Here is a 72,089-nt window from a genome sequence, read left to right on the forward strand (position 1 = left end):
GAGATATGGTGGCTACATGCCTATGAACTTTTTTACAATGATGCTGAAGGGCCTTTTATTATTGAACAAGAAGAGAAAACCCTAAACAACCAAAACCCTAACCCGAGGAGATGTAACGCCAAGAGTTTACGGGCCTCGTTGGGGTTAGATGGATAGCCAACTTCCTAGGGTTGCGACTTGGTCATATTATCTCTGCTTGACGCGCATGATACCCCATTAGAAAGATCTCTCCAAGGACTGCGAAAGAAAAGATGATTTTATAAAGAAATAGCTGGTGGTAAATTTCCCAAAAAAACGTTGTATAGGGCCTCAAAATGGCTCTGGAAGTTTAGGACCCGAAAAACTGCTAAAAATAGTAAATTGTGCTACAATTAAGGAAACTGAAAAACTGAAAGAAACAATGGTGGGGGTCCAAGTGGAATTGGTGGGTGGCCACCAATATCCACCTGGATCATTCCTCCCCCCTTAGGAAGTAATGGTCCCCATTGCGTTGAGTTCCTCCATGAGATGAGGAAACTTCTGCTGAACTTGGTCCCTGGTGAGCCACTTGCCCTGGTGAAGGAGTTGGCATGCTTTGACAACTCGATACAGTTGGATCTTCTACTAGCGAGTGTGCTTGATCTGCGTGTCCATGATCTGATCAGTTGTGGCTTGTTCCATGCAATATGGATTTAACTCTGTAGGTGTGAGTTGTTCTGCAATGTCTGATGTGTCTAGCAATGGTGGGAAGTATGGTTAAAGGCGGTCCACATTGAACACTGGGTGTAGGCCAAGGAATGGGGGAAAGCTTAGCTCAAATGCATTGTCTCCCATAGCCTTGGTAATGGTGTAAGGACCATATCAGAGTGGCTTGAGTTTCTGATAGGCTCCGATAAGGCGTTCCTTTTGCAAATGCAACCAGACTTTGTCACCCACCTGAAACTTGTGTGGCAGCCGATGTTGATCATATCGCTGCTTGTACATGGCATTTGATTTCTCCAAAATATCGCGGACCTGCTGGTGGATATATTGGATGTGCTCAATGAAGCTATTTGCCTTATCGGTTTTGGAAGGTACATGAGCCGAATATGCATGAGTAGCTACAAATGGCATGGTTACATCAATGGGACATAGTGGTTGGAATCCCAAGCCCACCTGAAAAGGGATGTGGCCAGTCGAGCTGTGGAGAGCCCGGTTATAGTTGTACTAGACATAGGGGAGGCTCTCATCCCATGTGTGTGGATGCTTTGAGTTGTGCATGAGTAGAATGTGTACGATCATCCTATTGACGACCTCTGTCTGGCCTTCACTTTGGGGATGGAAGGCTATGGACTTAGTGAGCTTGATGTCAAACATCGACCAAAGACTGGACCAAAATGTACTAAGGAACATGCTGTCTTGATATGAGATGATAGACTGTGGGATCCCAAAGTGTACCCACACTCATTCAAAGAAGAGTTTAGCAATGGCTTCCGTTGTGATATTCTTCTTGTAGGCAGCCATAATGGCTATCTTCGAGAATCTGTTGACAACCACAAAAATACAGTCGTTGGCATGCTTAGTAGAAGGAAGGCCCGACATGTAATCCATGGAGATGGATTCCCAAGGTTGACTAGGGGTAGGCAGCAGAGTATAGAGGCCTTGCTTCTTGATGGTCGTTTGGCAATGGTGCAGGTAGTGCAGGATCTGATGTACTTCCCGACATCTTGTCGAAGATTCGGCCAATATAAATATTGCTGTAGTACTACAACCATTTTCTCGACCCCGAAATGCCCAGTGGCACTAAATCCAACACGATTTGCTTATTTTGTTGTAGCGGGAGGAGTTGAGACTCCCATGTGGAGTGGGCCTTCTTCTTTGTCATTCCACTTTACCCATTGTAACCATTATCATTAAATCCTCCGTCATAATGTTAGCTCGTGAGTCATTATTATAAGAAGGAGCATGGATTCTCAAAAACTCGAGTGTTTTTGAAATGGATTTAATTTTCATTCTGGGATCTCGGCTCTGGGTAAGTCAAAATATTATATATATATATATATATATATATATATATATATATATATATATATATATATATAAATGAAAACTGCAACCACTTATGTTATGTTATTATATATAATAAAAAGTTTTATAATAAAGTTTTGGATTGATATATGTACAATTTTTTTTGGATGCAGTGGTTTTTTAGGTTAACTAATAAATAAATAATTAATATATTTTTAATACTTAATAAAAAATAAAAAATAAAAAAATAATTCATATTTACAGATTAAGCTAAACTAATTACAACTAATGTAATTAATTTATGTTAGTAAATAAATAAATTAAATAATATTATTTACAAATTATACAATTAACTAAATATGAAAGAATAACATACATTTTATACATTTTTTAGCCGAGATGGTGAAAATCATCAAAACTTTAAATAAGTGCCATTTACAAACTGTAAGTCCAAACTGAGCAAAATTAGAGTCATTGGGAATATGGCGAGAAATCGCACTCAATGAAATAATTAAAATTAAAATATGATGAAAATAAAAATCCCACAAAATAAACCAAACCAAGAAAAATAAAAGCAATTTAGTGAAAATTTGCATGGAAGACCCCCATCGTTATTATGCAGATAATAAGGTAAAAATGTGAGATTGTTGTTTTGTCACAATATGATGTGCTCTCATGTTATGGATATTGTTCATGATTTGTTAAGTTACTGGATAGTTTATGAATGCATGTACTAACAAGTGTTGTTGTAGCTAGTTAGAGAGGGGTTGGAGCCTTCTTGGTGATTCTCAGATAAAATTTAGAAGTTTGTGATCTAGTATGCATTCATGACATATAGCTTCCATGTTTATCATATGTTTAATGAAATGTATGTTGTGTACTAGGCATGTGCTAGTCAAGATCTTGTTGAAGTTTGAATTTTTTGCATTGTTGTCATCTTAATCATGATTCGGGGAAGTTACAGGGAGTTCTGGCTAATGATCTAGAGGATTTCCTGAAAAAGTGGCATAGATCGCGTGACCGTAGGAACTTAACTGAGAAATTTGGGTCATAACCACATGCATATAAGCTTATGGGTGCGGTTGAAGCCTCATAACCACATGTACTTAACTGAGAAATTTGGGTCATAACCGCATGCATATAAGCTTATGGGTGTGGTTGGAGCCTCATAACCACATGCATGTAGTCTTATGGGTGCGGTTGGAGGATAAGCCTAGTGAAAAAGAGTTCTAGCTTAGAGATTAATCACCTAGGGTGGTTTGCTGGCTCCTGAGTGGTCTGTAGTCCCTGTGGGATGTCAGTTGTTGTCGTTTTATAGGTCCCACTTCCATAACTAGAACATGGAGGGCGAGTCATATATTCGTGACAAACATCTCATGTTTACCCTGGAGAGGTTGTAAAAGTGGGTAAATGTGGGAGGAGGTGTTACATTTTATCTGTGCAACTATAATTATAAGTTTTCATATCCACCTGTACATTCCAATATGTGTGAACTAGAAGGTATTTATCTGTGTGGGTAGCATAAATGAATAAAAAATTTGGACTATAAGTTGTGTGCTTACTGAATGGTTGATATTGAATCAAATACTATGATTAACCAATTTTATTTCTACTTGTGAACTCATGGTTTATATTCTTGTGCATTTGTTCATTTAAATACTGGTCATTTTAAGAACTTGTAGTTTGTTGGATTGATTTACATTCAAAAAAATTAAACCCTGTGACTTTAATCATTGTGATAATCTATTTCTATTTTCAGATTCCTGTTGTATCATTCTTAAAGTCTGTAGAAGTAATGTGTTTTTGTGTTCTATAATAGTGGTTCCATGGTATTTACAACTATTTCAGTGATGTTATAGAGATAGAGTACCCTGTTCTGAATTCTAATAAAAATAAAAAATAAAAATAAAAAATTTGTATATTGTGTTGAGAGGTTAGTTATGGATGTGAAAGTCTCTCTGGAAGGAGTCAATTCATTTCATCTTCCCTGAAACCATAATACATAATTTTAACGGGTGCTACTTAATCATTTCGTAGAGATGGAACAAAAAAATAGGAAATAGGTACTATGAAATCATTTCATAGTGACTCATAAAAAAATTTAAATTTTGAAAGATTGTGTATCAGTTTGAAATCCCCTTTTGGGTTACTTCTGTATTGACCCGTTGTGTGGGTATTTTTATTGTTGATCATTGAATGTGACAAACGGATGAATCCATTGTTATATCGGTATAAAAATGAAGGATTAAAACATTGGGACAAGTGCTTAAAGGAGTGTGTCAAAGCATTATTATATTGCACGCATTATTTGCTAAGTTGAAGCATATGTAATTGAAAATCTAAAATGAGGTGAGATTCTTGAGGGGGGTTAGAGAAAAACATCTCATGGAATCTATCATAATAAATTCATATTATTATATTTAACGCATGGGTTAAATGTTTCCTGAAATATTTCTGAATTGGATGTAAATATGGAGCTATGTGTGGAGTATATTCGGGGTATTGGCATCGAGGTGAATTGACTACCATTGAGTGGTATCAGAGCCACATAAATCTATTTAGATTGATATCTCTCAAAGGAGGAATAGAAATATTTTAAAGAAGATGAAATCTTCACCAAAAATAGTTATGGCATGATTCTAATCTTGAAGCACAGGATGTGAACAAGAATATGATTTTCCTATGAAGTTGGTTTTGTGAAAAGATTGCAGTGGAGTTTTCTGAAAGAGATTATAACATAGTAGATAATGAAAATATGAAAGAAAGGAATCTAGTAAAGTTTAGAGTTCAAAGTAGAAGCATGTAGTAGAATCAGGATTGGAAATCTAATTGAGGTAGATTTTCTTTTGTTTTCAATTTGTGGTGAATTTTGAAACTCACAATTGCATGGCTGAAGTTATGAGTTGAAGGACATTATAAGACTATAACCTTAAAGGCATAGACAACAAAGAACACTACAAGAAAACAACATATGTTCAACAAAGATATAGATAGTGAGGTTGAAGCAAACACTATTAGAAAGAAGTCACACTAGTTAGACAACCAGGAATGTTGTAAGGATGGAGGACCAACAAAGTTCTCAAAGGAGAATGGTGAGTAGTTGAATGCATAAGGCAAAAGAGTAGAGAGTGCTCCAATGAAGATTCCAGAGGAAGAAGTAAGTAGAAATACCAGGAGAAGACTAGGCATGGAAGAGTTTAGTATGGTATTTACAAACAAGTTGATGGATTCAGCTTGTTGCAGTGGCTTGTTTGTAGCTCACAGTGAGAAGGGAGAAGATAATAGAAGGAGGACATTTGTGACTACTGAGAGCCATGATAAAGGTTCAAAGAGAAGCCATAGTAGATCAAGCCAGCACAAACTTGATAAGGAAGTAGCTAAAATAAAATTATAGCTAGAGATTTTGAGAGAAATTCTATAAAGATGAGAAAGACAACTGTTATAAATGGACTCTCTGTAAGAAAGTAAAATGGAATTTGTTGTAGGTGAAGCTGAGACATAGATCAAATGCTTAGTTGATGGAGAAACTCAAGGAGTTTGAATAGAATATAAATTCTCAGTTGGAGGAAAATCTCAAAGGAGTTGAGCTACAACAAAGGAAATTTGTTGAAGAAGAAGTTATTTGTGAACTTAAATGAGTAAACCTTGGAGAAAGAGATAATGATAATGCTAAAAGGAGACTAGATGAAAGTGTCATGGGCTATTTCGAAACTAAAGATCAACATGAAGAAAAGATGAGAGACCAGTTGAGAGTCTCACAAGATGTGTGGAGAATCAACATATGATGGTCGAGGTGTTAATGGAGGATACATGCCATGATGATTTTGATTTTAACAATTGGTGTATAAAAGCAGGAGTTGTTCCAGATGAAGGATATAACATTGATTTGGTTTTGTGTAGAGAGGAGAAACAATCAGTAAGTAATGTTATAAAGGTTGGAAGGAAGAAAAAGGATGGTCAAGATGAAGACTATGTGCCATGGGAAAATGTAGCCATGGAAGAACAACCTAAGGGTGATGAACACATGTGTGTGGATATTATTGAGGATGTTGTTATAGTGGATGAAGTAGATGGAGATTTGATGAGTATCTTGGACGATTTAGTGTTGCCATAGGGAGAGACAATTAGAGAAATGTTGAGGTCTTAAATGGGCATCCTAATATTATAAAATAGTAGTGGAAATAATAATATAATATTAGATTACATCATCAAATTTTAGAGGGAAAAAGAAAAAATTACTTTCTCAACTTGTATTTTCAACTTATCTCCCCTATGGTTTTACTCAAATTTTGAGTGGGAGCGCTCATTGGATGCAAAATTTAATTACTCATCCAAGGAGTACCCATGTTGCATACTTTCGATGCACCCTAATACACAAAAAATGAGAAATACATGAAAATATGTGATTACAATCACAATTTTCATGTATTTCTAATTTTTCTTTTAGTAGGGTCGATTGAAAGCATGCAAAATGGATACTTCTTGGATGAGGAATTAATTTTTTAATCCAATGAGTGCCCCCACTCGAAATTAGAGTAAAATCATAGGGAGATAAGTTGAAAAAACGAGCTAAAAAATAATAGTTTTTTATTTTATTTTTTATTTTTAATCTTTACCTTTTTACTCCAAAAATGGAGAATCATCCCCCATGGTTGAAATCATAAACTAAAATCCTATTGGTTCTTATAAATCTTATTTTGGTTGTACATTTTTGTTTTGAGGCACATTTTTCACCTAAAAATTTCTCTAATGGATGGAATCAACAAACGATACTTCAAAGTCTCATATTTTAAAACAGAAAATTGGTTTGTGTATGGAGATGTGCATGAAACAACAAAATAGCTTGGAGATAACTCAATTAATGATGTATAAGAAAATTTGGGAGAAGACCTACAAGATTGTAGAATAGGCATGGAAAACATTGCAGATGAATTGAAGCTTTTAGAGAATTGGTTGAACAATCCAACGACAAAGAGTCGAGTGAATTGCAGTAGTCTAGGAGATGATAAGGATGAGTTTCCCATGGAAAAATGCAACAACAAATATACAACAATGATGATGAGTTCCAGTAGAAAATGCAAAGGGTAGTGAAAGAAGTTCAGAGAAATTGTTATCTTTATGTGTTAGTGGAGGGCATTAGCAAATTTCAGATAGGAATTGTGTCAGTCAGAGGATAGGTTAGATATCAAAATAGAGAAAGTAAGGATGTTGATCTTGAAGAAGCCTCAACAAAAGAGGTATGCAAGGCAAAGGAGAATAAATGACAACATATTGTAGATGGTAGAGCAAGTTTTCATTGACAAAGGAGGAAGACTACAATAGGAGAATGTAATTTAGAAACAACATGACAAGAAGAAGGACCAACTACAACATGAAGTTTGGGATTGAGGAATATTCACTTCATCAACACATGGTCAGGAGACCATGAATATTTTTCACCTTGGTAGTCTGATTTAGGTGCATGGGCCAAGCACAAAATTGGATGAAGTCTGGACCAAAGCTTACTAATGTGATGGGATAGTCACATGGTATAGTGAGGGGAATTTTGTTAAGAAATTTAAATGTTTAATTTGGGAGTAAGTTTTGATTTTAGTCCTCTTGAGAATTTATTTTCAATTGTAAATAGTTTTCAGTTTCCCTTTTTTGTGGAGAAGGAGAAATGATTCACATTTTGTGACTCTTGGTTGTCATAGTTAGTTTCTTTGGGGAAAAATTAGAAAAGAGAGTTTGGGAAGTTCCTAAAGGGAGGAGAGGAGAAGCTCCAGAGTGAGGAGAAGAGAGAGGGAAAGAAGAGAGAAAATCATTCTTTCTCTGTCCAAAGACAGTCTGAGTTTGTAGACCTACCTGTACTTTCCGAAGGTATTTCTATGTGTGAGTGGCATAAATGAATAAAAAATTTGGAATGTAAGTTGTGTGCTTGCTAAATGGTTGAGATTGAATCAAATTAATATTATTAAAAAAATTGATCTCTACTTGTGAACTCAAGGTTTATATTCCTGTTAATTTGTTCATTTGAATATTGGTCATTCTGAGATCCTGTAATTTCTTGGACTGATTTACATTAAAAAAAAATTAAGCCCTATGGCTTCAAAAGTTGTGATAATCTATTTATCTTTTAGGAATCCTATTGCATCAGTCTTAAAGTATGTAGAAGGAATGTGTCGCTGTGTTCTGAAATAATGGTTACTGGGTATTTACATCATTTGAGTGCTATTACAGAGACAAAGTACCCTATTTGGAATTTTGCAATTAAAAACCCTCTTTGACTGTTTATTTGATAGGTAAATTTAGCATTGCAAACTCTGATGAAGGAAGATAGGTAAATTGTATATTTTGTTGAGGAGTCAGTAAGGGACGTGAATTTTACTCTGGAAGAGGATTCGAGTCATTTAATCTTCCCTGAAACCGCAATACAAAATTTTAACGGGCGATTTGAAATCATTTCGTAGTGACAAAACAATAAATTTGAAAACAAGTGCTAGGAAATCATTTCATAGCGACTAATAAAAAAATTTAAATTTGAAACACTGCATGTTAGTTTGAAATCACCTTTAGACCGTCTTCCATATTGCATAGTTGAGTGAGTATTTTTATCGTTTGGAATTGGATGTGTAAAGGGTTGAATCCTTTATTATATGAGTATAAACATGAAGTATTAAAACACTCAAACAAGCACTTAAATGAGTGTGTCAAAGCATTATTATATTGCATACATATTTTTTAAGTTGAAGCGTATGTAATTTAAAATATGGAATGAGGTGAGATTCTTGAAGGAGGGTGAGAAAAACATCTCTCATGTAATTTGTCATAATAAGTTCATATTATTATATTGAATGCAAAGGTTAAATGTTTCTTGAAATATTATTGAATTGAATGTAAATATAGAGTTATGTGTGGAGTAGATTTGGGATATTGGTGTTGGGGTGACTTGGATACCATCATCATTTTTGTCCTAAAACCCAAGGGCTATTCTGAACAGTCAATTGTAAGCACTGATAGTAAGCCACTAACCATGGTCCTTACTTTTATTTTATATATATATATATATATATATATTTAAGTGCATTATATTCACTTCCTTAAGGTATTTCTTGGTTAAAACCTTTACAATGAGAGGGTTTGTAGTACTTAACTATTCTCTCTCTAAACATCTAGGCTACTATACCAACCCAAGTTTCCTATATATAATATCAAAATTTATCCATCAAATTTTACCTTTCAACTGAACATTTAATAATCTTTAGCAGTGCACTTATTGGTCTTGTCGTCTTTTTGAAAAAAAAAGAAAATCCTGCACAAGTCATAGTTACCTGCAAACCCACAATGCACAAAAATTCTACATACATCTATGCACATATATACACACATAATTTATAGAATTTATATAAGTATTATTACTCATAGAACAAAAACAAGTTTCAGTTTCACTGTTTCTCTTTCTACTTTCTTGAGTTAGAGACTTATCTTAAAATTGCAAGGAAAATACCAAAGGTTTTTCTTGGACCACCCAATTGTAAACTAGAAGCTCACTAGCTAACCCCGAGCTAATTTCCTTTCCAGTCAGAATATCAGTGCCCCAATTAGGTTTTCTCGACAACCCTAAGAAACTTCCTACTTCTTTAAGGGTTTCACTAGTCTTTATCTCCTGCTGGTGTTTGGGTAGCTACTATCTTTTTCTCCCATAGTAACCCCACCCAAGAGAACCAGAATGATGGAATTTATCTCCAAATATTTCTTTCTTTACTGGAATTATCAGTAAATTTTATTTCTCACCCAAATTAAATGACATTTCTCTTCTTGATCCATTCCATTTTTTTGTTCTTTAAAGAGTGAACGGGCCAGGAATAAGGATATTTTCCACTTTCGTGATTTCTATTTTTGGGACATAACTAACTTTTCCAACTACTTTCTGATTGTTATGGAATTTTAACTCTCCAAGTACCCCTTGGCATATTCTCAAGAATATTATACAAATAATTTCCATTGCTTTTATTTCCAACTTAAACAAAACATTCTAATTTAATATTAACAAATAAATTCAAATACTTACTTTAACTATAATCCAAATTTAATCAATAGAATCTTAAGTCAAGTCATTGGGGATATTACACTTCTCCCCCTCTAGAAAGAAAATTGTCCTTAATGTTTTTTGTATTCCTTTCTTCTTTGGAATAGCCTTGGGAAAACCGCTTCTATTTCACTTTCCCATTCCCAAGTGGCCTCATATGGCCCAAAGTGCTCCCATTTCACTTTAAATTGTGGAATAACCTTTTTATGAAGAGTAATTTCTCTTTGATCTATTACAAGTTTAACCTGGAATTTTTCCTTCTGGCTCTACTTACACAACATTCTAATTAGTCACATGATTAGGGTTAGAAACATACTACCTTAATAAAAAAAACATTTTGCGCCCTAATATGAGCAGGTAAGGAAATGGAATTCCACTCTTCTTTGGAATGACATTGGGAGAAGTATTCATCACTTCTTCCTCATTTTCTAGGTGGCCACCTCAAGCTTAAAGCATTTCTATTACACTTTACTTCGGGGAAGGGATCAAATTCTTTTTTGTTGTTGGAGTAAATTCACTCATTTTCGACTTCTACATTCCATTTACAACATGTTCTCACCCATACTAAGTAGGCACCATCAATTTTTATTTATATGCCCAATCAAGGTTAGCAATATTCACTCAATAAGGGTTGTCAATGTGCACCATATCCCAATAAGGACTAGTAACCTTCACTCAAAAATAGTTAGCAATATTAATATAAGAACATCAGTAATAACAATTATAATATATATATATATATATATATATATATATATATATATATATATATATATATATATATATATATATATATATATTCTTAATTTACCCAATGGTTATGTCAAACAACATGGACCCCACCACATGGTCCCACTATAAATTCAGACCATGAAAATGCTAATTTTCCATTTGCACTATCTATATAGTGATAATAATAATTTAGATACCATTTACTTTTCTTGAATTTTATGATCAATTGCAACTAGTATCTTACCACACTAGGTAGCAACATTGTACTCTTATCTTTATTTTATTTTATTTTATTTCTATACCCTCCATCAGTTTGCACTGGAATTTGTTGTTGAGAGTTATATGTAATATCAGTATAGGTGTCGAGTTTCCTCCCCTTGCACTCATGTGCATATTAACTGCCTCATACACATTATGTTAGTATAGGTATCCTCATCAATTGACCACATCTTTTTCAAATTACTAACAATAAAGAGGATCAATAGCTCACCTAGTAAAAGCTAATTTTAGAGACCTCTCTTCATATATACATATCCATCACTTGGCCACATGATTTTTTCTTTTTCGTTGGGTTGTTCGAAGTTATAAATTCTTGTGATTCTGCTAGATTGCTAATCCATTTACTTAATCAACATTTATCCATTTATCTATTTCATCTATTAGAGCTAATCTAATCAAAGATTACTTTCTCTTTTTAGGGTCCATTACATTTATTTGAAATTATCTATTAATAAAGCCATGTGCACATAACACAATACCACAATACACATATGCAAATGACTTAAGTCTGTACATATTACCACATAGAATCTAGAGACCACACCGTCTCTATTCACATGACTAGGTCATACTACCTATTTTGCATTTCGATGATCACCATGTAAGAGTCTTGCTCAGTGGAAATTCCTTTTTTGTTAGCATTTTATTTTGTCATCTGTAAAAAGTAGCCTTCCTATTCCAATGAACCTTGACAATCATGTCATAATAATGGCATTTTCATCCATATATTTATATGTATTCTACATTATCATGTCTGCAATACATAAATACATGTACGAATAAAGTAAAGGTTAAGGGGATTCCTTTTTATGTCATTTCCATGGGTTCAATTAGCCTACTTGGTTGTCACATTACTATGTCCACTCCCAATTTTATCCTTAATCAGTTTAATCTTCCACATATTTGCAAGAAGCTATAATTTTATAAATCTCTTCCAACACCATATCCACGTGCATAATTACCTACTTCAATACACACCCCTTTCCTTGAAAAATATCATTGGCCATGCTTTGTTCCATCATTCTTTAAGTTGTTCCAATATTTGTAATAAAAAAGTTAGACTATAAGTTAATTCCCAATGTTCCTTAAATAGGATATCACACAAAATTTCTTGGGAATTTTCCAGATTTTTTTCTTTGTTTTTAGATAAGTATATGACTAGTTTTACACAATATTATCATTCTTGAAGACCAAACTTGCTCATGATAGTCATGGGGCATACTCACAATCATAAGTGAAAATATTTAGCATGCTCATACTTGAGTTATTCTACTATTTCAAGTTTTTCCTTGATGAGATATTTTGTATTCAATTCAGGTGTAACACAAGTTAACATTGGGTATCCTCTTTGTTTGCACTAGGATTTATTCTACATTATATAGAGTTCTCCACCCTATTTTCAACACTTTTTCATAGGTATTTACACTCCTATGAAGAATCTTGCATACCTTTTATTATGTGTTTATATTTTGAGCCAAAATATTCATATCAAAGGTTCCCAAACCTTCTTAGTCTTTATGGCATTAGTGCTTTCAACTGGGCTCTTGAACATATATGCAGGGATTCTTGTAATACATAATTATTTGCACACCATACATACATGTATAAATATGGAGTCAAAATTATTCCCTATCCAATAATACAATATACTTTTGGTTCTTATAGGACTATAAAAGTAATAACACTGAGTGTTACATATTTTCTTCCATATAATTTTTTATGTGATATGTTCAATTTCCAATTTTTTTGTGTTTTTTTTTTTAAATTTATTTTTCATGCATATATTATAATTGACCTGAGTGAGTCATTTTTAAATTACCAACAACATCCCTTCTCTATGCCAGACTACATTTTTTATCCACACTGTATAGTTTCCATGGAATTTACTGGATTTACTATATAAATTACATAGTCCATTTTCATACCTACTATCAAGAAATTATTTATAGTATTTCTTTCTTAGCATACTCATTTTTTCACATTCATATCCACATATCTTTTCCTTACCAATAATCATCATTTATATGCATAGGCTTGGAACTTGATGTCAGAGGGGCCACATACCACAAGTAAATTCCTTTTCCTTCTAGTTCTTTTACTATCTAATTCTAGTCTCCAGAGATACAATGGTGCATGTGTAATGTCATAGAGTGATTCCACTGTGGTTTACTAAAGATATCCCACTAACCTTACATCCATATGACAACACTTATTTTCCATATTCCCTATTATTAGCTTGACTCTTAGTAATGGTATTCTATACTTTTACAACTAACTATTTTTCCTCACCGAGATTACATAGGTATGATGTTTAGGTATATACAACGAAGTCAACAGTGATTTTTTTTCTTTCATAAGTATAAAAGTACCTTATGAATTATTAATAAATTGGTACCTGATTCTATGGTTAATTAAGTCTTACAACTATGTAAATTTTCAACTTTGCTTCAACCCTCTATTTTTTTTTATTCCATTAATCATGGAATCCACTACATGAAAAATGTAATTCTACTCATTAGGGGATTTTTGAGGTCTAAAATGGGCCTCCTAAGAAAAATGTACAATCAAAATAAACTTTATAAGAACCAATAGGATTCAAGACGATGATGTCAACGATGGGGGATGATTCACCATTTTTGGAGTAAAAAAGTAAAAATAATAAAATAACTTTTTCAACTTGTATTTTCAACTTATCTCCCTAAGGTTTTACTCCAATTTCAAGCAGGAGTACTCATTGGATGCAAAATTTAATTCCTCATCCAAGGAGTACCCATGTTGCATACTTTCGATGGCCCTGTTACACGAAAAATGGGAAATACATGAAAAAATGATGCATTCAACAAGTGTTTCCGCTCGAAATTTGAGTTAACCCATAGGGAGATAAGTTGAAAAATTAGTTTCTTATTTTTTCCCTCTAAAATTTGATGATGTAATCTAATCTTATTTTATTATTTCCACTATTATTTTATAATTTTCACCATTATTTTATAATTTCCTTAGGAGGCCCATTTTAGACCTCAAAATTCCCCTAATGATACTAATTTTGTTACCATGATTACATTTAAGGCAAAAATGAAGGTTCCCTTAGTACAAAAATCATTAGCAACATATACAGATGACAAAGATATTCAGGATGAGTGTGATAGCCAGTCTAATGGAAACCTACACCATAATTTCATACATAAGTTAGTGGAAGGGGCATACCATACCGCCATTAAAGAGTATACCATCTTTCTTTTCATCAACATGTTCATCAAGAAATCTTAGCTAGATATATATACTTGAATAGGTTCCTGGGTATGCACTGAGTAACCAATACTCAAATTTCTATACTAAGGAACTTGTGCATGACCCAAAGGGCTTGATATATATATATATATATATATATATGTATGTATTCTTTTACTACTAGTTATTTCCATCTTTCCAGTATTTTACTAATCCCTGCAATTATGTTGTATGAGATGACGCCTCATATCCTAAGTGCATCCAAGTATGCTCTCCCTCCTTGAAAGGTCTAACAAGTGTTGATGCCTTTATTATTTTTCTTACCTCTTAATCCAGTATGATATCAACACTATTTTTTTTATGTTTTCGACTATGGATTGGCTCTTAGGCATCAGAGTTGAGCCTATAGCTCTCATACCACTTGCCACACCCCCTTTCAATACACCAAAAAATAAAGAAATAATAGTGCATACAATTTTTCATTTTAGAAAATAAAGGCTTATAATTTGGAACCTATGCCACACACACCACTTCCATTTACCTTGACATTCTTCTAGAGTATGCATCATTCTAAACAAAAAATAAAAAATAAAGTTGTTTCATTCTCTTTGTTCTAGAGAGAACGTTATGACACTTCCCTTATTAATCCTTCCATATAAAATTTTGTTTTGTAACTTGTACCATATTAGTACTAATAGTTAATTATCTTACCTTAAATTAGAGACTACGCTCTAGCTTAATTCAATGGTAAAATTAACATACACATGCCCTTCTTAAGATGAACATACATGTTTGATTCTACAAATTACTCACTTATATTTAAATATTGGTATCATAAATGGGTTAGACCCCTCGTTCCTCAGTGTTACCTCATGTTGTCGATATACCCTTTGTACCCTATCAACTTGCTATGCACAACCTATATGGGATTATTCATGCATAAACATATATTATGGTTCATAAGATTTCCTATGATTCCTATGGTTTGTTTCTAAGTAATAACATATTTCATTAGAGTTTATATTTAAGAATTATAACACACTCTTGGCTTAGGTTCAAGGCCGGTCATTCTAGATCAACAGTGATTTGCCTCGAGCAGTGTCAAAAGAGAGAAATCATCTTACATTACTTAATTGTTATGATAAGTAGGATATGAGCCCTACATATGTCTAGGAGAAGATCTAACAGTCAATGTTAATGGGGTAAGAATATAGGCTAACCACCTCAAGGGTTGCTGCCTGACTTCGATCAGTAGATACTTCGGCCGAAAGGGTAGCTTTGCCATGAGCTTGCTCTAGGGATTTTCCATTTCTAGCTATCTCTGCATGGCGAATATGGTGAAGTATTAAATGTTGACAACATTTTTTCCTTAGGTATCTAAGTACAACCTCATTTCTTAATTCTCTTACATTCCCTTTTGTTATATATATCACTAAAGCTTTCTTACATGGTATTTTTTTGTCTCATTTTTTTTATTCCCCTCTCTCTATAGAGTAATGAGGGTTACTGTCCAAGGCAATGCAAAAGCTTGTCTCTTAATATATGTCAAGCTTAGTATTCTAGGTAAAGTTATTATGTCCCCCCTATTGATGGTTCGGTTGATGCATTAACAACGAATCCTTTCATTCTTTGCTAATTTAACATAGGGTTGTCATTCTTACTAGGGTTTGATAATGTAATAAGGAAAAACCAACACAAGCACTCATGCAAGGAATTTATTTTGACAAGAAACTTTTCTCGATTGTTTACCTTCTATTTTTGGATAACCATAGGAAAAGGTGAAATACCCTCCCAAGGCTTGTATTAGATATTATCTTAACATTTTGTTTTCCTTTCTTTTATGGTCCCATTGATGTAGGATGGTGAGAACTCGAGTAAAGGTTGCTCTATGAATCCCTCGTGTAAGTCTTGCAAGATACAACTTGAAGAGTTTTTACATTTCTTTTCTCCAAGTTCTAAGACTTTCCTTGCTCTCTATTATTCCCCTAGGACCCCGACAGTAGTTTGCAAAAGATATATATGTATATATATATCTTATGTTTTTAAGTGGTCTATAGCCTATGGTTGCACCCTTAAGGAGTTTCCTTTATTTTTCTTTCTTACGAAGGAACTTGAACTCCTATATTTTATATAATACCCACTAGAACCAAATTATATATATATATATATATATATATATATATATATATAATGTTAACTATGGACTAAGGGTTTAATGTGGTTGGTCATTGCTTTTTTTATTTCAACTTGTTATATGGAAGGGACCATCGATCATAATTCATCGTTCAATAATGCGTTTCCTTTCCATGCTTTTGATAGCTACCCATTTGGTACTTGAAATTTATTTATCAATCTAACCAAGAAGCCTATTGTGACTTGTATTGGGCTCGTTGAGGATTTTTCTTTCAGTTACTTGTTATGTCATTTTTGTCCTAAAATCAAAGGATTGTACTGAAGAGTGAGTCATAAGCGCTGACAGTAAGGCACTAACCCTGGTCCTTACTATTATTATATTTTTTTAAGTGCATTGAATTCACTTCGTTAAGGTATTTATTGGTAAAAGCCTTTACAACGAGAGGGTTTGCAGTACTTAACAGTTCTCCGTCTAAAAAACTAGGCTACTATACCAGCACGAGTTTCCTGTAAAATAATATAAAAATTTATCCATCAAAATTTTCCTTTCCACTGAACAATTAACAATCTTCAACAGTGCACTTATTGGTCTTCACAAGTCATAGGTACTTGCAAACCTGCAATACACATAACTTCTACTTACATCTATGTACATATATACACATAATTTAGAAAATTTATACCAGCATCATTACTCACAGAACAAAAATAAGTTTCAGTTTCACTGTTTCTCTTTGTACTTCTTGAGTTAGAGACTTATCTTAAAATTCCAGGAAAATGTCTTCTTTTTCTCGGACCACCCGACCATAAGCTAGCAACTCTCTAGATACCCTGAGATACTTTCCTTTCTTGTGAGAATAACATTGCTCCAATTAAGTTTTCTTGACAACCCTAAGCAATTTCCTACTTCTTTAAGGGTTTCACAAGTCTTTATCTCCCACTGGTGTTTTGGAAACTACTGCCTTTTCCCCAAGAGTAAAGGCACCCAAGAGAACCAAAACGATGGCATTTATCTCCAACCATTTCCTTCTTTTCTGTAATTCTCATTGAATTTCCTTTCTCTTCTAGATTAATGACTTTTCTCTCTAGTCATTTTCTTTTGGAGCCCTTCCTTTCTCTCTTTTTTTCCTTACACTATGAACGGGCCATGAATGAGGAAATTTTCCTCTTTTTTTATTTCTATTTTTAGGACATAATTGACTTTCGATCTACTTTCTGAATGTTAGGTAATTTTAAATCTCCATGTACCCCTTGTCATATTCTCAAGAATATTATACAAATAATTTCCATTGTTTTTCTTTCCAACTTAAACAAAAGATTCTAATTTAATAATAACAAATAAATTCAAATACTTACTTTAACTATAATCCAAATTTAACCAATAGGATCTTAAGTTTAGTCATTGGGGATATTACAAGCATAATATGAGATTTAATATTATTATTAAATCTATTATTAATATTAGGATTGAATATTAATATACTCTAATATTAATATTATTAAATTCAATATGATATTAAATTTAGTTACTTTGGATTAATATATTATTAACTTCAATTTAATATTTAATTTCTATATTGTAATATATATTAATATATTAGTATAGATATATATGGGAGGAAAGAACAAAGATATAGAGAGATAGAAGTGGAGAGAGAGAGAGGGAGTTTGAAGAGAGAGAGATGGAGTTGGAGGGGGAGAGAGCAGGAGGGAAGAAGAAATGTATAGAGAGGGAAAGGTGGAGAGAGAGAGGGAGGGAGTGATAAGGGAGAGATGGAGAGAGTGTGTGTATTTTTCGGAGGTGAGATAGAGAGACAAAGAGGGGGATATAGAGAGATGGGGAGAGTGGGGGGTATAGAGAAGGAGAGAGGGTGACAAATAGTGACAAAGTTGGAGAAAGAGAGAGAGAAAGATGGGGAGGAGAGACAAAGGGAGGTGAGGGAGAAAGGGAAAGAAAGAGTGAGTGTGAGAGAGAGAGCGAGAGAGAGAGAGAGAGAGAGAGAAACATAGAGAGAGAGAGAGATAGAAAGAGAGAGAGGAATGAAGGAGAGAGGGAGGGAGAGAGACATGGAGTTAGAGGGGGAGAGAGATGGAGGGACAAAGAAAGGTATAGAGAGAGAAACATGGAGGAAGAGAGAGAGGGAGTTACAAGGGAGAGATTGAGAGAGAGTGTGTATGTTTGGGGCTAAGATAGAGAGACAGAGAAGAAGACAAAGAGGGAGAGGGAGAGTGGGGGGTACAAATAAGGAGAGAGGGTGGGAGATAGTAACAAAATTAGAGGGCGAAGAGGGAGAGAGAGAGAGAGAGAGAGAGAGAGAGAGAGAGAGAGAGAGAGAGTATGTTTACGGGTGAGATAGAGAGACTGAGAAGGAGAGAAAAAGGGAGATAGAGATATATATGGAGGTGGGAGAGAGGGAAGAAGAAAGAGGTCGAGGGATGGAGGGAGGGAGAGATAGAGAGATATGGAGAGAGAGAGCATGTGTGTTTGGGGCTGTGAGATAGAGAGACAATGAAGGGAGATATAGATATAGATGGTAGGTGGAGAGAGAGGAAATAAGAGAGAGATATAAAGAGGGAGGGAAATTTGGAGAGAGAGAGATGGGGGAGAGAGATAAGAGTGAGATAGACACATAGATGGAGGAGAGAGATAGAGGGAAGGGGAAAGAGACACAGATAGAAAAATACATATATTATATAGTAATGTATAACATTGAACATTATTAACCATAGAGGAAGAGGATTTAAGGCTTTTATAAAAGGTAATAGAAGTTGGATTTAAAAGGTTGTAAATATTATGGTTTTTCATTGAAACAAATGCATTGATTTTGGTGTAGATATTGATTCCTAATCCTATTTTATTGATTGCACTAGATGAATTTATTTCGGTGTGGTTGTGACTTCTAATATTATTTGATTTGCTTGCAATATATGCATTGATTTTGGTGTAGATGTTAATATCTAATCCTATTTGATTGCTTGCACTAGATGCATTGATTTCATTGTATATTTTGATATCTAATCCTATTTAATTACTTGCACTAGATGCATTGATTTCAGTGTAGATGTTAATATTTAATATTATTTAATTACTTGCACTAGATGTATTGATTTTAGTGTAGCTGTTGTTCTCTGATTTGATGTAAGTAAATATATTTTGTACATTAATTTCAAAGTAACTAGATTAATAGTGTGCATTGATTTGAGTGTAAGCACAAAATAATTATTGACAAATTACATTTATTTATGTGTTATAGTAACCAACCATACATAAACACTTGAAGTTTCATCTTAAATGAAATGTTCACTTACCTAAAATGTTTTCTTTTTAAAACTATAAACTATTTGTAATTGAATTCATTCTTATTATTCCCATTTTCCATCATTCAACATTATTAGTCACATTGCATTCAAACGAGGTAACAAGAAAAAAAACTACCACTGAAACTTGGTGTTTAACACTCCATAAGTCACAATGATTGACTTTGGAGAACGATACTATTAATATTGAAGAGGAAGACAAGTAAGGTATGACGTTTACTACAATAACTCGAGTTAAATATTTGAATGGTCTATGGTTTCAACCACCCTTTTCATATGATCGATTTGCAAAGATGAAAAAACTAACAGGTATGAAAATAATAACAGTAGAAGAAAATAGTTTGAGATTGATCATAATGAAGGCTATTTGTAATTAACTACATTCTTATTATTAAGATTTTCTAACATTCAATACTATTATATTGTCACTTTGCATTGGAATTTTTTATTTCATCATTCAAGTTATTAAGAGTCTCTATTAACAAACTGAGGTAATTGAGAAAATTTAAAATTAAAATGACTAGATTATCTTAGTTATATTTAGAATATAATTTAAAATGGTTAGAATAATTAGATGTTCAACAAATTTTGTGTAACCATTCACAACTGAAAATTTTGTGTAACCATGCACAACTGTGATATGAAATGGGGTACTAAAGGCTTCTTGTCAAGCTTACAAGAACCTCTCCCACTCCAAATCTTATATATTCCCAAGATCTATGCTTATAATTGATAAATGTGGAATTAAAAGAACTTGAAATAGGTGTATGCTTGTGTTTTTCCTTAATTGTTTATGTGTTTTGAGTTCATTTGCTTATGCTGAAATAAAACTCAGGTAACAGTAAATAAAAGCAGCAAATAAGCAAACACATGAGACAACAACGTAATATGGAGTTCACCCTGATATCTTGGGCTACATCTCCTTGAGCTTTAGTCAACTCGATTAGGATTTTTGGGATTATGGCTGAATTCGTTTACAAGCTACATGCTCAACTCCATTGGTTTACAAATAAACCTTTGGGTTTATAATACCATCTTATCTCGCTGGATGTCCTTTAGTTATAGACAGATCTAGGCTTCTTTGGACTTGACTGCTTCAGTCAGTGCTCTCAGCTTCTTGAGCTTCTGGCCTCTCTGACTCCCTCAAAATTCTATATTGTCTCTAGAATCCTTCTTCTGTCTTCAGTACAACAGTCACCAGCAATAACTTGATCATTCCGATCTCTTTGTTGTTCTGACTTCATTACAACTTCATGCCTTGTAGAAGTCTCTTTGAGCTCTCTGGCTCTACGGCTCTAGCTCTTTAGCTAACTGGCTATGGCTCTCAACTCTTTGGCTCATCTGGCTCTAGCTCTCTTAGCTATCTGGCTCTTTCTGTTTGGCTCTGCCTCCAACCTCTGGTGGCTCTGCCTCTACTCAGCCCTCTGGCTCTGAAGCTCTTAGGCTTTCTGGCTCTCGGTGCTCAAGTTCTCGGGCTCTCTGTCCCTTTCGTGTTTCGCTCGACCTCCAAGCAACTCTTGGCAACCTTCAGCAGCTCTGTCAATTGAGCTCTCGGTGTATTTGTGACGCATCCCTCCGGCTCTGCGGCTTCCCGTCCATTTCTCTGTGTGTAATCATTCCTCTGTCTCTTTGACTGGTCCTTTGGCTATCTGGCTCTATGGCTCTGTGACTAACCATCTGGCTTTGTGTTTCTCTATGTATAACACATTCCTGTTACAACGCATCATTGTTACAAAATGCCCGCTTACAGCGTGGCACATTGATTTTAGAACAGGGACAGTTACAAAGGAATCGGAGGACTCTTTCCAGGACAAAATCCGTGAAATAACCATATTTCCAATACATAGAGAATATACATGGAAATACATTATCGAGCGCAAAAACTGGACTTCAATTGGAATGCAACCGCATCTATAATCCCTTTCGGGTCCGTGCTTTATCACATGGCGTAGGCCAAAACAACCCAATACACGGGAAATACATAGAAATCCCGTAATTCTGATTTCAAAATTTATGAAATCGCATCCATAATTCTTATCGGGTACGCCCCCTGATCGCAAATCCCAATCGCATATGTCAACAACCCTTTATGTCGGGATTCACCGGTCACCGATAGTCGATCGCTGATATCGGCACATCGCATATCACTATCGGAATGGACCGGGGGTTCTTTCCATATACCATGGAACATTGCGATGCGATTTCATATCACCGACGCCGATCTGCTGATCCGATCATCGCAATCGAAAGTTGGCATTGTCGCATATCCGCACCATCACTAATCGCATATCGGCATATCGCAGTGCTATGGGTCCTTCCCTTTTGGGTGTGCCGATCGCCGATCCGCCGATTGCAATCGCAATCTCTAATCGCCTCACCTGGGGTTCCGACATTACATGTAGGCCTACCTCTGATGCGATATATCAGAGATCACTAATCGGCGGTCTGTCCAGCCTTTGGTCTAAGTCCATCATTTTAATCCTTCCGATGTGATTTTTCCATATAAGGCCTTAAGCCCATTTTTATAAGAATTTGCCTCTTTTTCAAAGGGCAATGGGCAAACTTCGTTTTGCAATAACTCCATCATCCGAAGTCCATTTTATCCCATTCAAATTGCATTACATTCAGATTGAAGAGATCTATGCAATGGGATTATTTCCAAGAGCATCCCTTGACTTTCATTTTCCTCTGTGAGGAACATTTCTAAACTTAGAAGTCCATTCTAGATCCATTTTGGATCACACCTTCCCACTAAAAGGAACTTTTGGTCTCCAAAAGTCTGATATACTGATCTGAACAGTAGCTGAGAGTACATCACCCTCTTCTTTCAGCCTTCATACACTTGCCTGCATGGTTAGTGCCTTTGAACCAAAGCCTTTGACCACTTTCCTTCCTGGATGTACTGGTCCTCCTGGGAAGAACTGTCTTCCTCCTTGACTTTATGCAAAACTCCTGCTAAGAAGGTCACAGAAGGTAGTTTGAACTTCTCTGCCTTGATCATTGATCCAAGGTGGCTCAAACCAATGTGAAGTTACATCTGCTTCACAAAATTTTCATTTATACATGTTTAACATACTGTCAACAACAACTGTTAACAACAACAGGATTATAGACAACAACTGGATGGCCTAAAATCCTGCTTCAACTAAAGAAACCGATTCCACATCTTGTGAATACCTCCATGTCTTTACATCTGCATACAAGTGATTGACTAGATAACAAGCCAATAAAACATGCCTTTAAAACAATTGACCCTTCAAGTCAAGCATGTAGCAAAGATCTCAAGGATTCTTTTCAAAAGATGAAACACTTCATCATGATCTCCATCTTAGAGACCAAATCAACTTTTCCCAAGTCAATATTGCATTACATGCATGTTTACAACAAAGTAATCAACCCTTCAAGTTAATCACACATACATGTTTAAATACAAGGAAATCATCAACATCCCTGTGTTCATGCACATCATTCTCATGCATGCATTTCATCCTTCAACTTTCGTTAAGTACACTATACTTTCGAAGCTGAAATGAATATAATGTTGCAGCAATAAAGTGGGTCTCCTACTCAACTTTTTCCATTCACCTTCTTGGTAAAATCCTGCAACTTGCATTCTACTAGCAAATAGATGCAACTTAATATAATGCATTTAAAAAAAGACATGCAACCTTAATTGGATAAGAATTCTAACCATTTCTTACCAATCTATTTCAAAGGTAGGACCTTTGTCTGCACATCAACATCAACATGTGAATCATCTTGAAACACATCATTCATGGAAACTTCCTTTCCATTTCTGCCATTTTCTCTTTCCACCTTCAAGTTTCGTGGAAGCAGTGTGGGATTCAAAGTCCAACATTTTGCAGCAATATGTCCTTGCTTATGGCAGTAAGTGCAACACATGTGCATCCTCTTGACAATATGGTTTGCCTTGTCTAATGGACCTTTGGCTTCTTGCTTCTTTCCTTCAAAAGTTTCCTATATGTGGCCATTCTCTTCCAACATCTAGAAACATTATGGTTATCCAAACCACAAAAGGAACATGCAATTCTTTTCCCATGCTTATATGGAAATTTACCATGCTGAACATAATCAAAAGGAATATGGTTAGAACCAGATTTATACCTTTCTCTTTCACCTTTATTGCCTTCATGAGGGGTGAACTGAATAAAGAAGTAGCTCCCTTTGGAACACCATCAACCTCTTCAATGGTTTCAGAGTTTCCACAACTCTCTAGTTCTAGTGTATGCAGATATACACCTTCTTTCTGCAAAGTATGCTTCACACTATTGCATTCCCTAAGAATACAATCTTCACACTCTTGAGGTAGAAGACCTGCAATGAAACTCCTTCTTGGAACTGTTTCAATGGCCTTCATGGCAGCTTTGGAACTTTCTCCATAAGATTGTCCATAGCCAAGACCCAAATACTTAGGCCTTTCCTCAATCATTATGGTTCAACAATACCCTCTGCATGTTTTCCCAAGCCTTTTCCTTCATAGCCCATCTTGGACATTAACTTGGAACCTATGCCTCTGGTATGTTTTTCAAAAGAACCAATATAAACATTCTTAGAAGAATTTGAAGACAAACATGAATTGTTTACCTCTTCTTCAAGCTGATACTTGACTAAGGCTTCCTTTGCAACAAAGAGCTATGTCTCCAACTCATGCATCCTTTCCAGGTTCATATTTGCAATATGAAGTTGTCTCTCCATTTCCTGCAATTTGTCAGAAAGCAACTGCTGCTCTTCCTTCATGGAATTCAACTGCTCTCGAAGTATGATGCTCTTCCTTCCATCCTCATACATTTCTCTCACCATATCCATCATGATGAAAATTTTTTGCTTCATGTCTTCATCAAAGACTCTTGTGGAGAAAGAAGAATTTGAGGACTCACTTGTAGAAGTAGTCATTATCAAAATGAACAAAAGAACTTCAAACAAGATTAACAAAGAGCTTATTCAAGCAACATTTTTCAACAAACCTCTTGTGCTTCAAGGATTTCTTTGAGGTCCTTCGGGATAAGAAGAATGCCTTTAGCCCTTCTTCCTTCTTGTCCTCTCTTGGACTTAGCTAACAACAGCTTTCCCTGAACCTTTGCAAACTCAAACAACAATCAGTTTACAAACAATCAAACAACTAAATTCTTTCTACTGTTTGAACACCTTTCAAGTCAAATAAGCATATAGATTGCTTTTTCAATCAAGCATCCTGATCTGATATCACCTACATCATGATACCATCTGCTCTGGTATAACTTACTCTGATATAACCTTCTTTGAAGGTGGGGTTAATCAACCTGATGCTCTGATATAATCGCTCTAATACCACCTAATCTGAAATGGGGCACTAAAGGTTTCTTGTCAAGCTTACAAGAACCTCTCCCACTCCAAAACTTATATATTCCCAAGATCTATGCTTATAATTGATAAATGCGGAATTAAAAGAACTTGAAATAGGTGAATGCTTGTGTTTGTCCTTAACTGTTTATGTGTTTTGAGTTCATTTGCTTATGTTGGAATAAAACTTAGATAAAAGTAAATAAAAGCAGCAAATAAGCAAAAACATGAGACAATAATGTAATATGGAGTTCACCCTGATATCTTGGGATACATCTCCTTGAGCTCTAGTTAACTCGACTAGGCTCTTTGGGATTATGGCTGAATTCTTTTACAAGCTCCATGCTCAACTCCATTGGTTTACAACTGAACCTATGGGTTTAGAATACCATCTTATCCCGCTCGCTGTCCTTTAGTTGTAGACAAATCTAGGCTTCTCTGGACTTGATTCCTTCTGTCAGTGCTCTAAGATTCTTGAGCTTCTAGCCTCTCTGACTCCCTCAGAATTCTGTATTGTCTTTGGAATCCTTCTTCTATCTTCAGTACAATAGTCACCAGTAACAACTTGATCATTCTGATCTCTTTGATGTTCTAACTTCATTACAACTTCATGTCTTATAGAAGTTTGTTTGAGCTCTTTGGCTCTGCGGCTCTAGCTCTCTAGCTAACTGGCTCTGGCTCTCAGCTCTCTGGCTCATCTGGCTCTGGCTCTGGCTCTCTTAGCTATTTGGCTTTGTCCGTTTGGCTCTGCCTCCAACCTCTGATGGCTCTGCCTCTACTTCGCCCTCTGGCTTTGAAGCTCTCAGGCTTTTTGGCTCTCGACGCTCAAGTTCTCGGGCTCTCTGTCCCTTTCGTGTTTCGCTCGACCTCCAAGCGACTCTCGGAAACCTTCAGCAGCTCTATCAATTGAGCTCTTGGTGTATTTGTGAGGCATCCCTCCAGCTCTGCAGCTTCCCATCCATTTCTCTGTGTGTAATCATTCCTTTGTCTCTTCGACTGGTCCTCTGGCTCTCTGGCTCTGCCACTGGTCATTTGGCTCTATGGCTCTATGGCTCTCTGCGTATAACACATTCTTGTTACAACGCATCATTGTTACAAAACGCCCGCTTACAGTGTGGCACAATGATTTTAGAATAGGGACAGTTACAAAGGAATCGACGACCTCTTTCTAAGACAAAATCCGTGAAATAACCATATTTCTAATACACAGAGAATATACACTATCAGGCGCAAAAATCGGACTTCAACTGGAATGCAACCGCATCTATAATCCCTTTCAGGTCCGCACTTTATCGCATATCGCTATCGCATGGCGTAGGCCAAAACAACCCAATACATGGGAAATACATAGAAATCCCATAATTCTGGATTTCAAAATTTATGAAATCGCATCCATAATTCTTATCGGGTCCACGCCTTGATCGCAAATCGCAATCACATATGTCAACGGTCGTTTACGTCGGGATTTGCTGGTCGCCAACCACTGATATCCGCTCATCGCATACCGCTATTGGAATGGCCCGGGGGTTCTTTCCATATACCATGGAACATTGTGATGCGATTTCATGTCGCCGACGCCGATTCGCCGATCCACTCTTCGTAATTTCAAGTCGGCACTGTCACATTTCAGCGCCATCACTGATCGCATATCAGCATATTGCAGTGCTACGGGTCCTTCCCTTTTGGGTGTGCCGATCGGCCAATCGCAATCGCTAATCGCCTCACCCGAGGTTCCGACATCGCATTAGGCCTACCTCTGATGCGATATACGGAGATCGTTGATCGGGGGTCCGTCTGGCCTTTGGTCTATGTTCGCCCTTTTAAACCTTCCAATGCGATTTTTCCATATACGGCCTTAAGCCCATTTTTATAAGAATTTGCCTCATTTTCAAAAGACAATGGGCAAACTTCTTTCTGCAATAACTCCATCATCCGAAGTCCATTTTAGCCCATTCAAATTCCATTAGATTCAGATTGAAGAGATCTATGCAATGGGAGTATTTCCAAGAGTATCCATTGACTTTCATTTTCCTCTATGAGGAACATTTTTAGACTTAGAATTCTATTCTAGATCCATTTTGGATCACTAGCCTTGATCTATCTTAACCCCAAATCTATCAAACACTGAGAGGGATGAGATCTCTCGAGGTACAAACCTTTTCTCATGTTTTGCACTAGAAAAATGGTTTCCACCTCAATAAATTCAATCCCTCTCAATATTTAATGAATCCAAAATTAAGATAGATTATATTTAATAAAACAATATTTAATGATTTTTTCCATAAATTTCATAGAGACAAAAATTAAAAAATTATTTTTAATTATAATTTCAATTGTAATAAAATAAGATAATATCCGCAACAAAATTATCATATATATAATATAAATCCTCAACTTAATTCTCAAAATAAGAAAATAAAGAAAGAATGTAAAATAAAAAAAAAAACAAACAAAATACTAAACAAAGACTCTTTGATTAAAGTTAACCCCTCCCTTACCCTATCCTACCTCCCTTTTGCTTCAGCCCCATCAAAAGAAGCCTTCGAATTAAAATATGGTTAATCGTTATTCATTATTTTAGACATTATTATTAACACATTGCTAACTTTGTCATCATGTCATGTGTTACATACATTATTGGTTCGAAAGCGAAAGTATGATAATAGTCTTTACACTCATAGGTGGTGTTTACATAAGTCTTTTCGGATACATACGATAAAATTGGAACGACTTAAAGAAGAGAAGCCCTTCCCAAAGGATGACATGCACAAATAGAGAAATGGTCCAAATTTTTAACATATCCCTTGTTATCTAATCCAATTAGTTACTAGGTTTTCACCAGACGACCAGGTTCAAATCCCGGTAACGGAAAGAGCATGGAGAGGATTGCACAAATAGAGATGAGGTAAGATTGATATTGTTTAATACCAAGGTTCAAATTGCAGTAACTAGATTGTTATTCTTATAAAACGGTGGTGTTTGCGGTGCGTTGAAAATGAAATAAAACAATGTTAGAGACTCTTGACAATTATATATATATATATATATCCCTGCAACATCATGCCACAGAGACGTGGATGGTAATAAAGGAAACTCGTGATTTATTTTAACAAGGCCAAACAATTGACTCGAGGAACACGCGTTAAAAATTGCTTTCGTGAAATTTTAAAGCGGCACCCTATGTGGAGATAAGATTTCAACCCTCGGAATTATGCATATTATCCACGCATGGCGTGTAAAGATTCAATTCAGTTCACATTTAAACCATTGCTAACTTTTTTCCATGGCTATGTTTAATTAGATCAGGTTAGTACCAATGTTAAATGAATAACTATTCTGTTAAGCTCGATATTGAATAGAAAGTTGATATTGACTCAATATTAAATAAAATAATCTTAGGCCAACAGAGCCTGAGAGTCTCAATATTAGTTTAAAATAAAATTGTTGATCAATAAAACGCTATCGCCAAAATCCAATGAAACAAAATAAAAGATAATTCGCCAAAATCCAATGAAACAAAAAAAAGATAATATTGAAATTTATTTCACATCCAATGATTGGTTAATATCTGGTGTCATAGCCAACTGTTGTTATCAGATGGTCATTGCGCCATCCTTTGCTCCGACAAGCCTGCTTTATTTTGAAGGCTGATTACCACTTACATTGCTTTATTTTTGAAGGTGGCTTGTCACTGACTGGCATCTTTATCTTATCTTGATTATTGATTATAAATATTTTTGTAATTATAGGCGCGGTCAATTATTTGACGGAGCCTATGTCAGTGTGATTGGAATACTTTGCGAATTATTTGACTGAGCCTATGTCAGTTTGATTGGAATACTTTGCGAATCAGTAATCAAGATAAATTTAGAGATAACTCACACCGTAATTCGTTGTAATTTTGTCATTCAGTTAAATTTGGAGAAAAAAATTAAGAAAAATAGAGCAAAATCTAGATTCCAGCAACTTATTCAATCAATATGAAAATCAGACAAGCTTATGTAACTTTGTCATTTATTCCTTTAAAAATAGAACAAAATCTAGACTCCAGCAACTTATTCAATCAATAGAGTACATTTAAATAGTGACAAATAAATATGTATTGGAAGAATAAGAATATGATAATTAATACAAATGGTCCTGAGATAAAAATAGAAATGGCAGTGCGAGAATGAAATCCGTGTCCAGTATCCTTCTAAGAATGTCAAGCTCGAAATCCAAGCGGGAGAATGAATGTTAAGTATTAGGCGCCAATGTTTCAGTATGGTTTCGCTCCAACATAGTTTCCAGGAGAGTAGTAATTGCATGTGATGAGTGTGTCACCACTGTTACATTTGATGATGGCACATCCGACGTTAGTTGTCGTTCTCACAATCTTAGTGTAGTGCGTGCAGTCCTGGCCAGAGCTGCAACTATTATTTGCATAATTATACCACTTTTTCATCCACCCATGCACCCACGGCCCTTGTAGCGTTCCAACCTCTGCCACTCCCCCAGAATATGTTCTCTCCGAATGGACCCTCGGAATGCTGAAGGAGGCAATCTCCCCTTCGTAACTGAGGGCATAAGTTGCAAGCTTGACATCCCATTTCAGTGGAGGGACTCTCACTTGTTTTCTCGCCTCGTTCCACGGAACCAAAAATCATTGAATAGGTTCACTAATGTTCCCACCTGCTTTCGCAACAATTTGTAGGTTGCAGATTGCAACGATCAAGGAAGCTGTTGAAATTGTAATTTCAACTGAAACTTCATTTTATTTGCGATGCGATCCATCGCAGATCGCAAATTCAAACTTCTGTGCGTTAAGTCCTCCGGAATGATGCGATGCGATCCGATCGCATATCGCAGATCGCATCATATGTGTGTGCCCCAAATTTTGGGTTCCGACCAAATGGGATTCTGCGATGCGATTTAAATGAAGTCAATGGGTGAAGTATGGGCCAGCATTAAATGAAATTTTACGTGAAGTAAAAGTTTTACTTTACCGCCAGTAAGTGTCAGTAAAACAGTAAATGCAATTTACTGTGGTTGGTAAGTTTTGGTGAAGTTTTTAATTTTATTTCAGCGGGAGTATGGGCTCAAGTAATAGTTGGTAAATGCATTCAATTTTTTTTCTTTTACGGAAGCATGGTCAGTGAAAACGTGAAGTAATTTCCTTTTGTTGTCATATATATTATGTAATGTTTTTTTTTGGGTATGTAGAAGAGGAATGGTAATGCACAGCAGTGCGAAGTAATGAAATTGAAGAGTGAGGCACAACAGTGCGATGTATTGTAACCCACGCAGCAGCGTGAAGAAAATCTGTATAATTTCCACACAGCAGTGAAAGTAATTTTTCTGTAGTTGAAGTCTGTTTTTACAGCAGTGAATGTAGAAGAGATTCTTACACACAGCAGTGTAAAATCTCAGGAGAAGACTGAGTAATTTTTTTTAAATGTTCTCGGTGAATCCCTCTGAGAGAGAGGAAGAAGGTTGTAACAGCAGTTGCTTTTATTAATGAATAGAAATGTGTGGTGTGTGAAAACTCTGTATGCTGCAAATAATTTGTTTTTGTTTCCGCTGTGTTAAAGATCCTGTGTGTTTGAAACAGAGCATTGTCTCTGTGTTCTGTGATTTTGTTTTTGGGATTTTGACAGAAAAATCCCCAACAGTGGTATCAGAGCTAGTCTAGGCTCTTTGAAGTGTTCAAAGGAGTTGAAGGAAGGATTCTTATTGCAGCAACTTCTCCAGCAGTGTGAAGACTCAGGCAAAAGAATCCAAGGTATTTTTCAAGTTTTTTTTTGTGTGTTGCTGTTGAAGACAGTCTGTTATTTTAAATACACAGTGAAGTATTTGAAGCATAGTTAAGAGTGCAAAAATGGCTGGAACCAGCACCAGCAATAACATGGGTATGCAGCTCCCACTATTTGATGGTAAAAACTATGACTATTGGGCAATAACAATGAAAGCCTTGTTCGCTTCCCAAGACTTATGGGAAATAGTTGAAGATGGTTTTGAACAACCAGCAGATGAAAATGAATTTAATGCATTAACTCAAGGAGAGAAGGATCTGTTAAAGAGCCACAAGAAGAAGGACTCAAAAGCCCTTTTCTTCTTGTATCAGGCAGTGCATGGAAGCGTGTTTCCAAGGTTAGCAGCAGCTAAGACATCCAAAGATGCATGGAAAACTCTCAAGACAGCCTATCAAGGCATGGAGAAAGTGAAGACAGCAAAGCTACAGTTGCTGAGGAAAGATTTTGAGAATCTGAACATGAAGGAGTCAGACAATATTGACTCATTCTTCACTCAAGTAATTGGCCTGGTCACACAAATAAGATCTCATGGAGAGTTACTTGAAGAAAGGAGGATTGTGGAGAAACTATTGAGGTGCCTACCCTCAAGGTTTCATGTGATTGTCACCACCATACAAGACACAAAAGATCTCTCAAACTTTTCAGTTGATGAACTTCATGCATCACTGATTACACATGAGCAGAGGTTGAGTATAAATGAAAACTCATCTCTAGAGCAAGCCTTCAAGACCCAGTTGTCCTTTGGAAGAGGAAGAGGTCAAGGCAGAGGAAACAAGAGAGGAAGAGGCAGAAGCCAGAACAGAGGCGGAAGGAACAGTCCAGCGAATGCTCAAGGAAGAGGCAGCAATCCAAATCAGAACCAAGGTCAAGGCAGCAGCCAACAAAGTGGACAACATCATGCTCAAGGACAAAGGTATGAAAAATCCAATGTCCAATTTTATTATTGTAAAAAATATGGGCATTATGCCAGTGAATGTAGAAAGAAGCAACATGATGTGAGTAATAGCTCCAGTGCAAATATTACTAGAGAAAATGTCAGCCAAGATAATGTTTTGTTAGCTTGTAACATGGCTGAAACAAATAGTGAAGATATATGGTTTCTAGACTCCGGTTGCAGCAACCATATGACAGGAAACATAGCCCTGTTTTCTGCTTTAGATCAAAGTGTGAAGTCACAAGTCACACTTGGGACTGATAGCAAAATTTCTGTTATGGGTAAAGGAGAAGTTAAAATATTTACAAAGCAAGGTGAAAAGAAAACCATAGCAGATCTCTATTATGTTCCTGGAATGAGATGTAACCTCTTGAGTATTGGACAACTTGTTCAAAAGGGTTACAATGTTTTCTTTGAGAATGATGTATGCACTATCATGGATATTCCACCCAACAAGCGATGCATTGCTGAAGTGAGGATGACGAGGAACAGAATGTTCCCTCTCAGAATAAGAGCAGATTTGAAAAACAAAGATGCAATGGCAGCAGTTACCCAAGAGGCTTTCCAAAGCCAACCAAAAGATGAAAATTGGTTGTGGCATTTGAGATTTGGACATCTCAACTTTGGAGGTCTTAACTTGTTGAGCAGAAAAGGAATGGTAAGGGGATTACCATTGATAGAGAAACCAGACAGCCTTTATGAAGGCTGCATATTGGGAAAACAACACAGAGAAAGTTTTCCAAGCGGGAAAAGCATAAGGGCAAAAGCACCCTTAGAGATTGTCCACTCAGATTTATGTGGACCGATGCAAAATCAATCTTTAGCAGGCAGCCAATATTTTCTAACATTTATTGATGATTTTACAAGAAAGACTTGGGTTTATTTCTTGAAGAACAAATCAGAAGTGTTTGAAAATTTTCGAAATTTCAAAGCACTTGTGGAAAATCAAAGTGGGCTGCGTATCAAAGTTTTGAGAACTGACAGAGGAGGTGAGTATATCTCCAAAGAATTTTTATGTTTTTGCAAAGAAAATGGAATTCACAAGCAATTTACAGCAAAGTACACCCCACAACAAAATCAAATTGCTGAAAGGAAGAACAGAACCATTATGGATATGGCGAGGAGCATGTTGAAGGCAAAGCATTTGCCAAATGATTATTGGGCTGAAGCCGTAAACTGTGCTGTATATATCTTGAACAGGTGTCCTACAAAAGCTGTGATGAACAAAGTGCCAGAAGAGACATGGAGTGGGAGAAAGCAAGGAGTCACCCACATGAAAATTTTTGGATGTGTGGCCTATGCACACATTCCAGATCAGCTAAGGAGGAAGTTGGACAGCAAAGGGGAGAAATGTATCTTCATCGGATACAGTGAGGAATCCAAAGCTTACAGGTTGTATATCCCATCCACCAAGAAATTCTTTGTGAGCAGAGATGTTCAGTTCATTGAGGAGGAAGCTTGGGATGGAAGCATAGAGAAAACAGTTAATGTTAAAAACTGTTTGTCTCATGATGAAGATGATGAGGAGATGGCAGAAATACATCCCCAAATAGCAGCGCCAACACAAGGACAACAAGGAACACCTTTGAGGAGAAATGAGAGTGCTTCTCCAAGCACACCACAAGGAGGAAATTCAAGTGCATCTTCAAGCACTTGCACACCAAATGAAAGAGGTAAGAAGTTTAGAAATTTAAGTGACATTTATAATGAAGGAATGAATTCCTTATTTGCCTTGTATTGTCATGTTGATGATCCTATTCATTTCGAAGATGCTATTAAAGATAAGAAATGGATAGAAGCTATGGATGAGGAGATGAATGCCATAGAAAGAAACAAGACATGGGATTTGGTTGAGCTACCAAAAGGCAAAGAAGTCATTGGAGTCAAATGGGTCTATAAGACCAAGTGCAATGCTGAAGGCAAAATTGAAAGACACAAGGCAAGGCTGGTTGTCAAGGGATACAAGCAGCAATATGGGAGAGACTATGAGGAAACTTTCGCACCGGTTGCAAGAATGGAAACCGTAAGAGCAGTGCTGTCCATAGCAGCACAAAACAAATGGAAAGTCTACCAAATGGATGTGAAGTCGGCATTCCTAAATGGAGTGTTAAAGGAGGAGGTTTACAATGAACAACCACTAGGCTATGAGAAGAAAGGCCAAGAGCACAAAGTGTGCAGATTGAAGAAAGCTTTTTATGGGCTGAAGCAAGCGCCAAGAGCGTGGTACAGTAGAATAGACTCCTATCTACTGGAAAATGAATTTGACAAATGTGAGGGAGAACCCACAGTCTACATCAAAGAAAAGGATGGCAAGATTTTAATTGTTGTCTTGTATGTTGATGATGTTATTTTTACAGGTAATGATGACTACCTCATTGAAAACTTCAAATCAGTCATGAAAGAGGAATTTGAGATGACTGACATGGGTTTGCTGAGATACTTCTTAGGAATAGAAGTAGATCAAAATGAAAATGGAATTTTTATCTCTCAAGCAAGATATGTAAATGAAGTATTGAGCAGATTTAATATGCAAGAATGCAAAGCAGCAAACACTCCCACGGTAATGGGATTAAAACTCAGCAAGGAGGACAGCAGCAAGGATTTTGATCCTAGCTTGTACAAGAGCATAGTTGGCAGCCTTATGTATTTAACTGCAACTAGGCCGGATATAATGCATGCTGTTAGTTTGATTTCCAGATTCATGGAGAGGCCAAAAGAGGCACATTGGCAGGCAGCAAAAAGAATTTTAAGGTATGTCAAAGGTACCAAGAGGTTTGGAATTTTATACAACGTCTCAGAACATTCAGATTTAATTGGATACACAGATAGCGATTGGGCTGGAAGTGTGGATGATCGGAAAAGCACATCCGGTTACGTTTTTCACATGGGTTCAGGAGCCATTTCATGGGCTTCCAAGAAACAGCCAATTGTGGCGTTGTCTACAGCAGAAGCAGAGTACGTGGCAGCTACAGCAGCAGCATGTCGAGCAGTTTGGATGAGAAGAATGTTGAGGAGCTTAGGCCAAGAGCAAGCTACAGCAACAGTGATTTTCTGTGACAATAGCTCAACTATTGCGTTGTCAAAGAATTCTGTGTTTCACAAGCGAACGAAACACATTGATACAAGGTTCCATTACATCAGAGAATTGGTGAACAATGGAGAAATTGTTTTACAACATTGCAGCACTCAGGAACAGGTTGCGGATATTCTGACCAAGCCACTGGATCAGAAGAGCTTTGAATTTTTGAGGAAATGTCTGGGTATGATTGAATGCCCAGCAGTTGAAATTAAAGGGGAGTGTTGAAATTGTAATTTCAACTGAAACTTCATTTTATTTGCGATGCGATCCATCGCAGATCGCAGATCGCAAATTCAAACCTCTGTGCGTTAAGTCCTCCGGAATGCGATCGGATCGCATCATATGTGTGTGCCCCAAATTTTGGGTTCCGACCAAATGGGATTCTGTGATGCGATTTAAATGAAGTCAATGGGTGAAGTATGGGCCAGCATTAAATGAAATTTTACGTGAAGTAAAAGTTTTACTTTACCGCTAGTAAGTGTCAGTAAAACAGTAAATGCAATTTACTGTGGTTGGTAAGTTTTGGTGAAGTTTTTAATTTTATTTCAGCGGGAGTATGGGCTCAAGTAATAGTTGGTAAATGCATTTAATTTTTTTTCTTTTACGGAAGCATGGTCAGTGAAAACGTGAAGTAATTTCCTTTTGTTGTCATATATATTATGTAATGTTTTTTTTGGGTATGTAGAAGAGGAATGGTAATGCACAACAGTGCGAAGTAATGAAATTGAAGAGTGAGGCACAACAGTGCGATGTATTGTAACCCACGCGTGAAGAAAATCTGTATAATTTTCACAAAGCAGTGAAAGTAATTTTTCTGTAGTTGAAGTCTGTTTTTACAGCAGTAAATGTAGAAGAGATTCTTACACACAACAGTGTAAAATCTCAGGAGAAGACTGAGTAATTTTTTTTAAATGCTCTCGCTGAATCCCTCTGAGAGAGAGGAAGAAGGTTGTAACAGCGGTTGCTTTTATTAATGAATAGAAATGTGTGGTGTGTGAAAACTCTGTCTGCTGCAAATAATTTGTTTTTGTTTCCGCTGTGTTAAAGATCCTGTGTGTTTGAAACAGAGCATTGTCTCTGTGTTCTGTGATTTTGTTTTTGGGATTTTGACAGAAAAATCCCGAACAGAAGCTACTACAACCAGAAGACACGATGACTGCGTCATTTTTGTGGCAACAATAGCAAGGCAGCAGCTAATACTCGACAGATGGATACTGGCTAAAGAAAATGCTTTAAGATCTGGCTACACTTAGGTTGTTTATCTACTGTTTACAAAGTCAATTGACAGAAAAGGAAGAGAGATTTGTAATAAGAAGGAACGTGGCGAAAACATAAGCGGTAAAATACACGCGATAAGCTATAGCGGACATCAGATCCTCTCAACAGCAAAATGTAAGGGATAAAGACGGACAGAAGATATGCATCGCTGGACTCATATCACGGATAGATAGATATGCATCGCTGGGCTCATATCATTTTTAATAAGGAACTTCGACAAAGAGGCGGCAGGAACATATTTTCCTCGCTATGCACGTGGGCTAAAACCCAAACTATGCACGAGATGAGAACGCCGGCGTCGTTGTTTGACATTGGCCGTAGGAGACACCCGTCACGAAGATGCACAGTGCTCTGATATGCGGCGCATCTACCATTTGCGAAGGAATCACAAACCACTGGTCGACGTCGGCCAACAGGCAACTTAGCTCAACAATATCGTTTAGGTAATCATTCGCGAAGTAGAAGTAGGTCGATCTTGGTCAACAAGCAACTTACTTCACGCACAAATCTCTCTAAGACTTTGGTAACGTGATTCGCTTTTTCCGTTTGAAAGTAAAAATATTTCATACAAATTTAAATATATACCTTTAAAAAAATCGCTAACGTGATTCGCTAAACCTGCTAACGCCTCATGTGGCTAATCCTTCTCACGGTGCAAAACAGAGCAGATTTACGTAGCTGCCACGACTGAAAATCAGTAAGTATATGCTACAACCATGCACATTTGTTTCTATCTTTGTAATTTTCCATATTTTTTAAGACTATTGTTGGGAGGATATGATGTCGGCACTATGTTATCCCATATATCTTACTTCACGCTTACATTTGCTGAGCCACCTGAAATTCATCGACTTCTTCGTTCTTGTTACAAGTCTGCCTTGACTTTCTGTTAATAGTCTTCATCAACAATATATAAACAGCTCAATTGTAGGCAGAGTTTAACATCTTTTGTTCACCGAAAAATTTGCTCTGCAGTTGTAGTCAACGATATTGCCGCTGCATCCGTCCAGACGTAGCCGTTACTTTGCTACTAATCGGGTTTCTTTTTCATTGTTGTTGTTAAAATGAACAGGCGATTGTGTCTACTGGTTGTAGTCGCTGCCATAAGCACTGTAACGAGTAGCTTACACATGGTTGCAGCAGGTACGGGCATTAATGAGACGATTGAAGGATTTCTAGTTCCACAGAACAAGGCAAGGAGGCAAGTGGGAGTCCCTCCACTAAAATGGGATGCCACGCTTACCAAGTATGCGCGTACATATGCAAGGGAAAGAAGGGGCGACTGCCTCCTCGAGCATTCCGAAGGGCCTTTCGGAGAGAACATATTCTGGGGAAGCGGCAGCCGCTGGAACGGTACAGATGCTGTTGCTGCATGGGTGGATGAGAGGAAGTGGTATAACTATGCAAAAAATAGTTGCAGCTCGGGAGAAGACTGTACCCACTACACTCAGATCGTTTGGAGAACAACCACTAAAGTTGGATGTGCGGCCATCAAATGTAAGAGCGGTGACACCTTTATCACATGCAATTACTATCCTGCTGGCAACTATGTTGGCGCCAGACCATACTGAAACTTGGCACCCACCATTTAGTTCATTCTCCCTCTTGGATCACCATTTTCCCCTTACACTGATTTCATTCATTCACAGTACCACCTATATTCATATTCTTCCATTACATAATATTTCAACCTACATTCATATTCTTCCATTACATAATCTTTCATATTTTGGACGTAATTGCATATAGCCTGGTTGAAATCGTATTGATTCATGATTTTTGGATGTAAGTTTTTCTATATTGGAGCATCACATTATTTTTTAGAACTTAATAAAACTAATCATTGATTATGGATCACACTAAGACCATTAGTGAACCTGCTCGAATAATTTTCTAGTGCTCAATACAACTCATCGCTGATGCTTGATCAGACTTAACAGCCACCGCCGAACGTGCTCTATTATCAATTAATGAATTGATAACTTATAATGAATTACGACATCAGTTACACGCAATGAGTGCAGTTTACTCCTCTCATAGTTTTCTTTCAATTGTTTGAATTGATCTAAATTTTTGTTGAATGTTTATGATTTAAATGCGTATTCCATGGATAGATTTCTCTAATGGTTTTGTGACCGTATACCAGAATTTAAATTATGATGAAATATTAATTATATTTTCTCATTGAATTTATGAAAAAATAACATTTACCAACACTCTTCTAAATAATAAAACAAATTTATATATATGCCGTTAAATACAGAAGTATATTGCAATGCAGGGCTTCTAGCATGCTTCTAAATGATCTGGTCTAACGTCCCCTGCATTTAGTTCATGAGTCATTTTCATTTGTATACACTTTCTCATTTGTGGGCATTACAACGACACATTCCCTATTACATTGTGCCATCGTCTATTGATTTCCACGTTAATGGTGGACCATGAAAATGATACATTTTTCCAAGTTAAATTTGACAACTTAAATATAAAGACTGGGAAAGTAAATCGTAACGGAGTTAAATATTGATTAGCTAGGTTGCATGAGTTTTTGGAATGTTGGGAACTTATTATCGATTAGTTATGTTGCATGAGTTCATGGAAGATGGGAATGTGAGAATTTGGGTACAGAGAACGATTCGAAATTTCTCCAAAATTTCTCCAAAATTAATAAAAAATGACTAATCAAAAGCTATAATATTATATAGTAAAAAAAATAAAAATATAAAAAAAATATTTTTTAATTATATAATTTATATAATAATCAAAATTAATATTAAATCAAAATATTCAAATATTCAAATTAATTTAAATATATAAATAATAAATATATAATTTCTCTTATATAAATATATTTTTTGGGTATCTCTCTCCCTTAGTTTCTTCTTTTTATATATATATATATATATAATATTAAAATGTCAAGTTCATTACGACACATGACGAGTCTTTGAAACAATTTGGCATAAAAATACAGAGGAACACTTTTACATATGTTTCTCTACTTATTCTTTAGAGAAAAAGTAAAGCAACTCTAATGTTTAAGTATTGATTGCCACATTCGATATGCATACACAATCTTTTGCGAGATATATACATAAAAAATAAAAGAAATACTTATCAGCATGACATTCTAGATAACATCCTAGATAACGCCCTTACATCGAGGTGCCACACACTTCCTTAACCCATCAGGAGATTGTTTCAGTTTCTCAATTAATGATATCAGTGTAAAGGATGTCTTCAGCCTTTCTTCCTGCGGAGGTTTCAACTTAGGCTCATGTTTTTTGGGCAATTCAACATATTTCTCTATAGACTTTGTATTCTCCAACCCAGGGAACATCTGAACTCAAAAAAAAACAATCTTCAAAGCTTCCACAACATTCCCAAGCTCCCATTGAAGCTTCCACTAAAAAGGAGAACCATTGGAATGAGTTTCCCAAATTTTGGAAGCGATTCTCGTGTAACATAATTGATTAATTTATAAATAATATTACTTAAGGAAAATTAAAAAATAATGTTTAAATTTTATAGTAGTATAAATTTAATTTAGGTGATATATATATATATATATATTACATTTTATTCGTAATGGATATAGTCAATATCTATAGAGTAAAAAATTAATATATATTATATATTACTTAAAACTTTATGCAACTTAGGTGTGGTTTGTAAGATATATTCTTATCTGCGGGCAAAATGATGGTAGACTCAATAAGCTAGATTGGAGGCGAGCCTATCTTGAAGAACACTTTGGTATTTCGCCAACAATCCACAACCCCCTAGGGACCATGCGAGTCCAATTCCGGTATCAGCTTTGGCTGTCACACCATAAAATTGCTTTTTTTTAGCGGTATTATATTATGTAAGTTCATTGAATGTTAAATTTTAAATAATATTAATAATTTTTAGTTTAAAAAATTAAGATATATTATTTTATGTTATTTAATATTTAGGAAGTTATTTATTAGGTAATTTCATTGAATGTTAAATTTTAAATAATATTAATAAATTTTAGTTAATATATTATTTTATGTTATTTAATATTTAGAAAGTTATTTATTGTGGAAGGTATTTATTTTAATTTAAGGTGGATATAGATATGTTGATTTTTTTAATTTTTTTAATTCATTGACTAGATTAATTTTCAAGGGAATATGTTCAATATATGCTTTGTCTGAATGGTTATTAAGGGTTGTAGTATGTTACAAAGTTTGTTAGGTTGCATTGATTTACAAGAGATCCCTTTCCACCAATTTCTTAGGGATTTAAGATTATTTCAAACCTAATAAGTTTATATTTTAAATAAATGGGGAAATTAATATATAAGCAATTTTTTTTAGCAAAATGGTCCATTTTACAATAAGATGTGTAATTCCTTTTTTTTCTCTAGTTAAATTAGATTCGTGATATGTGGCTACCGCCCACCAATTTCCTAAGGATTTGAGATTATTCCAATTCTAATAAGTTCATATTCTAGTTATATGGGGAAACTAATATATAAGAAAAAATTATTTAGCAAAATGGTCCATTTTACAATAAGAATTGTAATTCCTTTTGTTTCTCAAGTTAAAGTTGACCCAGTTAAATATGTCCATTGGTAAGGTATTCTTTGTATTGCAATAGTCTTTTTGTTGTAATAGATTTTTTGGTTATATTTATGAAACTTTCAGCTATATCAACCACATTAATAATTTTAATATGATTATATCAATAATTATGTCAAAAAACACACTCTTGATAAATTTTTTTTACTTAAGCCACTGTTCATAAATAAATAAATACGTCTTTTGACATGATCATAAAACTTCTTTACCTGTACGTTGAAAATGGAATACAACGATGATAGAGACTCTTGAAGATTTGTATGTGGGATTTTAGGAAAAAATATGTACCGTGGATTATTTTAACAAGGTCAAACAATTAACTGAGGAACACCCGTTAAAAAAGATTCCATCAAATTTTAAATCATTTCAACCCTCAGAATTATGCATATTATGGGCGTACGGCACGGCGTCTCCTTAGAATAAAGATTTAATTCTGTTTACCTTTATTAAAGGTAGATTCATATAATTTATATGATTTCATAGTATTTTCATTACCATTTATGATTCATTAGATTCAAAATTTTGTTTTTTAATTTATTTATCAAAATGATGTTTAATTTAGATTATGTTACAGGAAATAATTATTGTGGTTATTAAGTTTGTGTTTATGTCTTGATGTATTAATGTCTTTTATTTTATGATAATGATTAAGGTTGGAAAAACCAGATTACAATTGGTTACTTAATTAATGAGTAATTAGGAGTTCTGACATGTTAACAAAAATAAACTGTTTGCAATAGTTAAAAGAAACAGTTGCCAAGAAACAATTACCCCTCTACCTAGAAAAGGGAAATATAGAGGGGGAAAGAGGAGAAAAATGTATCTCATAGCTAGGTGGAATAAACTAGTGGGAAAATCGCTCAAACATAGTCAAAAGAGAGTACAGAACTTGAGGCTGGACAGGAGTCCTGAGGCCCAAGGTACTGACTGTAACTGGTATAATCTAGTTGTGAAGGAGAGAAAGTGCTCAGGGGGAGAGTCTGGACGTGATTGCCAGGCTCGTGGCTGGGAGGAGAGACTTTCCAGATAACTTTGGAATTTTATGTTGATAAGTTAATTAGATAAGTAATATAGCTTTTATTTAAGCAATGATGATGATGGATTATAGAAAAATGCTTGCTTACAGTAACATAGTAGCTCATTATATGGATTATAGGAAATTTACTTGCAAACAGTAATAGAATAAATTAAAATAGAAAAATCCTTTTATTACCATAACATAATAATTCAGATGCTCAGTACAGAAACAGAAAGAAATTCATGTCACAGGAACAATTGTAAATATACAGTAATGCCGTAAGGCTAGTAAATCATGAGGCCACAAATGAGCATTTTGTTCTTGCTTAACCTAGCCAAAACACGCATTTATAAACTGGAAAAGCAATTTTAATATCGCTGATAGAATAAATTGCATTTTAAAGTCGTAACAGAGGAATTCCTTCCGTCAAGTGGAGTGAATAAATCTCTCAGTCAAGCACACGAGAGAAAGAGATTATGCTTAAACAAAGCATGAAATAAACAGCTAGGTGACTCCTCAGGCACAAACATTTTAATAAACAATTTAAACAGATGCATCAAATCGAAAACTGAAGACACTAACGAATATTCCAGAACAACTATATTGGAGTCGTAAACCCTTTCATAGACGGTTAATGAAAATTGTGTAGTTACATTTTAACTGAATAAGTAAAGCTTATCCCCAATGTTTTACAGTAGCTAGGTGCGATGACCTATTTATATATAACCAAATGGAGGAAAAATCCAAGAAGAGGGGAAAACCCTCGAGTTCGTAATACCTCGAAAACTAAATTTTCCGGAGAAGTTATGTACTCATTAACTTACAAAAAAGGATTAAATAGTCTTTTTGAACCTAGAAAGCAAAGCAACATTATCGACTTTGTAACCATGATAATTAACAGAAATGGCATTTAACTATTTATACAATCTTCCAGATAAAAGATAAGAACCGGGTAGGTTCCGACAGAAACCCTCTCCCAAGCAATTTTCCGCATACATCTAAACCAAAGTAATCAAACCAGGTGAGCCTCGGTAAGTAGTTTCCAACATGTAGACAGCTGAGTAGGGCATCAGTTCTCATAACCTTGGAGGGTGCGGGATTAACTTCATAAGAACCCCGGTAATGGCAGCACATTAGCTGTGACATCATAAATATATCATTATCAAAGGCATGTCGTCTGTTAAAGAAAACAACTAAAGACTAGAGCAACCGAGATTTGCAACCTCACCTGAGCACTGAAGGTCCCATTCGGGCGCAGTCCGCCTACATGGCATAAGAAAACATCACCTGGGTATAAGTAGTATGTGGAAATAACTTGAACTGTAAAACAATGTCGAAGAATGTAAACTCACCTTCTTAGAGTCGGCACTGAAACTCATCAATCCTCGATGAACCAGAGAAACATTGTGATGCCCCTGTACTTGGAGAGTTACCTGATAAGCCATTAAAATCCATGAGGCGGTAAAACAAGTAATAGAAGCAACTGGTATGTAAAAGACTGTGAAAAAGGGTAAGCATTCTATTACCTCCCTAAGAAGGATGGCCAACCAACACCATAGCTCTTGATGAACAAGTTGCAAAACCAACTGAATACCTGGTGGCTGAATTCTTTGCAGAGCGGCCGAACCATTAGCCTCCGAATGCAAATGACCCTCCATCTGGTCAAAGGCGGTGGGCGGGGTAGTTGGAACAACCCTAAACTCTCTCCACCATCGGATTCCTCCAGAAAAATCGACGAATGGAAGCAAGAATAGATGTCACACTGATGCTTCAGCGATTGACAGATGCCTAACAGAGGACAACCCAAGATCGCACCGCATGGAGAGACGTACCGAGTGCTGTTACTTGGGAGCAGGGTGATGGGCCTAATGCCTCAAGGGAGGCCATGTGACTCTTTAATACATGACAGAGACCATAACGTAGGCTGTGCAAAATTAATAACATATAAAATCAATCAAATTTTCCATTGAAACACTTGCCCGCCACCTTGGAATATTAAATAATCAATGTAATAAATTGTAAGTTTAGGCCTTGTTACATTTTTTATTATTATGTCATGTGTAATGGATTAGGGTATTACAAATGGTATCAGAGCTTAGGTTCGTAAAATGAAACTCTTTAGGATATATATATATATATAATGACTGTGATTTCTATAATCTAACTAAATAAAATATATATGTGAACATAGATACCGCCTCAATACAAAAAGACAGAATGTGGAGGAGCCCAGGACTGCCCAATCCCCCAGAAACAACTTATGTGAATGCTAACCCTAACATTTGGATATAGCTGGGCGAGGAAACTTGTCAAGCTAATGCAGTTTTACTGGAAACCATTCAGTAGTTGTGTGCTGAGATGACAAATTTAAGAACAAACAATGAACGGTTATGTCTGGAATAGGAGAGGATTCTCAAAAGTTTGTCCAATCAACAGAACCAACGACATCCAGACCCCAGTGCTGAAGACAGAGAGAAGACCCCAATGGCTCAACATGGTGAGGAAAATGTTGAGTCAGCTGAAAGACACGGGGAAGACGAAGAAGGACACTCGGACAATGTTTCCGACCAACGTAAGACAAAAAGACATAAATCTAAATTACAAGGAGAATTCAAAAAGATTAAACTGTCACTCTTTGAAGGGGAATTTGAAGAGGCAGCGAAAGCTTGGTTAATTGATATGAGCAAATATTTTCAGATTTATGAGTACACCGATAAGCTGAAGGCACGATTGGCAGTTTATCAGTTAAGGGGTAAGGCAACCCTTTGGTGGGAAGAAATCAAAACAGTAAGGAAAATTGACAAGGAACAGGTGACATGGAACAAATTCCAAAAACATTTCAAAGATAAGTATTTAACTGAACATTATTATGATGAAAAAGCAAAGGAATTTCACGAGTTAAGATTGGGAACCTTAACTATGGATGAATATGTGGCACGATTCACTTCCTTATTGCACTATGTGCCTTATATGCAAGAGGAAAAGGCCAAGATTCAGTGTTTCATTAGTAGCTTACCCAATTTTATGAAGGAGAAACTTGAGTTTGACTACCCCAAAACAATGGATGATGCAGTGCGGAAAGCCCGCATATGTTACTAGAAAATGAAACAGAAAAATGAAGTGTCTAAAGGAGGGTCAAACAGGAAGGGAAGGAGCCTGATCCCAAACAGGCACACAAAATTTTCTAATGGTAGAAATATACAGTAAAAACCTCTTAGTAAATTCCCAGCAAGGAATCATCCCAAAGCTACTTATTCTGAAACCAGACAGTCAGAAGGAGTTGGTAGATCTGTTAATGACCAATAGTCAAAATTGCCACTGCAATGTTGGGGATGCGGAGTGCGTAACATGTATTTTGTTGTTTGTTTCATTCATTGTTTCATTCAAAAGTCACTTGAAAAATATTTTGAAAAAAGATAAGGCAAGTATATCGGAATCAAAATATAAAAGAAATGAAGAAATATATCGGATTTACAAAGGAAACAAGTGTTAAAGCATTAACATCAGACCTGAAATATATATGTTGTGTTTTAAAGTTCGGCGGGTCCACAATGATTATGGACGGTTGGTTCCGCTGACAAGCGCCGATTGCGATTTACGATTGGGTTCCGAACCTGATATTATATATGCCATATTTTATAATGATGGCGGGTCCGAAAAGCCTTTATGTAGGTTCCTTTGCCGATTGCGATGAGCGATGGGGATTCCGGACCCGATAGTTTATGTGCTATACTTTATAATTTAGCACGTTTGTCTTATCATGGGTTGTAAAGATTTTTATTGATATTCATATATATATATATATATTTACACTGTTTTATATGAATTTCTATTATAAAGGATTATAATAGAAAGGCCGGACGTGAAGCATATATATATTATAGTTTAAAGCCTCGGCGGGTCCGCGATCATTGCACAACACTTTATATATATGTATATGACATGTCAATTACGATTTGCAACGGGCCAGATCCGATAGTGATATATATTATGTTATATAAGTTCGGCAGATCCGAAAGGCATATGAAAGAGTAGATTTCAAGTTATAAGGCAGGTTTTTAGGCGGAGCCAAAAAGGTAAATGATTTTATTGGATCTCACCCGATCCCACACAACATTCAACACGTAGTAGTCAGGTGGAGAGAGGAAACCACCCATTACGGGCGGGCATTCTTCGGGCTTATGTCCCACTTGAAACCTTTACAGACCATCCGATCTGAAAAGCGTAGATGAACGGCGGGGATGAAGCTTACAAGAACCTCTCCCACTCCAAATCTTATATATTCCCAAGATCTATGCTTATAATTGATAAATGTAGAATTAAAAGAACTTGAAATAGGTGTATGCTTGTGTTTTTCCTTAACTGTTTATGTGTTTTGAGTTCATTTGCTTATGCTGAAATAAAACTCAGGTAACAGTAAATAAAAGCAGCACATAAGCAAACACATGAGACAACAATGTAATATGGAGTTCACCCTGATATCTTGGGCTACGTCTCCTTGAGCTTTAGTCAACTCGACTAGGCTTTTTGGGATTATGGCTGAATTCTTTTACAAGCTCCGTGCTCAACTCCATTGGTTTACAACCGAACCTATGGGTTTAGAATACCATCTTATCTCGCTAGATGTCCTTTAATTGTAGACAGATCTAGGCTTCTTTGGACTTGATTGCTTCAGTCAGTGCTCTCAGCTTCTTGAGCTTCTGGCCACTCTGACTCCCTCAGAATTCTATATTGTCTCTAGAATCCTTCTTTTGTCTTCAGTACAACAGTCACTAGTAATAACTTGATCATTCCGATCTCTTTGTTGTTCTGACTTCATTACAACTTCATGCCTTGTAGAAGTCTCTTTGAGCTCTCTGGCTCTACGGCTCTAGCTCTCTAGCTAACTGGCTCTGGCTCTCAACTCTTTGGCTCATATGGCTCTAGCTCTCTTAGCTCTCTGGCTCTGCCTCCAACCTCTGGTGGCTCTGCCTCTGCTCGGCCCTCTGGCTCTGAAGCTCTCATGCTTTCTGGCTCTTGGTGCTCAAGTTCACAGGCACTCTCTCCCTTTCGTGTTTCGCTCGACCTCCAAGCAACTCCCGACAACCTTCAGCAGCTCTGTGAATTGAGCTCTCGGTGTATTTGTGACGCATCCCTCTGGCTCTACGACTTCTTGTCCGTTTCTTTGTGTGTAATCATTCCTCTGTCTCTTCGACTGGTCCTCTGGCTCTCTGGCTATGCGGCTCTGCGACTGACCATCTGGCTTTGTGGCTCTCTGTGTATAACACATTCCTGTTACAACACATCATTGTTACAAAACGCCCGCTTACAGCGTGGCACATTGATTTTAGAACAGGGACAGTTACAAAGGAATCGACGGCTTCTTTCCAGGACAAAATCTGCGAAATAATCATATTTCCAATACATAGAGAATATACATGGAAATACACTATCGAGCGCAAAAACTGGACTTCAACTGGAATGTAACCGCATCTATAATCCCTTTCGGGTTCGTGCTTTATCACATGGCGTAGGCCAAAACAACCCAATACACGGGAAATACATAGAAATCCCGTAATTCCAATTTCAAAATTTATGAAATCGCATCCATAATTCTTATCTGGTACGTGCCCTGATCGCAAATTGCAATCGCATATGTCAACGGCCCTTTATGTCGGGATTCACCGGTCGCCGATAGTCGATCACTGATATCGGTGCATCGCATATCACTATCGGAATGGACTGGGGTTTCTTTCCATATACCATGGAACATTGCGATGCGATTTCATATCGTCGACGTCGATCTGCCGATCCGATCATCGTAATCGAAAGTTGGCATTGTCGCATATCGGCACCATCACTGATCACATATCGGCATATCATAGTGCTATGGGTCCTTCCCTTTTGGGTGTGCCGATCACCAATCCGCCGATTGCAATCGCAATCACTAATCGCCTCACCTGGGGTTCCGACATTACATGTAGGCCTACCTCTGATGCGATATATTGGAGATCACTAATCAGGGGTCCGTCTGGCCTTTGGTCTAATTTCATCGTTTAATCCTTCCGATGTGATTTTTCCATATAAGGCCTTAAGCCCATTTTTATAAGAATTTGCCTCCTTTTCAAAGGGCAATGGGCAAACTTCTTTTTGCAATAACGCCATCATCCGAAGTCCATTTTATCCCATTCAAATTGCATTACATTCAGATTGAAGAGATCTATGCAATGGGATTATTTCCAAGAGCATACCTTGACTTTCATTTTCCTCTGTGAGGAACATTTTTAAACTTAGAAGTCTTTTCTAGATCCATTTTGGATCACACCTTCCCACTAAAAAGAACTTTGGTCTCCAAAAGTCTGATATACTAATCTGAACAGTAGATGAGAGTACATCATCCTCTTCTTTCAGCCTTCATACACTTGCCTGCATGGCTAGTGCCTCTGAACCAAAGCCTTTGACCACTTTCCTTCATGGATGTACTGGTCCTCCTGGGAAGAACTGTCTTCCTCCTTGACTTTATGCAAAACTCTTGCTACGAAGGTCACAGAAGGTAGTTTCAACTTCTCTGCCTTGATCATTGATCCAAGGTGGCTCAAACCAATGTGAAGTTACATTTGCTTCACAAAATTTTCATTTGTACCTGTTTAACATACTGTCAACAACAACTGTTAACAATAACAGGATTACAGACAACAACTGGATGGCCTAAACTCCTGCTTCAACTAAAGAAATAGATTTCACATCTTGTGAATACCTCCATGTCTTTACATCTGCATACAAGTGATTGACTAGATAACAAGCCAATAAAACATGCCTTTAAAACAATTGACCCTTCAAGTCAAGCATGTAGAAAGATCTCAAGGATTCTTTTCAAAAGATGAAACACTTCATCATTATCTCCATCTTAGATACCAAATTAACTTTTCCCAAGTCAATATTGCATTACATGCATGTTTACAACAAAGTAATCAATCCTTCAAGTTAATCACACATACATGTTTAAATACAAGGAAATCATCAACATCCCTGTGTTCATGCACATCATTCTCATGCATGCATTTCATCCTTCAACTTTCGTTAAGTACACTATACTTTCGAATCTGAAATGAAATATAATGTTGCAACAATAAAGTGGGTCTCCTACTCAACTTTTTCCATTCACCTTCTTGGTAAAATCCTGCAACTTGCATTCTACTAGCAAATAGATGCAACTTAAAATAATGCATTTAAAAAAAAGACATGCAACCTTAATTGGATAAGAATTCTAACCATTTCTTACCAATCTATTTCAAAGGTAGGACCTTTGTCTGCACATCAACATCAACATGTGAATCATCTTGAAACACATCATTCATGGAAACTTCCTTTCCATTTCTGCCATTTTCTCTTTCCACCTTCAAGTTTCGTGGACGCAGTGTTGGATTCAAAGTCCAACATTTTGCAGCAATATGTCCTTGCTTATGGCAATAAGTGCAACACATGTGCATCCTCTTGGCAGTATGATTTTCCTTGTCTAATGGACCTTTGGTTTCTTACTTCTTTTCCTTCAAACGTTTCCTATATGTGGCCATTCTCTTCCAACATCTAGAAACATTATGGTTATCCAAACCACAAAAGGAACATGTAATTCTTTTCCCATGCTTATATGGAAATTTACCAAGCTGAACATAATCAAAAGGAATATGGTTAGAACCAAATTTATACCTTTCTCTTTCACCTTTATTGCCTTCATGAGGGGTGAACTGAATAAAGAAGTAGCTCCCTTTGGAACACCATCAACCTGTTCAATGGTTTCAGAGTTTCCACAACTCTCTAGTTCAAGTGTATGCAGATATACACCTTCTTTCTGCAAAGTATGCTTCACACTATTGCATTTCCCAAGAATACAATCTTCACACTCTTGAGGTAGAAGACCAACAATGAAACTCCTTCTTGGAACTGTTTCAATGAACTTCATGGCAGCTTTGGAACTTTCTCCATAAGACTATCCATAGCCAAGACCCAAATACTTACGCCTTTCCTCAATCATTATTGGCTTAACAATACCCTGTGCATGTTTTCCCAAGCCTTTTCCTTCATAGCCCATCTTGGACATTAACTTGGAACCTATGCCTCTGGTATGTTTTTCAAAAGAACCAATATAAACATTCTTAAAAGAATTTGAAGACAAACAGGAATTGTTTACCTCTTCTTCAAGCTGATACTTGACTAAGGCTTCCTTTACAACAAAGAGCTATGTCTCCAACTCATGCATCCTTTCTAGGTTCATATTTTCAATATGAAGTTGTCTCTCCATTTCCTGCAATTTGTCAAAAAGCAACTGCTGCTCTTCCTTCATGGAATTCAACTCCTCTCGAAGTATGATGCTCTTCCTTCCATCCTCATACATTTCTCTCACCATATCCATCATGATGAAATTTTTTTGCTTCATGTCTTCATCAAAGACTCTTGTGAAGAAAGAAGAATTTGAGGACTCACTTGTAGAAGTAGTCATTATCAAAATGAACAAAAGAACTTCAAACAAGATTAACAAAGAGCTTATGCAAGAAACATTTTGCAACAAACCTCTTGTGCTTCAAGGATTGCTTTGAGGTCCTTCGGGATAAGAAGAATGCCTTCAACCCTTCTTCCAGGCAAAATTTTCTTGTCAAAATAAATTACTTGCATGAGTGCTTGTGTTGTTTTTTCCTTATTACATTACCAAACCCTAGTAATAATGACAACCCTATGTTAAATTAGCAAAGAACGAAAGGATTTGTTGTTAATGCATCAACCAAACCATCAATAGGGGGGACATAATAACTTTACCTAGAATATTAAGCTTGACATATATTAAGAGACAAGCTTTTACATTGCCTTGGACAGTAACCCTACAACATCCATGACCAAGCTTCTAGCTGGAATGGCAATGGTTACTAGAAAGATTCTATAAAAAGATATCAGGCTGGGAGTTTAAGTCTCTCTCTCTGGCAGGCAGACTTGTTCTTAGTCAGGTAGTCTTAGCGCAATTAGCGGTTTATTGGGCTCATATTTTCTTCCTTCCAGCAAGCATCATTAATAAAATGAACACACTGTTAGCAAATTTTTTATGGGGTGGAAAATCAAATCAGAGTAAAATTCATTTATCGAAGCTGGACAAAATCTCTATGCCTAAGAAGCTAGGTGGCTGGGGCTTGCTCGATATGCGATCTTTTGGGAGAGCGCTTTTATGCAAATCGCTGTGGAGAGGCATTTTTGGTGATGGTCTGTGGAGCCTTTCTATCAGAAAGAAATACATGCAAGATAAAGACCTGGAATTTTGGTACAGAAGGGGATTTATTGGAACCAGGCAAGGTTCTGCCATTTGGCTCAGCCTCAGAAAAGTCCAGCAATACTTTTTGCAGAACTTGAGATGGAATCTCTTCTCTGGCTCCCGAATCTTAGCCGGCATCGACTCCATAGTGAGTGGTCAAGTCGGCATGTTTTTTCCTTAAAACCTATTATCTTTCCTTCACAAGAATGGTTGCTTTACTTGGGATAAATTGATCTCATCCTGGAGCGGTCCCATACCATTATGGAAAGACGACCTCGATCTTCACCTGCCAGGTTCGCTGCTTCTGGTGTGGAACTCAGTAAAAGAAGCTTTGTGTAGCCTGGGTATTCATCGTTCTGGATCCAAAGACCATCTCATATGGACTGTTCCAAATGCAAAGATGCTTGTTCATGTAAAAGACATTTATGTCGACATGATTTCTTCAAAAGCTCCAGGCTCTAGCCCTCTTTATCCCCCGTGCCTATGGAAATCGGGGTGTCCTCTCAAAATGATTCTCTTCTCGTGGCTGGTCTTTAACAACAGAAATCTGTCATGGGAGAACTAGAGGAAGAGAAGCTGGCATGGGCCGAGAAGATGCACTATGTGCGAAGCTGCGGAGGAATCTAATCTCCATATGGTCTTCCAATGCAACTCTTCACTTCAGATCTGGTATGAACTATCTCTATTTTATGGTTTTCCTCACGTTGTTTTTGCTTCAGTACAGGGTGCCTTTCAATGGTGGAGCGAGCAAAAGCACTCTTGGCGATCTCTGTTTATTATTGCCTGTTGGTGTTTATGGAAATGGAGGAATGCCAAGATCTTCCAAGAGTCAAAGGAGCCTCTTAAATCAATTCTGCAGCGTATAATGGCCTTTCAAGACTCGATGCCTTTGAAAAAAGTCAAGATGAAAAAGGATTGCAAAAATGCGCCGGATGACATTTCCATTGCTGCTCCCTGTGCTTTCTTTGATGGGGCTGAGCAGAATAACATTTGTGGTTGTGGAGTCCATATTATTATGGACGACAAGTTGCAATACTTTCTATCGTGGAATGGAGGGATTGGCTCAAACTGCATGGCCGAGGCTAGGGCTCTTGCAGGTCTGCTAGCCTTCTGCGTATTTTTTGATATCCAAAGCATTTCAATTTATGGTGATTCGAAATCAATGATTGATCATGTTAGCTGAGAATGCCACATCAGCTGTCCTCATATGTCTGGATGGTTAAACATAATCATGTATTTTTGGAGCAATATGAAACAGCGCTCAATTCACCATATCCCTTGCTCCCTTAATGATCAAGCTGACCATGTGTCGAAGAAGGGTCTTTCAATGGAGCCGGGTTCTTGGTCTTTGATGATCTCTGATGATGATTATTCTTGTCTCATCCAGGATTTCTTCATCCCGGGAATTGATCCTTTTTTCTCATCCATCTGTTTTTCCTGTTTTGCATATAGTTTCTTTTTGTTATATATGTTTATGACATCTGCTGTACAGATTTTGATACCTTTCGGGATCCCATGTCTGTTAAATTTTGATCTATATTCATGCATATGCATGCAAGGGATCTGATCCTTGCCATATCTTATGTACTTTTTATATCGTCTCAATAAAACTCTATGAAGATTTTTCTCTTTGAAAAAACAAAAGAGCATGGAGATAGAGTTTTCTCTTTGAAAAAACAAAAGAGCATGGAGAGGATTGCACAAATAGAGAGAGGGTAAGATTGATATTGTTTAATACGAAGGTTCAAATTGCAGTAACTAGATTGTTATTCTTATAAAAAGGTGGTATTTACGGTGCTTTGAAAATGAAATAAAACGATGTTAGAGACTCTTGACAATTCAATTATATATATATATATATCCCTGCAGCATCATGCCACAGAGACGTGGACGGTAATAAAGGAAACCCGTGATTTATTTTAACAAGGCCAAACAATTGACTCGAGGAACACGCGTTATAAATTGCTTTCGTGAAATTTTAAAGCGGCACCCTATGTGGAGATAAGATTTCAACCCTCGGAATTATGCATATTATCCACGCATGGCATATAAAGATTCAATTCAGTTCACATTTAAACCATTGTCTTTTTTGAAGCGGAGATTCATATAATTTTTCTCTTTTTTGAAAGGAGATTCGTATAATTTATATGATTTTATAGTATTTTCATTATAATTTGAGATGACTAAAATTTATTAGATTTAAAATATAGTTAATTTTTTTCCAAGGCTATGTTTAATTAGATCAGGTTAGTACCAATGTTAAATGAATAACTATTCTGTTAAGCTCAATATTGAATAGAAAATTGATATTAACTCAATATTAAATAAAATAATCTTAGGCCAAGAGAGCCTGAGAGTCTCAATATTAGATTAAAACAAGGAGCCACTGTTGTGGCGCTAGTCCCTGCCGGTTAACGAAAGTGCTTGGTAAATTATTATGATGAGATTTAATAGGTGTTTAATTTGCATTATTATTAGAGCTAGTTTGCATTACTAGTGTGTTGTAGGCATGCTTATTTGTATTAAGATTTATTGAATTGGATAGCAAATTGTTGTATGGACTTTTTGGCTTTATGCAAAGAGTGAAATATAATGAACTTTGTATTTGTTAAGAATTGTGGTAAATGTAAAAATAGTTTTAGACATAATTTTCCAATGTGTCATGATTTAGAGAGTGTTTAGATTAATAATTAAAATGTAATAAAATTTGAGAGTGAAATATGGAAACCTTGACGGGGAAAAACTATAAAGGGTAATAATAATGCATTACAATATACGAAGAATTAGAGAGTGTTAAAGTAAGCAATGTATTTTAATAAGCATGAGGTATAAAATATATTTAAATGCATAATAATGAATTCATGTTGCATAAAAGATAGAATTTTGTTTTTTTTTTTACATTTGGATATTATGGAAATATCCATAAAATGATAATGAGCAAATAAACATTTATATGAATATAAATTTGTTAATTGAATCTGTGGTGGAGAGTGTTATGATTGTCGAAAGTCAAGGAGGAACTTAAGCATTTAAAAATTAAGTTGTCCAATTACTAGTTAGCAAAGAAAATAAACCCAGCATCTAATTCCTAATTAGTGATTTGTTGCATTTAATTAGTAATTTGCTGTGATGCAGAAGGTCATGACTTTTGGTCTTTTTTGTAATTTTGGGCTAGTAAATATAGTATCTAAGTACAATAGCAAAGCAATTTTGATAAGTTTATTTTATAAATTAAAAACTAAAATGAAAAGATTAAAATTAAAAAAACATTTAAATTGTACGAGTTGAAATGTAAATTGATCATGAGCTACAAGAAAAAAAATCATTATCTTTTGGTGTTGTATACTGTTGCTTTTTGCAATATCTGTGTTCCATTTAAGCAAGTTAGTTTTCTTATTGAAATTTTTTCAAAGTATAATGAAGGCACTTACATTACAGATAAACAGATGCGATTAAACATAGTTGTTTTCCTATTTTGTGATTATCTTAATTAGGAAGTATAGTTTGATATAATTCATTTATTTGATATAACATAAGCATAGGAGATATGATGTCATATAGAATGACGAAATTTGGGATAATTGAAAATAATAAAAGAATGGAGATTGACTATAGCATTTCAAATTACTCTATTTATTAGTCAGAAATAATGTTTTGACACTTCAAATTATTCTATTTATTACTTAGAAACTATTTATTAGTTAGAAATAATGTTTTGACAGTTCAAATTACTGTTTATTAGTTAGAAATAATGTTTTGACAGCTTGATTTTTTAAAAGTTATTATGTTATTAAACTTTATACGTTAGAAACTATTTATTAGTTAGAAATAATGTTTTGACAGCTTGATTTTTTAAAAGTTATTATGTTATTAAAGTTTATATCTGGTAACAAGAAAGTAATACAACTGGAAGGAATGATATTACATGTTATGAATTATGAAAGCCATATTCAATTAATACTGTTTTAAATAAGAAATAGATAACAGTTCATTTCAATGTGCGAATCTTTTTATTCAAGGAATTTTATTTCTTTGTGATTGGAAGTGTAGTCTTTGCATCATGAATACTGAATAATAAAAATATTATAGGAAATTTATACTTAGTTAAAACTATAAATAATTTAATAGTTATAATTAAATATAAATGAATAAGAGGTATTTAATATTATATGGGTAATTTAAATCATAAAATGCATTATTTATTTAAACAATGCAAGATAGAGTGTGATATTACAATTAAATAAAAATAAATAATAATAATATTTTTATATTAGATCAGAGATATTGAAATTTAATTAAACATTAGCATAATGAATCAAGAGCCATAGAGACAATAAATAGTGCCAATGCAATTTTTATTAACTAATAATTAATGCATTAAACATTGGCATAATGAAAAAATATTGGACCAGAGATATTGAAATTTAATTAAACATTAGCATAATGAATCAAGATCCATAGAGACAAAATAAAAACTGCCAATGCAATTTTTATTAAGTAATAATCAATTCATTAAACATTAGCATAATGAATCAAGAGCCATAGAGACAAAATAAAAACTGCCAATGCCAATTTTTATTAACTAATAGTTAATGCAACATTCCACTAAATGAATGTTCACATACAAGATGATCATTTAAGAAAATAGGATTTGTGCTACAACATTTTGCCTTCTGTCAATACAATGTCATTTTGGCAGCAATTACAGCAGTTCATTCCAAGTCTGCATGTTTCAAAAATTTCAGTTGAAGGGGATCCCATGGAATTTGGAGAAATTTATGCTTCTTTATACTAGCTTAACTGCTGAATTTTAACAAGATCATTTCCAGACTTTCCTAGAATGGCTGCAACTGTGCGTTCAGATCCTACAACTTCAACTGTGTGTTCAGATGTTACAACTTCGACTGTAGCTTTTGTGATAAGCTGACCAGCTGCTGTGACACTGCCAAAGGTGATATACAATGTCAAGAACATTAGCACAGAAATACTGATAAGCAAACGCAGTATGATAGTAGCAATTGACAAAATTTTTCAAATGTTATGTACCTTTCAAATCTGGCAGAATTCTGTTGACAAAGAATCGGGTCTTCAAACTGAAAGAAATTGCCAATACTGTTTAGCCAGACTGCCAAAGGTGATATACAATGTCAAGGACATTAGCACAGAAATACTGATCAGCAAAAGCACTATGATAGTAGCAATTGACAAAATTTTGCAAATGTTATGTACCTTTCAAATTTGGCAGAAGCGTGTTGACAAAGAATTGGGTCTTCAAACTCGGAGAAATTGCCAATACTGTTTATATTGCGATTTGACTGAATTTTGAAACAAAGCATATAGTTAGTTAGTACTGCAGCGGTTCATGTTTAGAGACAGATTTATGGTTGTCACACTGCCAAAGGTGATATACAATGTCAAGGACATTAGCAGAGAAATACTGATCAGCAAAAGCACTATGATAGTAGCAATTGACAAAATTTTGCAAATGTTATGTACCTTTCAAATCTGGCAGAAGTCTGTTGACAAAGAATTGGGTCCTCAAACTCAGAGAAATTGCCAATACTGTTTATATTGCAATTTGACTGAATTTTGAAACAAAGCATATAGTTAGTACTGCAGGGGTTCGTGTTTGCAGACAGATTTATGGTTAATTATCTTAAATAGAAATTTAATTGAATCAAGGAATCTGCTTTTGTTGTAAGAAATCAAAATCAAAAAGTAGGAACAGAGGGACAGTAGACGAATTGTTGGCAAATGTTGGAAAATGTTGGAGGGAGATCAAGAACTGCATACAAAATTGGTGCACTTGTTTGCTGTGGATTGCCTGAAATTTTAATCAGTGATTCAGATTTTCCTGGGCTAACTTCAAGAAGATTAACTTTGGCATCAGAAATCTGACCATACAAAGAAAACATGATCAGTAAATAAAGTGTGTTGATAACAATGCATCAACAATTGAGCTTGTTATTCGAGCATGCAAGAGTCCATGGTTATTTGAGCATTATAAGTTAATGGCATTCTGGTTGAATACTGAGGGTTTGTCTTAACTGTGGTTGGCATGCACTATGGTGGTCTGATTGGCGGGCAGCTGTTCCTGCTCGAGATGCTGGAAAGTTCGGCTTGGGTTTTACTGTCTTCGTGGCCTTTGGGGTGGTATTGTTACTTGCTTGTTTAGCTCTGCAGACTGTGTGATTTTTCGTCTGTGGTGGAGTTCCTGGTTGCTCGGATATTGTTAGTTGCTTGTTTAGCTCTGCAGTCTGTGCAACTTTTCGTCTGTGGTGGTCTTGTGGGCGGACAACTGTCCCTGGTCGAGATCCTGGAGAGTTACTCGACTTGGGTTTATTGTCTCTTCGTTTCCCTCAAGAGTCCATGGCTATTTGAGCATTATAAGTTAATGGCATTCTAGATCGCTGACTTAGGGTTGACCGCGGCGATATCGGGAAATATTTGAGCGTTTTTCCTAAGTGAGAATAAGGTTTACGGGGCGGCAACGGTTGGGGGTCATATTACGTGCTTCGCATGGTTCGAGGCGAGTGGCACGTGGCGCGCGTGAGGGGCACGTGGTTGCATGCGGTCTGGTGGTGTGATCAGCGGCCAGGTGTCCGTCCTCGAGATGGTGGAAGGCATGGGGTGTGTTTTAGTGTGTTCGCGGCATTTGAGTTGGTATTGTTCGGTGCGATGTTTGGTCTGCGGTAGAGGTCCTGCCTGCCCGGGTATTGTTGCTTGCAGTCTGTGCGATTTTTCGTCTGTCGTGGAGTTGCTGCCTGCTAGGTGTGGCTTTGGTGAGTTCGGCGATGGCATTCTGTGGCTTTGGTGAGTTCGGCGATGGCATTCTGGTTTGCCTTCTGCTTAGATACTGAGGGTTTCTCTTACGTGCATGCAAGAGTCCATGGTTAGTTGAACGTTATAAGTTAATGGCATTCTGGTTGAATACGGAGGGTTTGTCTAGTCCATGGCTGTTTGGGCATTATAAGTTAATGGAATTGTGGTTGAATACTGAGGTTTTGTCTTAGCTGCATGGGCTTTATGCAAATTTGGGTAAATATCTGCGTGAAGCTATGATTGTTAGTTGTATTGTTTAGAGGTTAAGTTCGGCTACTGCATTATAAGTTAATCGCATTTGGATTATGGATATTGGACTTTGATATTACTCCTAGAACGGAAGGTTGCTTTGTTGACTAAAGTTGCATAAGACTAAAACACATGCCTAAGATGGCTTGTTGCAGCTTTGCAATGTTGAGGAGATCTGTTTTGATTTGCAAAAACAGTGTATTAGAAAGCGAGTATTGTACATACCTCAACCAATTGATCACTTTCGAAAGCAGACCGAGGGAGCTGTTCTCTTTGTAATATTCTAATATTGGTAGCTGTTGCGTGCCTCATATCAGAAGTCGGTACAGCATCCCTGTTAATTAGACAACAGAATTTCAAAATAAGATCAAGTTGCTGAAACGTACTTTATCATATGCAATCCTATTACTGGTTACAGAACTCTATCTGTGATCAAACTTCAGATTCATGCTAACTAGCTAAACATGAGAATGCAGAAGGAAAGATCAAAAGTCTGAGGCTACAAAGCCATAAACCTTTGGCACAAAGCCTGTAGCATGTGCTTTTCAATGAGGTCTAATAGAAACATCGGCTGGAAATATTGCAGAATGCTCAGGATGTAGGCAATTAAATGCAAACAACCGACTAGAAGTTTTAGACAACAGTGTGTGTGAAGTGCATTTCAAATCATATAAAAAATGAAATGGGTTGAGGTAAACTTACTGGTTGGACATTCTTTATCATGGTTATTTTAAAACGCCAAATAAACCTTATTCTCCGCCCCGTAAACCTTAATTTGACTTAGGAAAAACGGCAAATATTTCCAAATATCGCTGCGGTCAACCCAAAGACGGCAATCTATCGATCGCCTATAGTCCCCGGCAGGGACTAGTAACTATGTGTCATGATCTTTGTTTTTTATTGTCGAGCCAAATGAATGCAATTAAACTAAAACAGAATGCACACAGAATCCAGACTAACACGCAGCAAAGTTTTAGAGCCATATATGTAAAAGCAAGTAAAGCAGAAAATAAAGGTACTTTCACGGTGAACTGTGAGCGGTTCTGTTTTAGAAGATAAAGAATTACAAAAAAGTCATTTCTATCTATATCTGAATCCAACAGGATTTGATCCGGTGCTCCATGCGATGGAAAAATTTGACAACTTAGGTAAGCCAACAGAAATATTTGGGAAAGAATAAACACATGTAACATCATCATGATGCTCTGTGACGAATTGCACTTTGTATCATCAAGTGCATTTGCTCATGCAAATAAACTAGTTGAGTCAAAACAGTAGTCAAGTTATGCAAGACTGAAATAACATGGAAGTGTAATCTAAAACATCTGAACTCAATTTTGCATGTAATAATATGTTGAGCCATAAATAAAACAAAGATGTTTGGATTAGGTATTTGCAAAAAAACCTGAAATAGTTGCAAACAGAAAGAAGCATCAAATAGTTGCAGATTGCACTTGACTTATGTGAGCAGGGAAGAGCACAATTTCAATATAAGATTAAGCTCCTTAAACGTGTTTTATCGTATGCAATGCTATTGCTGGTTACAGAATTGTATTTGCAATCAAACTTCAGATTCATGCTAACTTGAGGCTGTTTCTAGCCTGATTGAAGCTGTTTTTCTTCTGATGCATGACCAAGCAAAACAAAATGTCAACAATGCAGCAGAAGATTGAAACTGATATAAAAGTGGTTTGAAACATTAATGCAATTGATATATCTAGCCATTTAGCTAACCAACGTATGCAAAAGGTATCACCCCATAAACCTCGTTCAGACTCCTTTATATTTGTAGATGCAGAATAATGCATTTTATGAATATATGTACCAATGTCATTAACACGATGTAACTCGTATAGGAACTGAGGTGCTAGCTCATATTCATATGAGTGTATTGCTTGAACGCCATTGTTCTTTAAGCAAAAAAGAAAGTGGTCTATTAATGGATTTCGCAATTCATTTGAAGTATAACGAAAATGTAGAAGCATTTCGAACAAGTCAAATAGACAATCTGCTATAGTATATGAAAATGCATTTAGCCTAAAAACACCATTTCTCTTTAATACAATGTCAATGTTGTTAGGCAAAACGTATTGCAATCTGAAGTTGTAATTGTCAACATCTATTATTTCTTCCATTATGTGCAATTGCTTACCAGGGTTGTCTTTTGCAATTGTCTTGTACATCTTTGCAAAAAAATATTGATGAAGCTAGCAAAAACTGAACATGACTGACATTGACAGGCCACCAAACCTGCCTGAAGCTTGTCAACACCAAAATGTTTCCCAAAGAACAATGCCCCTTTTTCAACAAAACTACCAATGCAAACATTTGGAGTTTTGTTGAAAAAGGGAGATCGTTCTTTGGGAAAGGCTTTGGCGTTGAGAAGCTTCACGGGGGTTTGGTGGCGTGATGTGACATATCTACATTTAAATATAGATATGTAAAAGGAGGAGATATATATAGCAAACATTAATATTTTAAATAGCAAATAGCATGTTTGTATAGTTGCCATACATACCTTTTCGAAGCAAGCGGTTGGGTTGCCTTTCCTAATTGAGTTATGTCGTCTATTTCTTGAGTTGTTTGTTTTGCTTTTCCAGGATTTATGCTATGTTATAGAATAGGAACATATATTGAGTTCAATTTCAAAGAGCATATAAAAGTAAACAGTTAACAAGGAACATTAAAACCATAGAACCATACATATGTAAAGATAGAATGGATATATAGTGAACATTAACATTCTAAATACAAATTGGCATATTTGTATAGTTGTTGTAGACATACCTTGCTGAGCATTATTATTCTAAATACAAATCAACATATTTGTATAGTTGTCATAGACATACCTTTGCAAAACAAGTGGTTGGTTTGCCCTTTCTAATTGCGTTATGGATTCTATTTCTTCAATTGTTTCATTTCGTCTCTGAAGATTTAGGCTATGTTATAGAATAGTAACATACATCTAGTGCAAACTAGAAGAAAAAACTGAACAAGAACATTAAAACCATAGAACGATACATATGTAAAAATAAAAATAGAATGCATATATAGTAGACATTAATATTCTAAATACAAATTACCATTTTTGTGTAGTTCTCATAGACGTACCTTTGCAAAACAAGTGATTTGTTTGCGCTTTCTAATTGGCTTATGCATTCTGTTTCTTGAATTGTTTCATTTCCTTTTTCAAGTTTTATGCTATGTTATAGCATAGCAAGACATATTTAGTACAAGTCAAAAGAACATATGAAAGTAAAACTTGAACAAGAAGACAAGATGCATGATTCATGGAAAAGGAAAGCCAAAAAGAATATACTGTGTTTGTTTATGTTGCATCTTGTTGTTCTTTTTTCTTGGTTGTTCTGTTCAATTGAAAAGGGTTTTACTAGTAGAATCTGCATGCATAAATAGATGGGGTCATATCTGCAAATTTATAATAGGATAGTTCTGTTCATTAATTGAAAAGACTGTGTCTAGCATAAGTTGCATTGATCAATACAGAACGCCATATATGCAAATGTAGAATGGAATGCATAGTATGTATGCTGTTATCACTTCGTTTACCACAAAAATATATTGCACTATGCTTTAGTAAAATAGATATGATAAAAGCAATGAGATATTGCAAAAATGTCAAAATTTGGAATTTTGTAAACTGTTTCATGTGTATATCATAGGTCAAGGAGAAGAGATATTATATCATGGTCAGACCAATATGCATCCAATACGAAAATTTTATAATTTATATTGCCTACATTTGCGCAAACATGGTCAATCAATGATTTGTGCATGATATTTTCCTTTATCAGTATCATTACTTCATGCTTAATGCAACTTGAGATGCACTTGAAATTTTTGAAGTCTTCATTTAAGTCGAACTAAGGTTTACGGGGCAGAAAGGGTTGGGGATCTTATTACGCGCTTTGCATGGTTCAAGGCGAATGGCACGTGGCGCACGTGAGGGGCACGTGGTTGCATGCGGTCTGGTGGTCTCATCGGCGGCGAGGTGTCTGTCCTCGAGATGCTGCAATGTTCAGCTTGTGTTTTACTGTCTTCGCAGCATTTGGGTTGGTATTGTTACTTGCTTATTTAGCTATGCAGTCTATGCGATGTTTGGTCTGCGGTAGAGTTGCTCTGGTAAATGTCTGCGTGAAGCTATGATTCTTAGTTGTATTGTTTAGAGGTTAAGTTCAGCCACTGCATTATAAGTTAATGGTATTTGGATATGGTTATACTATATGGATCTAAACAAAATTGAAGGATCAAGGAACCTAAACAAGGCATTGAGAACCAGATACGAGCAGTGCATAAGCATAATTCCATAATGCTTCTCAACAAGATCCATCATTATGGGACACTGCAGGTATGATCCATATAAATGATGTACATGTAATATATTCAAAGGGCAGGTTTGGCAAACACAGCAACAATGTGCCTAAACAAATTGTCCCAAGACTATTGCCAATTGTCACATGTCAAAGAAGATGGCCAAAAATTACAGATCTTTGATGATTCACAAATTGTGGTGAAGATTCACAAATTATGGTGAATTGGATGAATTCAACAAATTGATTGGATAATTATAAACTTCAACCTATATTTGAGGAGATTCGACTTCGTTAGACAGAGTATTTAACAGATTATGTTTGAGCATGTTTACAAAGACACGAACATGGAAACTGATGGACTGTCAAAAGCAAGATTACACAAACACAGGAACATGGAAACTGATGCACTGGCAAAAGCAAGATTACACTTGGTAGCATGAGCTTGGCTGATTCAACAGATAGTGGAAGGACAGCTGATGGAATGTCTTTTAAATGCCAATATCTATGTATAATTTTTTATGGCACTGTTTATGAACATATCCAGGACCTGATTCTTCATCAGACAAAACTGGTTTCAAATCTCTGATGTATGTCAAAATGACGATGACAGTATATGAATCTAAACAGAATTCAAGGATCAAGGAACCCAAACAAGGCATTGAGAACCAGATACGAGTAGTGCATAAGCATAATTCCATAATGCTTCTCAATAATGGTGGGCAAAAGAGGAAAATTCTTTATAAAATATTTTACGATTTTATATTAAAAAATAAAATGTATTTCAAAATGAATGGATGAATTTAATTAATTCAATTGTTTTTAACTAGCTTATCATGTGATTATAGATACATGATAACAAGATCCATCATTATGGGACACTGCAGCTATGATCCATATAAATGATGAACATGTAATATATTCAAAGGCCATGTTTGGGAAACAGAGCAACAATCTGCCTAAGCAAATTGTCCCAAGACTATTGCCAATTGTCGCATGTGAAAGAACATGCTCAAAAATTACAGATCTTTGATGATTCACAAATTGTGGTGAATTTGATGAATGCAACAAATTGATTGGATAATTATAAACTTCAACCTATATTTCAGGAGATTCAACTTCGTTAAACAGAGTATTTAACAGATTATGTTTGAACATGTTTACAAAGACAGGAACATGGATACTGATCGACTGTCAAAAGCAAGATTACACAAAGACAGGAACATGGAAACTGATGGACTGTCAAAAGCAAGATTACAGTTGGTAGCATGAGCTTGGCTGATTAAACAGAGAGTGGAAGGACAGCTGATGGAATGTCTTTTAAATGCCAGTATCTATGTATAATTTTTTATGCCACTGTTTATGAACATATCTAGCACCTGATTCTTCATTAGACAAAACTGGTTTCAAATTCAAAGCTTCGATATATGTTAGAATGACTATGATAGGGGTGTCATATTGACATTTTTTGAAACTGTTTATGAAACAAGATATGTTCCCAGCAATACTTTTATCACTTCCTATGCTTAAGCATATCTGTGAAATGCAGGAACATATATAATAAATGTAATTTTGTTTTCACAATAAAATAATTTTTCCTGTTTGAGCAGAATAAGGTAGTTGAACATCATATGAAAACTAATCTCGTTATAACTAGCTAACATGACATTTTAATCTAGGGTTTAAATACACAAAATGTCTTGATTCATCATTATACACAGCTACTTGCATGCATTACTCAACCTGTACTTGTTGGCATCATCTCAAATAATATTGTTGTTATGATTATAACAATTGATAATATTAATATTAATATTAATGTAAACACAAAATAAACAATGACAATTTCAGATTTGAATTCCAATATAATTGAATGACAGAAAAGATCTCAATGACTGAATACAGTTTAAATATCTATGTTTTTTAAAACAATCACAGAGCAACTCGACTATAAATCTAGAGTAACTGAACCATAAACGTACACAATGCAAAAATTAAAACCCTAACAAATTCACAAAAAGCAATTAATACAAAAATTGACAAAAAGCAATTAGTCGAATAACACTGTACCTGGAACAAAGCCGAGTATTCAAATTGCTTCTCGTCTAGACAAATTCATGCACAGCAGAGCCTGTACGAAGAACAACAGCTTCACCTAGGCCATCTCAGCCCAAATGACAAGGAAGTCACATGGTGCTCGAAACTGACATTTATGGGAATTTCCATAAAACCGATGCAGGTAACAGAAACCCTTAGTATCACAGAAAAGCTTATAATTTTTGCAAACGAAACATTTCATCCAATATATAAGCAACAGCAAACGAACAACATCTAGTACCAATATAGCAAACCTTGAATTCAACACTTGTTAACAAAGCAAATGAACTTAACACTAACTAAATGAACTTAACAAAGTTGTTAACGAAGCAACCTTGCGTTCTAGCAGTAATATCAGAGTCGAATATTCATACATCGATAACAGAATTACAGACCTGAACAAACATTAAGGACCAAAGTAAACATATACATAAATTATACGAGCGAAAAACGCTGAATGCACGCCTAAGATAGGAAACCGTGCAGTTACAAAACAGACTGCAATCTTCAATATTTTAACATTTCAAACAGTTCAAAATCTGCAATTTATTTAGATGTTCATGTGCAAAAACAGTTCAAATTACAAAATACTGCGACTCAATGTGTACCAAGAACCATAGCTTCGCCCAGGTCCAGCCGGTTCAAATGATAACGAAGCAACATTGTGGCTGAAACCCACATTTACAGAATTTTCCATAAAACCTATGCAGCTAACAGAAACCCATACTATCACGGCAGCCACCAACCGCATTGGTCAACCCAAAGTCAGCGATCTATCAATCGCATATAGTTCCCAGCAGGGATGACGGAGTAAGTGGACTATAAACCTAGAGTGACTGGACCATAAACCTACACAACGCAAAAATCAAAACACTAACAAATTGACAAAAAGCAAGCAATACAAAAATTGACAAAATGCAATTAGTAGAATAACACCGTACCTGCAACGAAGTTGAGCGTTCGAATTCCTTCTCGTCTAGAGCATATGCATGCACAACGCAGCCTATGCCACTACCATGAGAAAATGTGCAAATGACGTAATTGGTTAACGAAGTCTGCACACAAAACCCTCAGTACTCAACCAGAATGGCACTAACTTATAATGCTCAAATAACCATGGACTGTTGCATGCAGGTAACAGAAACTCTTAGTATTTAACCAGAATGCGATTAACTTATATTGCAGTAGCCGAACTTAATCTCTAAACAATACAACCAAGAATCACAGTTTCACGCAGACATTTAGCCAAATTTCCATAAAGCCCATGCAACTAAGACAAACCCTGACTATTGAACCAGAATGCTATTAACTTATAATGCTGAAATAACCATGCACTCTTGCATCCAAGTAACAGAAACGCTCAGTATTTAACCAGAATGCTATTAACTTATAATGCAGTAGCTCAACTTACCAAAGCGACAGCACACAGTCGAGCGATAGAAGCTGCACCTGGAACAACACAACCGCAACCAAACGTTTGCGATAGAGTTAACCGAACAGCCAGGAACTGCATTGTGTTTTGACCGCAGACAGTACAACAAATACAAAGGAAAAATCGCAGAGACCGCAGAGCTAAACAACCAAACACCAATAATAATCCAAATGCCATTAACTTATAATGCAGTAGCCGAACTTAACCTGTAAACAATACAACTAAGAATCACAGCCCCAGGCAGACATTTACCGAAATTTCCATAAAACCCATGTAGCTAAGACAAGCCCTCAGTATTGAACCAGAATGCCATTAACTTATAATGCTGAAATAACCATGGACTCCTGCATGCAGGTAACAGCAATCCTCAGAGCAGGCAGGAACCGCACTGTGTTTTCAGCGCAGACAATATAACAAATACAAAACAAAAATCGCACAGACCGCACAACTAAAGAACCAAGTAACAATAACAACCGAAAGCCGCACGTAACAGAAATGCTCAGTATTTAACCAGATTGCCATAGAGAAGCCGAACTTACGAAAGGCACAAACAGCAAGCAGGAACCCCAGTGCACACGAAAAATCGCACAGACTGCAGAGCTAAATAACCAAGGAACAATACCCGAGCACGCAACAACTCCACCGCAGACGAAAAATCGAACAGAGTGCAAAGCTAAACAAGCAACTAACAATACCAATCCAAAGGCCGCGAAGACAGTAAAACTCAAAGGCCGCGAACATAGTAAAACCGAAGCCGAACTTTCCAGCATGTCGATGAGCAACAGCTGGCCGCCGACGACACCACCACAGCGCATGCCGACCACAGCCAAGACAAACCGTCACTATTCAACCAGAATGCCATTAACTTATAATGCTCAAATAACCATGGACAGTTGCATGCACGCAAGACAAAACGCCAGTATTCAACCAGAAGACAAACCCTCAGTATTCATAATAATAATGCAAATGCCATTAACTTATAATGCAGCAGCCGAACTTAACCTCTAAACAATACAACTAAGAATCATAGCTTCACGCAGACATTTAGCGCAGCAACTCTACCGCAGACCAAACATCGCACAGACTGCAGAGCTAAAGAAGCAAGTAACAATACCAACCCGAATGCCGCGAAGACAGTAAAACACAAGGCGAACATTCCAGCATCTCGAGGACGGACACCTGGCCGCCGATCAGACCACCAGACCGCATGCAACCACGTGCCCCTCGCGCGCCACGTGCCATTCGCCTCGAACCATGCGAAGCACGCAATAATACCCCCAACCGTTTCCGCCCCGTAAAGCTTAGTTCGACTTAGGAAATATGCCAAATGTTTGCAAAAATCGCGTCCGTCAACCCATGGACAAAACCTTAGTATTGAACCAGAATGCCATTAACTTAAAATGCTCAAATAACCATGGACAGTTGCATGCACGTAAGACAAAACCCCAGTATTCAACCAGAAGACAAACCCTGAGTATTCACAATAATAATCCAAATGCCATTAACTTATAATGCAGTAGCCGAACTTAACCTCTAAACAATACAACTAACAATCATAGCTTCACGCAGACATTTACCCAAATTTGCATAAAACCCATGCAGCTAAGACAAAACCTCAGCATTCAACCACAATTCCATTAACTTATAATGCCCAAACAGCCATGGACTCTTGCATCCAACTAACACAATAGGCAGGAACCGCATTGTGTTTTCACCGCACACAATAAAACAAATAGAAAGGAAAAATTGCACAGACCGGGCAGCTAAACAACCAAGTAATCATAATAACCCAAAGGCCGCGAACAGGGTAAAACCCAAATAGCAATGGACTCTTGCATGCAGGTAACAGAAACCCTGAATATTTAACCAGAATAACTTACCAAAGTCACACCGAGCAGACAGGAACCCCATCCCAGATGACAAATCGCACAGACTGCAGAGCTAAACAAGCAACTAACAATACCCGAGCAGCCAGGAACTTCACCGCAGACGAAAAATTGCACAGACTGGAGAGCTAAACAAGCAAGTAACAATACCAACTCAAAGGCCGCGAAGACATTAAAACCCAAGCCGACCTTTCCACCATGTCGAGCAGGAACAGCTGGCCGCGGATCAGACCACCATACCGCATGCCGACGACAGCGAAGACAAACCCTCAGTATTCAATCAGAATGCCATTAACTTATAACGTTCAACTAACCATGGACTCTTGCATGCATGTAAGAGAAACCCCCAGTATCTAACCAGAACGCAAACCCTCAGTATTCAACCAGAATGCCATTGCCGAACTCACCAAAGCCACACCGAGCAGGCAGGAACTCCACCACAGACGAAAAATCGCACAGACTGCAACCAACAATACCCGGGCAGGCAGCACCTCCACCGCAGACGAAACATCGCACAGAACAATACCAACCCAAATGCCGCGAACACACTAAAACACACCCCATAGCTTCCAGCATCTCGAGGACGAACACGTGGCCGCCGATCACACCATCAGACCGCATGCAACCACGTGCCCCTCACGCGCGCCACGTGCCATTCGCCTCGAACCAGAATGCCATTAACTTAAAATGCTCAAATAACCCTGGACACTTGCATCCACCTAAGACAAAACCCCACTATTCAACCAGAAGACAAACACTGAGTATTCACAACAATAATTCAAATGCCATTAACTTATAATGCAGTAGCCGAACTTAACCTCCAAACAATACAACTAACAATCATAGCTTCACGCAGACATTTACCGAAATTTGCATAAAGCCCATGGAGCTAAGACAAAACCTCAGTAATCAACCACAATTCCATTAACTTATAATGTCGAAACAAAAACCTCAGTATTCAACCACAATTCCATTAACTTATAATGCCCAAACAGCCATGGACTCTTGCATGCAGCTAACACAACAGGCAGGAACCGCATTGTTTTTTCACCGCACACAATAGAACAAATAGAAAGCAAAAATCGCACAGACGGCGCACCTAAACACCCAAGTAATCATAATAACCCAAAGGCCGCGAACAGAGCAAAACCCAAATAGCAATGGACAAAAATAATTCAAATTCCATTAGCAGCTAAGACAAAACCTCAGTATTCAACCACAATTCCATTAACTTATAATGCCGAAACAAAAACCTCAGTATTCAACCACAATTCCATTAACTTATAATGCCCAAACAGCCATGGACTCTTGCATGCAGCTAACACAACAGGCAGGAACCACATTGTTTTTTCACCGCATACAATAGAACAAATAGAAAGCAAAAATCGCACAGACGGCGCACCTAAACAACCAAGTAATCATAATAACCCAAAGGCCGCGAACAGGGCAAAACCCAAATAGCAATGGACTCTTGCATGCAGGTAACAGAGACCCTGAATATTTAACCAGAATAACTTACCAAAGTCACACCGAGCAGACAGGAACCCCACCGCAGATGACAAATCGCACAGACTGCAGAGCTAAACAAGCAACTAACAATGCCCGAGCAGGCAGGAACTTCACCGCAGACGGAAAATCGCACAGACTGCAGAGCTAAACAAGCAAGTAACAATACCAACCCAAAGGCCGCGAAGACAGTAAAACCCAAAGGCCGCGAAGACAGTAAAACCCAAGCCGAACTTTCCAGCATGTCGAGCACGAACAGCTGGCCGCCGATCAGACCACCATACCGCATGCCGACGACAGCCAAGACAAACCCTCCGTATTCAACCAGAATGCCATTAACTTATAACGTTCAACTAACCATGGACTCTTGCATGCACGTAAGAGAAACCCTCAGTATCTAACCAGAAGGCAAACCAGAATGCCATCGCCGAACTCACCAAAGCCACAGAATGCCATCGCCGAACTCACCAAAGGCACACCCAGCAGGCAGCAACTCCACGACAGACGAAAAATCGCACAGACTGCAAGCAACAATACCCGGGCACGCAGGACCTCTACCGCAGACCAAACATCGCACCGAACAATACCAACTCAAATGCCGCGAACACACTAAAACACACCCCATGCCTTCCACCATCTCGAGGACGGACACCTGGCCGCCGATCACACCACCAGACCGCATGCAACCACGTGCCCCTCACGCGCGCCACGTGCCACTCGCCTCGAACCATGCGAAGCGCGTAATAAGACCCCCAACCGTTGCCGCCCCGTAAACCTTATTCTCACTTAGGAAAACGCCCAAATATTTCCCGATCTCGCCGCGGTCAACCCTAAGTCGCTTATAGTCCCCGGCAGGGACTAATAAAATGGTTGATCAATAAAATGCTATCGCCAAAATCCAATGAAACAAAATAAAAGATAATTTTGAAATTTATTTCACATCCAATGATTGATTAATATCTGGTGTCATAGCCAACTGTTGTTGTCTGATGGTCATTGCGCCATCCTTTGCTCCGACAAGCCTGCTTTATTTTGAAGGTTGATTACAACTTACATTGCTTTATTTTTGAAGGTGGCTTGTAACCGACTGGCATCTTTATCTTATCTTGATTATTGATTATCTGAATATTTTTGTAATTATAGGCGTGGTCAACTATTTGACTGAGCCTACGTCAGTGTGATTGGAATACTTTGCGAATTATTTGACTGAGCCTATGTCAGTTTCATTGGAATACTTTGCGAATCAGTAATCCAGATAAATTTAGAGATAACTCACACCGTAATTCATTGTAATTTTGTCATTCAGTTAAATTTGGAGAAAAAAATTAATAAAAATAGAGCAAAATCTAGATTCCAGCAACTTATTCAATCAATATGAAAATCAGACAAGCTTATGTAACTTTGTCATTTATTCCTTTAAAAATAGAACAAAATCTAGACTCCAGCAACTTATTCAATCAATATGAACATTGGACAAGCTTATATATATATATATATATGAGTGCATTTAAATAGTTACAAATAAATATGTATTGGAAGAATAAGAATATGATAATTAATACAAATGGTCCTGAGATAAAAATAGAAATGGCAGTGCGAGAATGAAATCCGTGTCCAGTATCCTTCTAAGAATGTCAAGCTCGAAATCCAAGCGGGAGAATGAATGTTAAGTATTAGGCGCCAATGTTTCAGGATGGTTTCGCTCCAACATAGTTTCCAGGAGAGTAGTAATTGCATGTGATGAATGTGTCACCACTGTTACATTTGATGATGGCACATCCGACCTTAGTTGTCGTTCTCCAGACAATCTGAGTGTAGTGCGTGCAGTCCTGACCAGAGCTGCAACTATTATTTGCATAAGTATACCACTTTTTTTCATCCACCCATGCACCCACTGCCTCTGTAGCGTTCCAACCTCTGCCACTCCCCCAGAATATGTTCTCTCCGAATGGACCCTCGGAATGCTGAAGGAGGCAATCTCCCCTTCTTTTCCTTGCGTAACTGCGGGCATAAGTTGCAAACGTCCCATTTCAGTGGAGGGACTCCCACTTGTTTTCTCGCCTCGTTCTGCAGAATCAAAAATCCTTGAATAGTTTCACTAATGTTCGCACCTGCTTTCGCAACCATTTGTAGGTTGCAGATTGCAACGATCAAGGAAGCTACTACAACCAGAAGACACGATGACTGCGTCATTTTTGTGGCAACAATAGCAAGGCAGCAGCTAATACTCGACAGATGGATCCTGCCTAAAGAAAATGCTTTAAGATCTGGCTACTTAGGTTGTTTATCTACTGTTTACAAAGTCAATTGACAGAAAAGGAAGAGAGATTTGTAATAAGAAGGAACGTGGCGAAAACATAAGCGGTAAAATACACGCGATAAGCTATAGCGGACATCAGATCCTCTCAACAGCAAAATGTAAGGGATAAAGACGGACAGATAGATATGCATGGCTGGGCTCATATCACGGACAGATAGATATGCATCGCTGGGCTCATATCATTTTTAATATGGAACTTCGAGAAGAGGCGGCGGGAACATATTTTCCTCGCTATACACGTGGGCTAAAGCCCAAACTATGCACGAGATGACAACGCCGGCGTCGTTGTTTGACATTGGGCGTAGGAGACACCCGTCACGAAGATGCACAGTGCGCTGATATGCGGCGCATCAACCATTTGCGAAGGAATCACAAACCACTGG

The 72,089-nt window shown here is 36.6% G+C and overlaps 1 protein-coding gene and 2 pseudogenes across 1 annotated transcript; 2 read left to right on the forward strand and 1 right to left on the reverse strand.

Moving 5' to 3' along the window:
- Nucleotides 1–27,780: 27,780 nt before the first annotated feature.
- LOC149240954 (U6 spliceosomal RNA) lies at nucleotides 27,781–27,878 on the forward strand (annotated as a pseudogene).
- A 1,464-nt stretch (nucleotides 27,879–29,342) lies between these two features.
- LOC149240955 (pathogenesis-related protein 1-like) lies at nucleotides 29,343–36,541 on the reverse strand. Its single transcript, XM_089370386.1, has 3 exons — nucleotides 36,441–36,541; nucleotides 36,237–36,315; nucleotides 29,343–29,705 (listed from the first exon to the last, which is right to left on the reverse strand). The coding sequence occupies exons 1-3, from the start codon at nucleotides 36,539–36,541 to the stop codon at nucleotides 29,343–29,345; spliced, it is 543 nt and encodes a 180-aa protein (XP_089226512.1).
- Nucleotides 36,542–37,231: 690 nt separating this feature from the next.
- On the forward strand, nucleotides 37,232–37,738 carry LOC149240956 (pathogenesis-related protein PR-1 pseudogene; annotated as a pseudogene).
- The last annotated feature ends 34,351 nt before the right edge of the window (nucleotides 37,739–72,089 follow it).

The sequence above is a fragment of the Pinus tabuliformis genome, chromosome 8 (assembly GCF_031772625.1).
Source record: "Pinus tabuliformis cultivar Carrire ecotype Pingquan chromosome 8, CPIR1, whole genome shotgun sequence".
Classification (NCBI taxonomy): domain Eukaryota; kingdom Viridiplantae; phylum Streptophyta; class Pinopsida; order Pinales; family Pinaceae; genus Pinus; species Pinus tabuliformis.

Excerpts from the sequence above, each read along its gene's own strand:
- LOC149240955 (XM_089370386.1), bottom strand. The coding sequence starts at position 36,541 with ATGGTAGATGCGCCGCATATCAGAGCACTGTGCATCTTCGTGACGGGT. Across the intron at positions 36,316-36,440 it reads GCGTTCTCATCTCGTGCATA|CGATGCATATCTTCTGTCCG; the intron begins GTTTGGGTTTTA and ends ATATGAGTCCAG. Across the intron at positions 29,706-36,236 it reads TCCGCTATAGCTTATCGCGT|GCGAGAAAACAAGTGAGAGT; the intron begins GTATTTTACCGC and ends CCGTGGAACGAG.